Source organism: Lissotriton helveticus, chromosome 1_1 (genome assembly GCF_964261635.1).
Source record: "Lissotriton helveticus chromosome 1_1, aLisHel1.1, whole genome shotgun sequence".
NCBI lineage: Eukaryota > Metazoa > Chordata > Amphibia > Caudata > Salamandridae > Lissotriton > Lissotriton helveticus.
The window spans coordinates 588055474-588127562 of NC_136057.1; positions in this window are offsets into that span (position 1 = coordinate 588055474).

Genomic DNA, 72089 nt, shown 5'->3' on the forward strand with positions numbered 1-72089 from the left:
ATGCTTTTAAAACACAGAAACATGCACTCTATTTTTCACTCCAATCATTTCTCTTCTTTTTTTAAAACTGCATCTTGTTGACCATTTTAGAGACCTCATATTTTACCAACTGCCTACTTCACTTACAGACATCTTTTTGAGTGCATCCAGACTTCCTTCAAGATGCTTAGAGTGTGCATTGTGGGACACAGCTATATTTTCTGGTGCAAAAGGTATGCTGAAAGCAGAGGTATTGACAAAGACCTAGCTTTGCAAAATGTAGACATTAAATGGATTGGACAGAGAGGATTAAAGTGGCACCAATTGATGCCATTGGTTAATTCCTTTGTGCATCTCCAACACCCTGACCTCATAATTGTGCACTGTGGTGGCAATGACCTAGGCCAGAGCTTTCCAAACTTTTCATGTTGGTAACACACCTTTTTGCCAATCTTCTCTGAGGGACCCGGGAATGCAAGCGAGCAGAGCGAGCGAGCCCGAACCACCTAAGGAGGGTTCGGGGGGTTCTCCCCCCGAGAAATATTTGAAAAAGTAGTGGGCAAATGGTGCATTTCTAAGCAAATTTGAGAAAGCAGGAAGGTTCATAAAGCAATTGTGAATCTGTTCTAACAAAGACAGTGACTGGCAAAACTGAGTGTAAGCAGCACATCTTATTTTATTGTCTCTCATAGCACAAGTATTACAAAAAGTGATTAAAAACAACAGCACCTGTCCTACTATTTTAATTAGATATATGAGGCTGATAGGATGAACACAGCTGGTCAATATTTGGTTGAATATGAGATAAAGACACTCGCATTTCATCATCAAGCATTTTCAAGCATCCACGTTTCAGTGTCTGTAAGTTTGTCATTGTTGAAAAGGATACCTCACAAATGTATGTAGTCGAAAACTGCAAGAGAATTGTTAACGCTTTTTTACCTATGTTTGGATGCATTTTTGTAACACGAACCCAAACGCTGTCTAAATCCCCCTCTCCATGCATCATTAACATATTTCAATCATTTTTTATTTCAGCTAATTCTTCTTCTTCAGTAAGAGGGAAGTTCCCAGTTGCAAGAAATGGATTTCTGATCCAATCATAGTCTTGGATTTCAACATTTGGGAAGTAATGAGAAAATGTCTTTCCGCGCAATGTTAAATGGTCAGCAATCAGCGGACTGATATAACATTTCAGCTGGCATTCATCTATTTTGGAAAACATTTCAAAACTGCCTTCTTTCACTTTCTTTTCCCAAATTCTTCTTTTGTCTCTCAAAGCACAAATTTTATCTACTGCTGTTAAGATATTTTCTCCTTTTCCTTGCATACTGGTGTTAATTTTATTCAAATGTTTAAATATGTCAGCAAGATATGCCAATTTTGTGCACCAAAGTTTGTTTTGAATTAGACCACAGAATTCGTGATGCTTATTGTCCTCAAAAAGTTTAAGCATCATTTCCCGCAATTCGTATACACGACAAAGCACACGACCTCTTGAGAGCCAACGAACGTCAGTGTGCAGTAGGAGCTTTTTAAACCTTGCCCCCATTTCTTCACAAATATGAGCAAATATTCTTTATTTAAGAGGTTGGCTTTTAATGTAATTGACCATTTGAATCACTTTGTCCATAACTTCCCTTAATTCATTCCCAATGGTTTGCGCGACTAGTGCCTCGTGATGTAAAAAGCAATGAGTAAATATGATATTTTCATTTTCTTTCTTTGCTAAAGCTATAAAACCTTTTGGTGAGCCAACCATTGAGGGTGTACCATCCATGCATATCCCGACATAATTTAACCAGCGCAAATTATTTTCCTTCATGAAGCAATCTAAAGTTTGAAATATATCCTCACTTCTAATTCTCAATGGAAGTTCTAGGCAACACAGGAATTGCTCAATATTTTTGTCAGTATGAATGAAATGTAAAAAAACCAGTAATTGAGCAAACCCACTTACATCTGTTGGTTCATCTAGTTGCAATACAAAGATCATATTGTCGTCTTGAAAAATATCCTTCATTTGCAGCTTAACGTTACCAGACACATCTTGAATGCGTCTTCCAATTGTGTTATCTGCCAAAGGGATTTATTAACTTCAATCCCAAATTCTGGCCCAAACATTGTTTGAACAATAGCACAGCAAGATTGCCTAATGGTGGTTTCGGCAACAGTGTGTGGTTCCTTGTTTTTGGCAATTATTTGAGCAACCAAGTAACTAGCCTTTTGAGCTTTCTCTGATGTCTTCGTTCTCTTTGTGAATGATGCAGACTGCTTCCTTATGGATTTTGCAAGCTCAATAAAGTATTCTACTGGTTTTGCTGACAAATGGCTGTGTTTTGTGGTAAAATGGCGTTTTAATTTATTTGGTACCATACTTTCATTTGTAAGTATTTCCCCACAAACTAAACCGTGGGGACAAGGATGGTTTTCATTACCAGAAAATGTGAACCCCAGTTCCATATAAGCTTTATTAAATAAACGGGGATTGGCGATTTTCCCTTTACACTTCTTACGTACTGAGCGTTCAGTTGCTTCTTGGGTACTTTGCTCAATAGCTGCTACATTTTGTTCTTCCCAAACGTCATCGTCACCAGCTTTTTGCTTTTGAATTATAAACTTATCCATTTTGAGTTTCTGTTTGCCTTCCCGCGAAAATGAAGAAATGTGGGAATCTAGAGATAGGAAGAACATGAGATACGAAGTTTAACAATCTTATGACTTGTTTACAGTCTTCATTCTCTCCAGTAACATTTCAGGATTTGAGTAGTAGGTAATCATGTGAAATCAGAGCTCTGAGCATAAGGTCGGACAGAAGTAATAACTGCATAGGCGCTGGCTCTGGCAGACTCACGAAGCCAAGTGAGCTGTTCAGAACCCAGAATTATCTTCCATCCTATATCAGAAGGCCCTTACATTTCCATGCCATGGTCTTCCCCACCAAACTATATTGCTTACTTTCCTAAAAAAACAAATCAATGTCTCATTTTTAATGTACTTATTTGAACTGGAAGCAATCAAGAGATAATCACATAAACAACCACATATTGCTCTGCTATGACACTGAAGCCTTTTTGACTGGACCAGAGACAGGCAACCTAAATGAGGTAGCAGTGCGCCATGTGGAAAACATGGCATTGAAGGTGGAAGCACCACGCCAACATTGCCCATGGAAAATGCTAATTAAGTTGGAGGACCACGTTTTTGAAACCTCTCAAATGGTTGGGAAATCAAACTGTTGCCCAAGCTGTGTTGAAAATAATGGCTGCCATCTTTCAAGAATCTAGTTCTAAATCTAGTCAATAATATCATAGGACTTAAGATTGGCCTATAAACAATAAAGCAAACACAAGGAGATGGTGGACGGAGCACTGAAAATTTACAGACCCTCTCCCCCCAGGCACAGATCAGAGTTGAATCCATCATCATTCTTTAGCTCACTTCTCCACCTCAGTTCAGACCCAGCTATATGACAATGAATGTACACTAGAAGCATAAGAAGTAAACACAGAGCTGGAATCCCAAACAGTTTTGAAAGCCAGAAATATTATTAAAGCATTTCCTTAAAAGACAAAAAAAACGTGTGCTTGAAACGTGACTTTTGGAATGTACAAACAACCAGAGTGCAACACTATCATAATGGCTAACTAAACAACTCTAGTTTTACGGTTATATTCACAAACATCTGAAACCAGCATACAGTAAGGCTCACTTTAGTGCATAAGTAATTGAGCAGTCATAGGAGCAAACAGTAGAGGAGACAGGGGACCACCCTTCTTCGTTCCCGCTGTATCGGGAACGAGTCCGACCTGGCACAAGCCACCTGCACCAAAATATAGTTTGAGATAGGAAAGAAATCGAGGGCTGAAATGTAGGCGTTGAAGGAGGATAAACAAATACACTCAGCTCATGGAGTCAAAGACTTTGCTGATATCAGCTAGAAGAATCGCCACCAGTCCCCCCAACCTGTCGGCGAGTGCCAGTGCGTTGTACAATCGACAAATGTCTTGACATAAATAGAATTTCTGCATTCAACATGTTCTGTTGTTTCTAAATGAGCTGTTGTTCCATGTTTAGTTAGTTCCTGGCTGCCAATGGAGGCTCACTCTCGGGAAAGCATCTCTGAATAAAGCCTGAATTTACCACTACCTTGTGGTGTCAGTATCACTACTTCAAAAACTGGCCCCTTCCACCAGTCTTGCCTATTTAACCTGTAGTACGATGCATTCTCGGACAAGTAATTGGGCACTCAAGATTGAATGTATTAGTCAAAAATCCAAACATACAAATCAGTATTTGTAAAGCGCAAACTACTCACCCTTACAGGTCTCAAGGCGCTGGGGGCTGTTGTGGAAATTATGTGAGCTATTGCCCAGAGTCACACAGTGCTGAGCTGAACTGCCGCCGGAGCCGGGGATTGAACCGTGAACCCTGTGCTCCGAAGTCAGCTGCCCTGGTCGCTGCACCACACCTCTCCACAATGTGTTTTTGGCTGTGAAGCCAGGTCTGGCAGAATGTGTCATGTATCAAACAGAGCCCCTTGGTAGCCATGTTTAAGATGAATTGAAAGGAGCAATGTCCCACATTCTATGAGGTGTACATGTCCCCTCGGGTGTATGTGACCCCTAAAGGCATTGAACCTGTGGCCAAACTTGCTAGCTCATCTCACCCAACAGTCTCCCTGTCTCCTTTGGTGAAGGTAGCTCAGAGCGCTTGAGCCCCTCCTATTTCTCGATGGGGAAGGAGAATGGCGCTTTCCACACATCAGCTGGTTGTGATTGCTGTCTGGTTTCATAGTGCTTTAGGTGATTGGTGTGGGTAGCTGGACAGTAGATGCTCCATTTATCAGCAGGTTCTGCTGCCTGTCACACAGCCAAATCCAAACTCAGTTCATCTCTCTGTTATCTAGTCAAAGATTGTTCATCTTGTCTTATATTGTTCTCCCTGGAACAGTATCAAATCTTTTTCCACTTGTAACAGTGTTGGGATACTCTTAGTCTCTATGTCTTTAACAAATCCAGATTTTTTGCCCATAGGCTGTGAAAAATCTACATTTTATGTCTGACCACGGGCGCTAATATGCAAGTTCAAACCCTGCCAGCCAGTACATTATCAGTTGCATTCACCATTGGCTATACATAACAATTTCTAAACATACTCTCATTTGATGAGTTTGCTGCTCTCATAGTGTGCTGCAAGCTTCTACCCATCACAGATGCTTTTCATTGATGCAGAAGCACCGCTCACAGAATGTACAGCATATGTACCAACATCTATATCCACCTCTCTCATCATTTCCTTCAACCACCTTGTCAGGATAGTTGGTGAAACTGGATTATGTGGCAACTTGTAAGATATCAACAAGTGTGCCACTCCATTACCTCTAAAATGTGTCATTCTTCTTTCATAATCTTTCACAAATCCACCCACACACAATCTTTCATCACTGTCAAAATATGAATAGAATATTTTTAGTGAAAGTATCTTAGTCCTTCTTTAATATAAAAAGATACACCCTCCCACAGAAAAGTTCTACAAGAGACATCCACGGTTCTCACATATTAAGTTATTCTAAATGACACCAAATTTAGCAACCTAGTCGATTTCATGAAATTTATTTCAGACTTAATAAGTAATTGTTGCTCCAACTCTCAACCACAGTCCAAATCTGCTCCACATCCCACACGGGTAAGTATTTAGAGACGGGAGGCTTTAAAACAATTATACTACGCTTAATTTTCTTTTCCAGTAAATTCTATAATAAGAAAAAAGAGAGAATGAGAAAAGAGAAGCAGAATCCATTGTTTGATCCTTTAATTTTTATAATTTGCCGTAGGGAGACACGGGGTAGTTTTAGGTCTCAGGGCAGGGAGGAAGGGGTAGTTTTTTGGGCTTGGGGGCAGTTTTAAGGCTCAAGGTGGGGGGCAGGGATCAGGGAAATGTTAGGGGTTTGGGCCATTTTAGGACTGATGGCAGGGGACTGGGTCAGGGTAGAATTTTGGCCTGGGGGTGTTTTTTAGGGCTCAGGGTGGGGGCTAGGGGCTGGGTGTGTTTGGTGGATGCAATTGGATTAATGGCGAGAACTCTTCCAGCAAGAACGGGACTTCAATCTAAATGTCTGACAGCAGGTACTGTGTCCCCGGTTCTATGAACCAACATGTCTTTCATTTTGTGGGACATTAACATTGACTTTCACTGTGAAAAGAAACATCCCGGAAAAGTTCCCTGATCATTAGTTAATTTTTGTTCTGCCTGAAATTAGGGGCCATCTGTCACTGTGAGAGAAATAAGAGGGAAATGTAACCATATGCGAAGCCATTCGCAAGCAGCTTGGTGTTGCTAAAGACCTCTTTAATGAGGAAGAGGAGGTCGGAGGGCAACCTATCACCGCAGATGCAGCGGGCACGCACACGGATAGTACTTTCCTGAAAGATGCATAGGGGGCCCATGAAAAGTTGCGGAAAAAACACTTACTTACCGAGGGGCTGGGATGGGGCTAGAGGTGGCTCCGAGGTCACTGCGTCACAACAGGCCGCGCGCTCAGGTAACAGCCGTGAGCAGCACTGCAGCACTACCGGAGGTCAATCCAATACTTCTACTGGCCTCTCGCTGCTTCAACCATGGCCTGCGTCAGTCCGCCGCTAAGACTTGGACAATTCCCCCACTGAGCCGCGGTACAGTCAGGGAATCGAGCTACGGACCATGAGGCTCCACTCCGCTCCGCTGCTACTTCGCCTTCCGCCTGTACGTCGCAATCACGATCACGTCCTGACTGAGGCTCGCATTTCCCTAATATCGGCCGCAGATGTAGACGTCATCGTATCGCATCTCACGACACACCCACATATGGGCCACGACACAGTAACGTGTCGCGCCACACAGTTTGGAAAGCTGTGACCTAGGCACTTTGACTGGGGTAGGGCTGGAAATGCTAATGAAGGTCACCTTTGCAGAATTGAGGTTACTTTTCCCCCAAACTGCCTTTGTCTACTCTAACAAATGCCAAAGACAGAAATGGAACTGGTCCAATCAACTTTGTCCACAGATTGAGAAAGCTAGGAAACATGTCAATAAAGCTGTTTCTGCTTATCTCAGAGATTATAGTATGGGGTCCATATACAACAACAATCTGCGTTTTAATATGGATGGCATCTACAGGAGAGATGGTGTACATTTCACAGATGAGGGAAACAGAGTCTTTCTCACCAACTTTAGAGTCTGCATAGGCACTTACATGTAGGTACCAAAATATCTCAATAAACACAAGGGCTCGTTTTAGAGCCACCCAAGATCCAAACATATAACCTGCGCGGCTAGGAGTCAAGCACCCAGCACGTTCACACTAGGGGGCCGCGCTGGGAGTTGCGCACCCAGTAGGTTCACACCAGAGAACCGCGCTAAGCATCGCACTAGGGTCGCACCTCCACATTTTTCATAACAAAAACCGGCTCCTACCACTAATTTCTATTCGCCCCGGGAACCCCATCCCCCGGGGCCTACACACTTCCATGGTCCCGCCGGCTCCCCGCGTCCTCCGGGAGCCAGCATTGCTTTTCCACATTGGGAGCTGCTAACATGCAGCTCTCCGTGTGGGAAAGCAATTTTGCTTTGGATTTTGGAAGAGAGGGAAGGTTTCCCTGCTCTCTCTTCCAAAATCCAAACCAGAGTTTGCTACAGTAGGGCGGGAGACGTGCTCCCACCCTACCGTAGCAAACAGCAATGTCCCGAGTGTGGGTACCCGGGACACTGCAGGAGCCGGCCCAGGGGGGTGGCAGTCCCCAGGGCCATCAAAGGCTCCAGGAGGGGGGCCCCGTGGCCCCCCTCACAACATTTGCAAAGCCCGAGGAGATGGTGGTCCCAGGGGCCAGTGGGCCGCTTCGGACCCCCTAATTTAAAGGTTAGTGCCCCAGGGAGGTGGCGGTTCCCAGGGCGTGTAGGGGGGGTTTGAGCTGTCCCACACAGGTAAAATTTAAAAAAATACAAAGCCCCGGGGGTGGTGGTTCTTGGGGCTGCGGGGGGTCATGAGCCCCCTGCAAATATTTGTAGAAAGCCCCAGTGCGTAGTGGCCCCCGGGGCAGCGGGGGCCTTCCTTGGCCCCAGCTATTACATTTTTAAATACCCCCGGGACCTGGCCCACCGGGCGGTTAAAATTAACAGAGCGAGGAAGCCCTTGCTTCATTTTTTTAACATGTTTTGTTTGGATCCGCGCACCCAGCGTGCATTCTGCTGCTTTTTTGTTTTTAATGCTTTTTTTTACTCTGGGTGTCTTTGTGGCACCCCTGAGCAGGCCTTGGGGGACAGGGTGTTTCAACCCTGCCCCCTTTTTTGTTTTACGCCTTTATTTTACTGTTTTCTTGTGCCTCAGTTCTACCGAGGCACAGGATGGCTGCCAACACTTTCTGGTTTGGAGTGTTAACAGCCAATTAGCATGAAGGTCGTGATCGGCAGGGTGCGCCTCTATAAATCGATATTTTTTTTATTTTTATTTTCTCAGCAACTACTGAACAGATTTACACCATTTAACAAAAAGAGTTCTCTCATAACCAAGGGCTACCTTTTCGCCAAATTTGGTGTAATTCCGGTCAGCAGATCAGGCTGTAGCCGTGTTGAAAGTTTCCTAAGGGAATTACCATGGAGAAAACACATTTTGCGACCCCTCTTTTTTCTAGGCTCCCGCTTGCCGAATCATCCCAAAACTTTAAAGATAGGAGCAGACCAGAGCGGGCCATAAGTTCTCAAAATTCCACCAAGATTCATCAACCAGCGCCAAAATTATTGGGAAAACAAAAAATGAGTTTCCAATGGAAACTAGGTCCTAACTATAACTACCTACTAGTGACCGCCAGTAGGTAATATGTATTGAAAATTAAATCCTTTGATTATCCTCCTTCTCCACAGCAAGAATTCAAGTAAAACCACAACAGAGGTCAATTTTCAATAAGTATTTATTGGCACACCAAAGTGCAAACTAAAGTTCAAAAAGATGGTCCACACATTTTGGCTTTCCAGACTTTTACTGGACCATAGAGTCCCACCGTCTAGTGGGTCTCTTAAAGTGCACAAGTGCTAGATCCCTCTTCACTTTTTACTGATTTTAAGCATCTAGACTGTGCATACCCAAATACAAGTGATACTAAAGTATATTACCATTTGCAACTGCTTGTAACTCAGTACAACAATTCAAACAAATACATTATATTTCCTAATCAATTTTCTTGATATTGACAATTTTTCGATATATTTTGCAATTTTTGTAATTCATTTTTTTCTTTTTATATTTTTGCTTCCACACAAATGACAGAAAGTGCAGGTGCGAGCATAATGTGCAGGCGAGTCAAATTCAAAACCATTGTAAACATAATCAATGTACAAAGTGCAATCAGTAAAAAAACATGACAGATCAGAATTAAGATCAATGACAAAATGTAATGATCAATATTTAAAAATATCTAGAAGAATATAAAGTGCAGAGAGATGTTGTAATTAAGTGGCTAATGCATCAGTACATAATGGGTCTACAATCTATTTAAGGTAAAGTACATATTAAAATTGAACCCATGACATAGGTATATTTATCATTCAAATCAAATCTCTAAAAAAGCAGGGGAAGAAGAGTCAATGAGTACACTATCACAATGTTCATCATGTATAGATGACATTACTCTTCCATCTTGGTGTACCATAGGAGGGCCCAAGTTAAAGGTACTACAGCTACATAATGCTAGTGCAAGAAGATAGTTACAGTAAAGTACTGTTAACATTGGCATTTTACTTTCAAATGTCAAGCCTCCAATAAATATTGAATTCATTTTTAGTTCGTCCCTGGTACTTATATCTCTAACTATGCAATGTGTGCTAATGTACAGTCATTGATACCTTTGTTGTTCTAAATAAATTGATTATTTGTAGTCATGAATGGGACTGAATTCTAAATGCATCCATATTGATTGCATAAACTAACATATCTCTATTGGTTCTGAGGAAAAATTATTTTCTTTCTGACTGCAAGTCAGATCACATATAAAAAATATATATAATTGGGGTTGGGAGCACACTGCCTCACAGTCCCAGTACAGATCGCTCCTTTGCATCCTGGTAAATGCAGTACACAGGTCAAACTTACTTCAAAATTAGCAGGGGTTTTTCAACAAAGTTGGTGCAGACCTTGCTGTATATCTCTAGACACGTGTTTCTGGGTTGAGCCTGTCATCAGCAGAGAGCAGCAGTATTAGAGAGCAAAGAAAAATCATCTGGGGTTGCTGGACATGCTGCTAAGTTTCTCTCAGGTCACAGTACCACTCTCAGGCACACAGGTGCATCCCCAAAGCTCGTTTAGCTTGCTGCTCAAGGGAGCCTTTTAAACAGAATAGGGGTTGGGAGCACTCTGCCTCACAGTCCCAGCACAGTTCGCCCCTTTGCATCCTGGTAAATGCAGTACACAGTTCAAACTTACTTCAAAATTAGCAGGAGTTTTTTTACCAAAGTTGGTGCAGACATTGCTGTATATCTCTAGACACGTGTTTCTGGGTTGAGCCCTTCATCAGTAGAGAGTAGCGGTATTAGAGAGCAAAGAAAAATCATCTGGGGTTGCTGGAAATGCTGCCAAATTTCTCTTGAGTTGTTTTATCATTAGACGGCTAGGGCTATGTGTTAGGATGTCATCCAGAGACCTTTTTTTCTGTATGTTATGCTTGGATGCAAGGGAAGAGATGTTTGTAAGGTTTCATCAGGCAGAAGTATTTTCCAATTCCTTTGTATAATTTCTCTCAATTCTTTGTTTTGGTTGTTAAAAATCAATAATCAGTCGAGTTGTGTTTTTTATCATTTTGATTTAACTCTGAGCCATCATGACGTGCTATTAGAAAATCTTTTCTCATTTTGGATTTCACTTTAGTTCTTGTAGTCTCAATGACTTTGCAATGGGTTTTGTCTTTCCAGGAAGCAGTCACTCATCTCAACCAACTGAGCTTCCATATCAGTGGTTTCAGAGCAGTTCCTCTTGGCACTAAGCATTTCTCCATAGGGTATGCTCCATTTTAAATGTTGTGGATGCCCGCTGTTAGCATGGAGAATGCTGTTGCATGAGGTTGGTTTCCTATACACCTTGGTGCAAAGTTTTTGTTTTTTGATGAAGACTTCTACGTCCAGGAAGATGACATTAGACTCACTTTGAAGCAGAATATGTTGTGATTAGCCAATATGTTAACATGTCCAACAACATTTCTGAGTGTTCTAGGTAACTTACAGATCTCGTGTTCAAGAAGTGTCTGACAGCAGCAATTCCAACAATATGGACAATCAATGTGTAGAGGGATGTAACGTCTATTTTTGCCATAATGAAGCCTTCTTTCCATTCTATTTCTTGAATCTTATTAAGGAAATCCATAGTGTCTCTCAGGTAAGAAGGCAAAGATGTCACACAGTTCATTACTGAAGGGTGATGTGTTTCCAAGGAGCGAACCCTTGGAATTAAAATTGGTCTTCCTGGTGGGTTGTTGATGGATTTATGAACTTTCGGTAGAAAGTAAATCGTTGGGACAATGGGAAAATCAATTTTGAGGTACATAAATTCTTCATAATCAATTAGGCCCTGATCTTTCCAGCCCAACAGCATGAGGTGATATTCCTTTGTCCAGGTATCCATTGGATTGGCTTTTAAATTCTCATAAAGATCCTCATTCGCCAGTTGTCTGTTGGCCTCTTTGACGTAATCCATTCTGTACCACTATGTTTCCGCCTTAATTGGAGGCTTTTATTATGATCTGTGTGTAGTCTTATAGTTCTCTTAATGTTCGCTGTTCTCCAGGTGTTAAATTCCAATCCTGCTTCTTCTTTCTTTTGATTGTGGGGTTATAAAGTATTGTGCGATTCAAATCTCCCACCATGACTTCTTGAAAGAGGTCAATTTTATTGATTGGTGGATTGTGCTCTTAATCCACTGTCACCTTCTTTCCAAGTGGCAATGCCCAAACGGATACATAGTTGTTTATCCCACTCCTGAGGTGGTTGTGGTTCAGTCCTGCTCTTTTTGCAATTCCATTAGGGTTCTTAATGCAGGTATATCTTTTGGACATAAAATTGATGTTTCCATACTTATCACCATTGATGATATTCGAGTTGGAAGTTTATTTTCAAAATGTTTTTTTAGTTTGAGCTTGCGACAAAGATTGTATAGATCAATACGGAAGTTAGGAATATCAACATCATGGTTCGGACAAAAGGTGAGACCTTTATTGAGCAGTCCAATGTGATCCGGACTTAAGATCTTATCTGAGATATTGATAACTAGGTCCTTTATAACCAAGGTCTTCTTTAGTTTTGCTTGTACTTTCCTCTTCCTTTTTGGGATTTTACTACGTTTTCTGCTTGTGGTTTGAATTGTCCTCTCCCTCGTAATGTTCCTCTTTCTCTTTGTCATGTTGTTATTTGGACTAGTCACATCTCCCCGCAAAAATCCAAATTGGATGTACTTGGTTCATCATCACCCAAACTTATATCAGAACTATCCACAGTACCTGTGGCCTCATATCCAGCGCATTTGTCCATTAATGCTTTATTTCTATATAGGTCATGCTTTCTAGCGAAAGTGTAAATACGCCCGTTGGCTTGATCTAGTCGGTCTCTATTGAATTTGCTAGCTTTTCCCTTTTCCACATCAGTTTCATGTTTGTTGTTTTTTTTCTCCATTGATTCAATCAAATCCTTCTTCTCGTCATTAGAAGGATATTGGCCTAATTCTTCCTCTAGTTCTTTAAACTTTGCTGTTATTATCTCCAGTTTCCTTTCTGCATGTATAATCAATGTTCTCATTAATTTGAGGGAACAATCATTGGTGTCAGATTGCAATTGTGTGATCAAATCGGTATCCAGGTCATTTAGAGTAGGCATTATTAAGATTTTAAATCCTCTGGGTACTCAATATATTTGTCTAAGGTGGCCTTCTCCCACCATTTGTTGACTTTAAAGATCCGATTTTGTTGTAATTCTCTAATCACCACTGCAATTGTTCTCTTTGTTCCATTTCCATGGTTTACATTCGTGTTTGTGCTAATTGATGGTGCTGCATCGTCATTTAACAATTCACTGACACGCAATGTTCTATTCCTGCTTCTCTCTGCCATATTGAGTGAAAAGATGAGGATGTTTGTTATGATTCCTTTGTTGTGCAATTATGGTGTGCTCTTTAATTCATCTATTTCTCCCGGTGCAGATTGCAACCTTCTCTGTTGTTCTTGAAACACTTTTCGACAGTTTACAAGAATCGAGGAAATGCTTGTGTCCACTGGTCACAAAGTTCCCAGATATTTGATTAAAGCAGACTGAGAGAAGGATGATTACACAGGCATTTTTCTGGTCAATTCTGCCGCCGTTTCCTCTCCCAACTCAGATCAAACCAAGGCGATTTTCTTATGTGCATGATCCAATGCTCACAATGTTTCAAATGAATTATTCTACGAAGACCGAGAGGAAGGATTACACTCCCCAGCCCAGTTCAACCAAAGTGATTTTCCTATCCATGTGGTTCTGCCATAAGCTGCCTATGGTGCACAGCCCCTGTAGTGTTTGGGAGCTGCTCACAAAACCTCTCCATCCCTTCGTACTCACCGCTGGGATTGTCGCCGGCCGCCGGGCACCAATTAGAGCCTCAGCAGACACACAGTCAATTTAACATGTCAAGCAGAGGTGTCGGCAGGTTTACGTCTCCAAAGCTCCAATAGCAGCAAATTTCCCAGCCGCTTTGCCTCACTTCTCGAGTGCTTGTGGTGAGCAGCACGGTCACTGCATCAATATGTCGAAAATTAAATCCTTTGCTTATCCTCTTCATCCACAGTGAGAATTCACGGCACCACAACAGAGGTCAATTTTCAAAAAGTATTTATTGGCCGAACAAAGTGCAAAACAAAGTTTAAAAGGACGGTCTCTGCATTTCGGCTTCCCAGCATTCTACTGGACATAGAGTCCCACCGTCTAGAGCATTTCTTAAAGTGCCCAAATGCTAGATCCCTCTTCACTTTGTACTGCTTTTAAGCAGCAAGACTGTGCATCCCCATATATAAGTTATAGCAAATTATACGTATATATAAGAATGTATTTAGCCTGCCCCCTAGTGGGGGAGGGATCTGAGAGGAAGTCCCCAATCCGAGGCCAAAAAATCACATCTTTTTAAAAACTCTGTGCTACAAATTGACAGAGGATCGCTAGGGCCCGGTGGTTGGCAAGTTGCTACATTTGGGGGGGAGAGAGTTTTCCAACCCCTCAAGTCAATTTACCCCTTAGGGACTCTGTCCCCAAGGTCCGCCATCCCCCAAGGCCTGCCATTTTTTTTTAGATGGGGAGGGGGACGCGTGGCCAAGGAGGATCTGCAGATAGATCTAAAGATTAGATCTAATTGGCTGCCACCACACATATATCTCTCTACCTCACCTCTCTATCACTGCCCCTCTAAATCACTCTTGACTCTCTACCTCACTCTCTCTAACTCTGTATCAACATCGGGAAATGGCATTCACATCGGGGATGGAACCATGCATTCCACGCTTGCTTTCACCACACATATGCCTTTATCATGCATAGGCGTGGTAAAGGCACTCTGCGCTCTAGATTTACAGTGCATGGGCATGGACAGGAAGGATCAGGATGCTGCTTGGTAAGGGTTCAGGGTGGAGTTGTGTAGGTTTTAAGGCTAGGGGTCGATTTTAGGGCTCAGGGCTGTGGGCTGGGTGTTTTTAAGACTGGGGTTGCAGTCGTTTTTAGGGCTGGGGCTGGGTTTTAGGGCTCAGGGTAGGGTGGAGTCAGGCAGGTTTTAGGGATCAGGCCCAGTTTTAGGGCTCAGCGTGTGGGACTGGGGTTGGGGTAGATTTTAGGGCTGGGAGCTGGGTTTTTTGGGCTTAGGGCAGGGGGCTGAGTTGTAATCTATACCACGCATATGCCTTTGCCAATCATGCCATTACAGGCATGCGTGCAAAATAAATGCATGGTTTAGACACATTCACAATAAAGATCGCGATGTTAAGGCATGCAATATCATCACATGTGTATTTTCATCATTCAATTATCCACATCACCTCTTTCTCCACCTCAGCTCATTTCTCTCTATTCTTCATCTCAGTTTCTATTCCTCACCCAACTCCCTCTACCTCTTTCTCTGCCTCACTGCTCATGTTAACATTCCTGTATATCTAATCCCTTAACATTTTTCTCCTCTCACAACTTCATCACTCTCTTGCTACATATCGCAATGCTTCTCCCACTACTAAACCTCTCTACTACTCTACCTCTCTCTGCAACAGCCTCTCTCCAACTTGTCTCTCTTCCTAGCATGTCTCACTCTCTGTCTCACTTCTTGGCAGACTCCATCTTACTTTTAATTTCCTCCTACCTGTCTCTAGCTCTTTTTACATCTTTAGCACACTCCAAAACGTTACCTGTCTGTCTAGCTCTCTTTCCCACCTAGTTTTTCCTCTTTCTGACTCTGAATATTTCAGGGAAAAGATATTTTTTGTTTTTACCTTACATCTCTATTCACCCCACCTATCTCGTCCTCCTTTCTTCCTCTTCTCCATCTCTATTGCTAAAACATTCTCATTATCTCTCTGTCGTTCTCCATTATCCTACCCTTTCAATTTCTTTTACTGAGAAAGTTGAGTACTGTCTAACAGGAGAAGTGTCAATACAGAAGGTTCAGGAGGAGAAAAGAGACAAGGCTAGGGAAAAGAATTAAGAAGAATATTATCATATTTCACTCAGTGAATCGCTGAACAATTCTTGCTTTGACTCTCACTAGTGCAGTGAGATTCACAGTTGTGAAAGGGGATTTATTTGTGACTACCTACATGTGCATATGTCTTATTCTAATATTATGCATTAATTCACCCATTAAACATCCAAAAAGTCACCTACATTGTATCTTTCCTGCAATAGTAGGGATGAGCTAGTTAGAAATTGAATTCGGTGTTCCAAAATCTAGACCAAAGCTCAAAAAGACATGCCTTTATCAATGATTGTTCAAGCTATTGTTTGGTACTAGTTGGCCGGTGAACTCCAGACGACTGAGCTTTTGACTGTTTCTGGGAACCCTTTTTTCTGAAAGTTTAACATATAACTTAATATAATATTGTTTGGCATCATAAGCTCTTCCATTAGTATAGTACTTTATAGTTATTCTAAACAGGGGGCTCCAAAATATGACTTGCCAGGGACCACAAAAAACATTTTTAAGGCATTCAGGGCATTTTAAATCTGCTGTCACGATACACTGAACTAGGCCTTAACAGTTTACTTACCTTACGTACAGCAAATGCACTCTTAATATTTTTGAACGGGTCCCACAAATAAGTTCTTCCCAAAGCAACTATTATATATTTCGTGCTGCATTGATGTGTGCCACTTCCATGTCCAAATAAGACTTCAAAATCTGCAATTTGTTGGATATGTGACTTAAAGAGAATCACTGCACTTTTACAGCTTTGGCAGTACCAGATGGCTGTAATGTTTTAGCTGATTCTTGAACTGAGTCAATAATCGCTAACAACCTGACTGCTACAACACCAAATTATTTATACACCATGGTGGTTCAATGCAATCTCTCTCCCACCAAGTCCAATAACCTGCTGGACATTTATCCTACCTGTAATCAGTATTTACTTTCTGAATACATAAACTTTAAAGTCTTTCTTCAAAGGCGTCTCCTTTGCCCATTTCTGACTCCCTTCTACCACTGGATGAACCCTCTGAATGTAATGCTACTTACCATCACCCTTGCCATCAAGTCATATGACAGGAGGGAGGCCTGGTTAGTGAGCGATGGATGTGAATAGATGTTTTGCGTTATCATTACATCTTGTAGTCTTGAGTTTGTGTTGATCGTAAGAGAAGAACAGTACAAGGTGGGTAGGGATGGTCTCATATGTTTAGGACCTTTGGATTCAAATGAAAACAAGAGATCTTCACAGTGATTTTGAGATGCAAATTATAACTTATTTGAGACTTCTGGATTGGTCGTCTGGCACTAAACTCTAAAAAATCTCCCTAAATTGATTTGTAGTTCACTGATTCATTTGATTATGTAAGCATTTTGCTACTTTTTATGGCTTAGTGGTAAGCCCTTCTGTACCTCTTCCAACAGGGCTTCTCATCGCCTTGATTTCTGCCTTTGGTGTCTAAGCTAAAGGACTATTACTGGCATGTCACTGGCCATATTTCTAAAAGAGAGGCTAGTTACCCAGTAAAGTGGTAAGTAAAACACAAAACAACTCTCGCTTAAAAAAATCCAATTAACAAGCAAACAGTAGTATTCACCTTAAAATGGAAAATATGAATAAAACACCAGAAAAAAACCCAAAATGAACTGTTTAACAGACAATTAAATCCCAGAGACATAAAGGCAGTTTGAAAAATGTTTATTGCAAACCTCAGACATTTCAGTAACCGTATCCTCAACAAAATGTGATTCAGTAATGTGTCAATGAGAACTAGTGACAACTAAACCCGGTAACAAACCACATGCAGGACTATTTCCTTGCCTAACCTTAACCACACTGACCATTGGATAATCTCACAACTGCCCCATTCTCATATTCCCTCAACAACTTAACAGGGAGCACTGAACGTCACTTTTACTTTTGTGATGAAGTAGAAAACCTTGGGTACTTACATCAGCATCCCTAATTGTGATCATAGAACATAAACACACAGGACATAGCAAATCTCGAGCAGACATCCTCCTCAAAGCCCAGACTGGAGAAGCCCCAGTAACACTATGAGGATAATTGCAGGAGAACCGCAACATGGTTTGTTTGGCATCATTCACATCCACATCTTCAATCTCAGCATGACAGGCTCTCCCACTCACTCACTTACTCACTCACTAACTCACTCACTCACTTTCCGGTTGACTGTCTCCACCTGACTATTTCCCGGGGGTGATACAATCTATAGCCTTTGTGTTTAATGCCAGCACCAGTTAGCACTTCTACCATATCTTGTAAAGTGAACTGCACACCATTATCTTACACCAATTCCAATGCAGAATCTTCAATGGCAAACACATCAGTAAGGAAAATAATGAAACTTTTGTTATTAGGTTCACTAACAAATTTTACCGCTAACCATTTTGACAGGTAATCGACCATCACTTTAGCAAAATGATGAGGGGCTAGAAAAATATGGAATGGTCCAGGGAAATCTATACTCACTTGTTCCCAAACTTTTTCAGGGCATAAACCAAGCTAAACAGTGGTGTGACACATTTCAAACTTTTCTGTGCACATTGGTACATGAATTAACCCGCATCTTAACATCCCTATCCATCGCTGGCCACCAATATATTTTTCTCAAACTGTTCATATTCAGTGACATGCTAAGAGTCCTTCATGACTGATTTTCAACAAATTGATCCTTACTAGACCAGGTGGGATCAGCTTATTACTCCTGAAAACCCAAACCGAAAGCAACAGACAACTCAGGGTATACATTACTACAATTGTAGTCTTGGAGGTAAACCACCCAACTTTGGCCAAGCTTGCCTTTCATAATCTGTGCCACATCTGCAGCAAGGGCTACTCTCTATTTTGTTTTAGCAACAGACTTGAAACCTGTACTGTACAATCTCCCTTTTCTGAACCATCAACAGGATAGGGAAGATGAGAAAAGCAATTTGCATTTTTACTTTCTTTCTCCTGGTAAATACTCCACATCAAAATGGTGCTCCAAAAGCTCCAAACTCATTTTAAATAATCCTGCTGTGTCTTTGGATGAGTGAACAATTGGTACACTCAAAATGGGATTCAAAGGCTGTGACCCGAATGAAATGAATACTTTGTTCCTGAAGCATGTTAACAAGAATGCACTTGTTCTATTGACCTGAGTGTACAGGAAGCAAAGGCAATGATGCGCTCACTTTCACCCTTGCACTGGGAGTGAATGGCACCAATATACACACCACCTGCATGGGCAGTAATGCATAGAGCTTTGCCAAGTACATAAGGATTGAGTAAAAGGACAAACAGCAGCTCATGCTTAATTTCTGTAAGAGCAAACTCTTGAGTCTAGCCCCATAAACACATAACTGTCTTCTTCAACAAAGTAAAAAGAGGCTCAATTTTGATGGCAAAGTTACAAATGAAGTTTGCATAATAGTTGTACATATCCAAAAATGCCTGGAGCTGTTCACAATCTTTGGGTTCAAACACTTCTTCAATAGCTCTCAATACATTATGCAGCGAGGCAATACCTTTACCAGAAACAACAAGGCCTCTTTATTCCACCTCTTGAACACAAAACTCATACTTGTTCTGCCTGAACTTCAATCCCTTACAATTATGCAACTTAAGTATGGTTTTAATCTCTCTAAATGCTCTGCAAGACTCCTTCCATAGACTAAAATCTTGTCTTGGAAAACAGGTACTCCACTTAGCACTTGCAGCACTTGACTCATCACATATTGAAAGACAGCAGGTGGTGAGGTAAGCCCAGAAGGCATCCTATAGAACTGAAAGGACTTATTGGGCATTACAAAGACAGTTCTGTGCCTGGATTCCTTAGCTAAAATAATCTGATGATCTGCGGCATGCATATCAATCATTGAGAAATAATTCTTTCCATTCAAATTGAAAGTCATTTCTTCTACTTTGAGTAGTGGAGGACCATTCACTTAAATATCCTCATTCAGGCTTCTGAGGTGAAGACACATTCTTAGTTCATTGTTCTTCTTTTTAGCCATCCCTTTAGGAGTTAACCATAATGAGGACTCCATTGATTCAGTAGCCCCTTCTTGACTTAGTGTGGCTAGTTGCTTATCTAATTCTTCCCTAACTCTTAGTGGCACACAGCTTAATTTATGTTAGACTGGAATACTATATGCCTTCAGCTGTATAACTATAATATGCTCATATCCTTCAAGCTTACCCACAAACACTACATCACATCTCACCAAAACATCTCCTAAACTACATTTTCAAAACACATAACTTGTTTTTCAAAACCTAGTTTTAAAACAATGCCCAGACATGCCTGGTGATGCCACCCCAGAATGTCAGGTCTAGCAGAAAAGACACAAACCTTTCTTTAAACCTCACGACCCTTAAATTTTACAATAATGTCAAAGTAACCCTTAAGGTAAATTGTAGAGCCATTACAACCCAAGGATTAGTATCAGGAGGTCTCAGCATTTTTTTAATACTTATTTGTTGAAAGTTTCCATTGAAATAATTGTAATTTCTGACAACTGAATCAGTGAGTTATGGGATCCGCACATCATTCACAATGAATTTACTCGAAAGGATTCTTGGATGCAGGAAAGTCATGTTTACTGTCTTTTATTGTTAGAACCAAATTGTCTAAACTAGCAGTCAATGTTTGTCCAGATTCCTCCACAATCACATTCACTTCACTGGCGTTATTACCAATTTTACAAACTCTAGCAAATTGGCCAAAAAACTCCACACTTTGTGCAATCTTTGCCAAGATCTGTACACTGTTTAAATGACGCCATATGAAACTTCTATCCGCAGTGGTAATGCAATTTGTTCACAGTATAGGAGTTCCTCTGCACCAGCTTTTTAAATGTAGATTCATTTTATTTGTCTGTTCAAACAAGATCTTCAGTATCTTTGCTAAGCATGCTCGCTGATTCCTTTGAGTCTTGAATGCTATTTGCAATGTCAATTGCTTCATCAAGAGATGAGTTTCTACAGATTAAGAGTCTTTCTTGATGTTTCTTGTTGTAAGATTAGGTGACAAGTTGGCCTCTGATTAGTTGATCACTAAATGCATCAAGCTTGCACTTCGCAGCTAACATTCTTAGTGCTGCCACATATATGTTCAATGACTCTTAGGCAGATTGTTTCCTTCAAAAAAACACTTACATCCTCTGAGTAGTAAATTCAGTAGTTAGGAGAAATCCATCTCAATTCTTAAACCTGCTTCCTCATATTCATCAATCTCTTCATCATTAAGAGTCATAAGTAGTAATAGCATGCAATCGGGCAGAAATATGTTAGCCTTCCTTTCCCAAGAATTGTTTCACTATCCATCTCTTCCTACCAGGTGTACATTTAAAACCATCAGTAGCAGAGAGGAAAGCATTGAAAGCTCTGAACCATTCTTTTTAAGCTATAGGCTGTTCACCAGGAGGCGGTTTGCATTGTGAACACACAATATGAAGAACAGTAAAAAAACAATTTAAAGTAGAAAATAAAATTTGAGTATAGGAATGTACTTAAATAGTACAATATGCTGAAATATGTGAGTGAAACAGTTCTATAAATGTATGTTGCAAAAAGCAAACTTTCAAAGTTTAAGAATTCAAAGGATTTGATGAAAGTTCCAAAAGTGTAACAACGATGATAGATGAATGTTGTATGCAGGAGCGCATAAAACCCAAGACCATCCATTAAAAACAATGTGTTGCCTAACCCTTGGCTAGAGACACAGTCAGGCAACAACCAAAAGGCTCTGGCACATGTCATGTACAGAGATAATGCACATAGAGTATCTGGTGCATTGGTGCTGGTAAAAATTGAGTTTTAGAATGCTGCAAATATAGAATATGTTAAGCTAGTTGGCATGAATCCACTGTCAACAGCTGCCTGAGAAGCAGTTTGAGCCCAGCCTGAACAAATCATTAAAGGAAAATCCACCCTCTTGCCAGAAAGGTTTGCAGGACCTCAGAAACTGAATTCTTCGAAATTGTTTCAGCAAATTTTATTCGCTGACAAAACACTTTTATTAATAATGTGCAAAAGCTTACTTTTAAATAAGACATATGTTAAATGCCAAATTTGTGGTACGTAATCATACATAAGTGTTGTAGGCCTATAAATGAATAGAAGGCCTGATTGAAGTTAGTCTGACTTTCGATACAATGTTAACTGAAGAATAATGCTTTAACACTGAAAAGTCTGTTTTTCTATCCTGAATAGTTATTTGTGCACTGTGGGGCATATTTACAACCGAATGGTGTTGTGTTGATTAAGCAAAATTTGCTAAAGCCACTCTTCACCATTCTGAAAACGCAGAGATGCACCCTATTCAAAAGAATACTGTGCACCCCTGCATTGGCAAGTGAATAGGCGTTTGATATGTATTAGACAACTGATAGCGTGTTCTCACACAGAGAAGAGGAGATGACAGGAAGAATGATTCATGGAAGGCACTGTTTGGACCAGTAACTTTCCAAGGTTCACTGTCGGAAAACCTATTGTGCTCCTATGAGAAATTGGTGAGTTTGCTGATATTCTGTTGGAGGATGAAGAAGATGAAAGAAGATAATTTAGCAATACAGCATTTTTGTGTTTATAGTAGTGCATGGTCGTAGAGTAGAAAGCCAGAAGCCAGAGGCAGATTCCATTCCTGACTCTTTGATTGCAGAGTGGTCTTTGAGTTTCTGATGCCTTCTCTTCATGAGTGGTATGAGTGGCAGCCTTACTTAGATTTCTCTTAATTGTTTGTTGAAATCTGTGAGCTGAGACTACTTTCCAGCTTCTAATGCAAAAGCATTATGCTTGTTTACTGATTCTACAACATGTAGTGCTGTCTCCCTAGTGCACTAGATGTGCTGCTTCTGCAGCTCTGATTTTCAAAAAAAAGTTACTTGACACGTTTCATCCAATGTTAAACACAGGTGTCTTTATTGGTTCAGTTCATTTCCGATGTTTCTATTCACATCGATCTTTCATAAATGCATTTCATTTTTCAATTCATGAATGCTTCCGTTGTGACCTAAGTTGGTTAGAGTTGGAAGCAAAGCAGAGGCGATCGGATTTTTATGATCTACTGGCGGGAGGGTAACTTCACAAACTAAACGGACCGTTTTGACAAGATGAATCTCTGAAGTTGTAGAGAAATATCCCTGATGAAGGCAACTAATGCCGAAATGCATTGGATATAAAACATAATGATTATTTCGCAACGGAAGCATTCGCAAATTGAAAAATGAAATGCATTTATGAAAAATCGATGTGAATTGAAACATCGGAAATGAACTGAACCAATAAAGACACCTGTGTTTAACATTGGATGAAACGTGTCAAGTAACGTTTTTTTGAAAATCAGAGCTGCAGAAGCAGCACATCTAGTGCACTAGGGAGACAGCACTACATGTTGTAGTACTGCTACTTACAGGCTGAAGCACTCACACTCCCGGTGGGGAGTGATCCCCAGGAGCACAGTAAACAATTACCTTAAAGAATTATCAAAACAAGCAGTGCACGATCGCAACCTAAGTCTTGTTTACTGATTCTCTCATCAGAACTCTTTATTGGGTATCTGAATTGACACCTTTTCTCCTCTTTGTTCTAAATTAATTTAGATTAGGAAATGTCTTTTATGAAACACTCTTGTTGCATTATTACTATTCAGACTATAATTCTAATGAACATTATGTTCTATTTTATAATCAAATATCGATTGATGGATTATATTAACTTTTAATGCTGAAATCTAAAGATTAATGCCTAATGAATAAATAGATAAAAGACTAAAAGATTTGAAAATAAAAAACATTTAACTTCCACTAGCTCACTTCATTGACTTAATTTTAAACCTTTATTGATTTATTATTCTGTAGCCGTCAACTCATTTTTCTTTGTTGATAAACACAGTTCCAAACTACCAGTTTGGGGGTTATTTAATGATTGCACCCAAAGATTGAGATATAAAAAACCCTTGTCCCTCGAAGTTGAACAGAATCAGACCCAGTAACCTCACACTTGAGTCTTTAGCTTAGCCCCAGTGTTAAGTAGACGACGCAGCACACAAGAGGATTTCAGGTAAGTGGTTTATTACAAGTACAAGATGAAACAGAAAGCTGCTGACCATGAGAATAGGGTGGCACCAACCATCCTAGTACCGGTCTCCACTAGCTCTCCCACGGAATTCAGAGTCCCGATCAGGCTCCGCATTCCATCAGAGAACGACGGCCAGCAACCAGGAAAAGGTTAAATAGAACATCCCATCTTCTCTATTAAAACGATTGTCAATGTCTAATTTGACGTTATATTCTCACCGTAACTCTTTGTTCAAGATAAATCTGTAGGAAAACCAAAGTTTTATGTTGAAATGTTCTTGCTACTTAGCAAAGAAAGTTTCCTTCTACAAATATTCAAATGCTTGTATGCATTTTCCTTTCACATGAATAACATCTCTGTTAGCTATGTGGGTAAAAAATCCTAGGACATCAGCAAAGAAAATGACCAATTTTTACATAACCAGTGGTGTGAAGAAGGAACGAAAAATGAACTGTATATAAACATATATTTAATAAGTATGAATAAAAGTCATATAGAATCTAACCTATATGATGGAATAAACAAATATAATTCATAAAAAGACAGACATAGGTATAACAAATCAATACATAACTTATAAATCCTACACTTTACAAAACGCAATACATTCATATAAATCAATGGCATAAAAAGTACTAAAAATATATAATCATTAAAAAAACTCTCGACGCGCGTTTCGGCAGAAAGCCGCCTTCTTCAGGAGTCTCTGCTGATATTCTGGAAATGCATATACAGAAACCAAGAAAACAAGAGACATATATTAGTTCATGGTTTTATGGTTATATATCTAAACTTTTGTTTGGGTTTATATGAGAAAGTTAAAAAACACATTTAGACAACAAGTACATATTATATCTATCTAATACGTCAATCTTCACACCTACCAAGTTAGAACACTCAATTTGGTCATTTCTAGTCGTATGATAGACAAAAGTTTTCAATTGTATTGTATAGTACTTACAAAAGGTATCATTATTCCTTATCAAACGTATATTGCACATTATATTTATCATTCTGAGCTATGCAGAATGGGCCTTCATGACATACGGATGGTCAAAGCAGTGATACATGTCTCTTAATTCGGACAGCAATTACAAATGATATATACAAAACACTTACATTAATCTATTTTATAGAAGTTGGTGATATCTTCATAAATACGAATAGTCAGAGCCACTTGATAGAGGCTAATACCTGATCAGAATAATATAAACAAATAAAATAAATACAAAGATTAATAAATGATTAAACAGAAAAAAAATCTTTTTTTACAGGGTCACTTTGAACACATGGCGCCACAAGGATGGTGGGTCTGACGATTACTGTCATATTCCTTTGGTTAGATAAAGTCAAATAGTGGGGAATAGAAGAACATAGGGAACGAGATTATAGTATACAATCACAGTAACCTATCTAATCTAAAGTGTTAGCCTTGTAAAGGTAGTATATTCCTGCTGTGGACTATCTCCTATCTGACCAGACAATGTATCTCAGAGTAGCATATTATTATTGTAACTACCTGAGTTAAGTCTGACATCACTCTAATTTCAATATCGATGGTCTTGTACAGCCGTCAAGTATAGATGGCCGGGGATGTAGGGTTCTCAGTGTCAGCGTAAACGAAGCAACTGTATAAAGAAGCGGGATAGATGAAAAGAAAGTAAATACATGGCTACGTAGATGGCTTGTTAGCAGAAAGCTAATGTCGACTTATTTATGGAGACAAGATTGCTTGGAAGCATCATGGCTAACGAGTCAAATAGAATAAGATAGGAGAAAGAATACCTATAACTTTCTTGAACAGGTGTATATATATTTTCATGCAGGGAATATCGACCTCCGCAAGGGGCCAGACGGATCGTGACTGCAGTTAAAGAAGAACAAAAAAGGGGCAACCCAATAATGCAAATGAGTACGAGAACTATTAGTGAGCCTTTACTAGTTAGAATATACTGAGTTGATAGACACGCTGGTGAGGGTAGTCTCAACCTAAGACCGCTACATATATTATTAACATCTCTGTTAGACCTGGCATCTTTGGCATGGCTTCCCCTATCTTTTTACCTCTACCTCCTGTATTTTGATGCTGTGCTGGATTTCGTTTTTGCTGATTTAGATGCTTTGGACACTCTGCCACTGCTGATCAGTGCCAGAGTGTAAGTGCTCCCTATATAAATTGTTATTCTGATTGGATATACATGTTTGGCATATTTGTGTCAGCATGAAGTCCCTAGTAAAGTGCACTGGGTGTGCCAGGGCTGGTGATGACAAATGCTACTAGTGGGCTTGCAGCACTGATTGTGCCACCCACAGGAGTAGCTCTAAAATAGTGTCTAAGGCCTGCCACTGCAGTGCCTGTGCGCAGTTTAGAAACTGCCATGTCCTCCTGGTCAGTGTCCCCACTGACCAGGCCTAACCCTTCCCTTTTCATGCACATTAGTCACCCCTATGGAAGGCCCAAGGTACCCCCCTGGACAGGGTGCAGTGTATATAAAAGGTAGAGCATGTACTAGTGCAGGTGACATGCTCTGATAGTGAATGGCAGCCATTTTCGTTTTCACTATTGTAAGCCTATCTTGCTCCATAGATTAACATGGGGGATGCTGGCTACAGTGGTTAACAGCATTTCTTCCCATAGGAACAACATAGGACATAAGTATCTAGTATCCCTAAACTCAGAATTTAATAACACATCTTTTAGGAAAGGTTGTTTTTAAATCCTGTGTTTGAGAACAGCTCTTTTAGAAAGTTGCTGTTCTCTTGTCTGACCCTTCTGTGTGCCTTGGCCTGTTTGTGGATTAACTGTCTGGTGTGAGAGTGACAGAGGCTGGGGGTGCCCCAGGAGGCTGGCTGAGTCAGCCCTAGGCTGAATGACTGCATTTGCAACTGGAGCGGTGGGAGGAGTTAGCATCTGGGCCTGAATAGGGCTGTGCCTGCCTTCCACAATGCTGGCTCCACCTCCTGCTGGGCGGCTGACGACCCTGCCCCTCACTCTGAAAGGAAAGAAGAAGCCAGCAAAACAAAGTACTCAAGAGACACCCAGAACTGGTTCAGACCGGGCTCAGGGCCCACATGCACCAAGAGAACAAAGACCTTAGGGGTATAAGTAAAGGACCCCTGACAACAGAAAATTAGATCATCCTGGAATCAAGAAGGAACCTCTGCCAAGGAGAAAGCTGAAACTGAAAAAGGAAGACTGTCCTGCTGTTGCTCTGCTGGACTGACCTGTTGCTTTGTTGCCAAGGAGAGGGGAAGGACTTTGCTGTGTGCTGTGTCCCCTGTCTTGAAGGAATCTCCAAGGGCCTGAGAAGAGCTGGCTCCGTGTTCTGAAGTCCCAGAAACAAAAGGACTTCACCCCCAGATTCCCTGAACTCTGCTGAGAGTGTTCTGTCCTTTCCAGAGTGCTTGATCCAGTTGTGGGGCCTCTGGAAGTTGTACCTGTGCTGGCAAGCTCGAAACTAAGCTTGAGAGACTTTTGCAATTGAAAAGTGTCGCATCGCTCGCTTGCGGAGTGCATCCCTGGCAGTGCGAGAAGTTTCCAGCCGCTGCGAAGGTCGAGATCGTCGAAGCGCCTGACGCCGCTGCCAGAGCCGTCGCATCGTTCGTTTGCGGGACGCACCAGACCGGTGCAGGAAAATTGAATATCGCTGCGAGTGTCGTCACACAGCCTGTCGTCGCTGGGTGAGATTACCGCACCACTTGCTTGTGGACCGCATCACGTCGCTGCGAGCATCGTCGTAGAGCCATCGCATCGAGGAGCTGCGAGAGAGAGGATCACCGCTGGACCGCGCATCGTCGCCCCGGAGATCGTCGCAGCCCCTACGAGATCGTCGCATCGTGCCTTTGCGAGAACAAACTTCCTACGGAACCTACGCACCGGAATCCATACAAGTGGCCTTCCTCCCCATACAGACTGGATTCGTCGCAACACGCCCGCTGCTGCAGCGGGGTTGTCGCATCGCCTCCACACGGTCTCAGGAGCAACGCATCACTTCTTTTCCGCCGCACCAGCTTCTGCTTTTGGAACTTTGTTGCAACTAAAAGGTACTGTGAGTAAACGTGACGCAACTGTGAACTTTTCACGCATCTGTAGAGAATTCTATCGCAACCTAGAGAATTCTACCGCAAACCTTAAGAACTCTTTTTGAAACCATATTCTTGAACTGTTATGTTGGATTTTTGTCGTTTTGGTCTTGTGTAGTTTAGATTAAAATACCTTTATTTTTCTAAACTGTTGTGGAGTCAGTTTGTGGTGTTTTCACTGTGTTACTGTGAGTGTTGGTACAAATACTTTACACATTGCCTCTGGTTAGCCTAGACTGCTCATGCCAAGCTACCTAGAGGGTGAGCAGGGGTTATCCCAGAGGGTTTCCTTCTTACCCTGACTAGAAGCAAGGGTCCCAATTTGGACAGTGGTAACTACCCCTGCCAACTAGAGACCCCCAGTTCTAACAATCTCCACTTGGGATAACAATTTACAAGCATTGATTTATTCTCATAGCTTGGACTTCTATGTAGGTACCCTATTCAAAGACATTTTTACTGGAGTTCAGAAAATGGTACACATAACAATCCTGTAACACCAAACTCTGCAGCAGTGTATGACGTTTGTGCAAACACCATGGGGTCTAATTGCACACCCGACAACTTTTATAATTTAGAGTCCATTTGCTCACCTGAGTGTGTTACTGGAGTTGTGAAGCTTGCATGGTTCTGCTTCAAGTAGATCTCACTAAAATGTGCATGTTAAATAGAGTGCTAGACCGAATGGAAACCTGCAGAAGATATCTTCAACAGAATGCACTGCAGCTGTGGTCGAGAGTGTTTTGATTCAATGCTCTTTTCTTCAGGAAACCTGAACCAAATTAGCGCTCCAGTCTCTGCTGCAGGACTATGTGCCAGCACTAGCCAGCATTTCTGCCAGTTGTTTTCCTGAACAACTGGCAGCCATTTGCACAATTATTACAGAGCAATGATCAATCTCAATTTAGAGGGGATGCTGAGGTCTAATTAAAAGAGAATAATTAATTAGAATAATTAGATTGCAAATGACTAGATCTAATTAATTTCCATCAACACATTTCTAACACACCTGCATATCTTCTTTGGCACAAATATGTCATTGTCCTATATGTTTCCACATTTTGTGTGGAAAAATGCAATGTTTAAACAAAAAAGTCTCATCTGGTGTGCCTTTCTTCATAGCACTAGCACTCTGAACACAATGTATTTCCATGTTCCGTATTTATTGTGCTGTTTCCATCAGCATGTTCTCTTTTTAGCCAGAGCCGTAGCAAAGAGCAATGAAGCATCAACTGTGCCATGAAGCTATTTTTGTGATCTTGTATTGTGCATTTATTAAAATTGTCACATTTAAGCATGCCTGACCATCGGTTGTAGTTCTGTGACAAGAAATACGTTTAGTATGACAACAATATAAAACTGTGGGCAAGAGACAGGAAACAAAAAATGCAAGAGTTGTAAAAATTCAAATTCAAACATAACCCCAGGAACACTCACTCACCTATGCTTCCATGCACACACATTCTCGTAATGTATTTCTATAGGCACATTTCTTATTAGCTGGCATCTCGTGAGTCTGAGGTGTGCAGATAATTTACATTCTAACTAGCTCTGCGAATGCAGGTAATTCATTTAAATTATGCACCATAATTTGAACTGTACTAATCCCAGATCTTATTTCTTTCTGGAAGGGTTTGAAGACATGGTTTCACCACTAGGCCTTATGTTTTTCAGGTAACCAGTGCTTAGCGCCAGGACACCCTGGAGTAACCATGCGCTCTATAAGCATTAATAATATAAAATAACATAACTTAACATAACATGCTTGCATGAGCACAATTTGTATCCTTCACGCAGGACCCTGGGGCACGTAAGGTACTTTTGAGAAGGTAAACAACGTTTATGACAAAACTTTTTTCCCGCATGGAATCACAACATGGTCGTTACAACGAACCCGTTGTGATTCCACATACCATTACTCCGTAAGTCGGAACAACGACTTGTGGAGAGGAGAGTTGTTGGATTTAAAATCCAACACCTTCCCTAGTGTCCACACAGACTGGAGTTGGAATAGTAAATTGTACTATTCCAACATCCAGCGCCCCCCCTCCGCAAGTCGTTGTTCCGACTTGCGGAGTATGATATACAGAATCACAACGCGGTCATTGTAACGACTGCGTTGTGATTTCATGTGGGAAAAAATACTGCGGGACAAAGACCTATATTCTTTCGAGAACCCTATCCACGAGATAATCTGTGCAGTAGACTGAATTGAAAGGGATACACCTAGAGTGGTTTCACATTATCTCATGCAACTATATACCTTAATAAGTGTATTATGTTTTTGGTCCAGTTTGTCCTGTGACAAGTACTGTAGCTGAATGTGAAGGTAAGGTTAGAACCTTGTAAATTCATTGGGGACTATTAACAAAGGTAATTTACACTTGAGAGTAATTTATAGCTGTAATTTACTTTTACACTGTTGAGTAGCTTTACTACTTTTGGCAATTCACAAAATACCAGTGTGAAATTACGCAAACGTGTAGACTTACATGCCTCCACCCCTTCAGTTTAGTAGGTGGAGTTAGAATAAAAGCAATTTATGACCATTTAGTAACTACCTATAACTTACGACTGTATTTTACATATGGTAGAACCTCTGTACTAGGAGCAGAGACTCCGCCATCGGGGCAGAGACTCCATTGTAGTGAATAGGAGACCTCTGCACTTTGGAAGAAATCTTCACACACTGCAGAGACCTACTCATAGTAGTCAATAGGAGACCTCTGCATGGTAGTAAATAGGAAAATGATATACACCTGAAAGAAATCAGACAGACCTGACCTACATTGCCTTACAACCACCCATATTAATACTATCCACACCACTGGATCTCTTGCTTTCCTGTTCGGTTTTTGAGTCCTGCAGCCACCACTGCATCGTTGTGCCTCAAGGATGTGGCATGTGTAGAAAAGGAAGCGAAAATATCAGTGAGGAGAAGATAGCCCTTGTAGTTAAATTTGTGGTTAAGTACTACAATAGCTGCCTACATGTTCCCTCCCTGGAACCCACAAGGTAACCTGTGGCAGAACGTCACAGACTTAGTCAATGCATTGTGGAGGAGGTCCCGACTGTAAGGGAAAGTATGAAAAAATGGCAAGATGAAAGCAGGCGGGTGAAGGAGAAGTGCTCCAGTATTCAGCTGGCTTAAGTTCTTCTTGGAGTGTCAATTGGAGACCATCTCATTCCCATTGAGAAAGACTTGCTCTCTACAGTGCACCCCCACCTGCTATATCGGCTACCACTTCAGGACAAAACTAACAGGATTGCCAGGTAAGATCATATATTCCCTCATGTACTACGATCCCTAGCTTCCCATGTCTTCCAGGTCCTTGCCTGAATAGATGAGCAAGTCCGTTTTTTTCTTTGAATTCTGGGACTTGTATTCCTTGTTTTATACTGGGCTAAATAAGACCACGAATCCCAGAATTCTAGGAAATAAAATGTCACTGGCCTACCTAGTTATGTATGAACCTGAAAAACCTGGCAGCTATGACTCTCTCTTTCTCTTTAAAAACAAACTCACAAACACCCATCGATATCTGTCCTTCACCTGCATTGTGAGTCGCTCCTCATATAAATACCCCTTATAAATACAGGCCCTAAACATTTCTACAACGTATGTTAATCTTTATTGTTTGACATGGCCCACTCTGCAGGGTCACCCCCAAATGATTTGCCTTCACCTAGTTTGTTGAATTAGTTTGTGTTATCTTTAGGACTCTGTACACTTTACCACTGCTAATCTATGCTAAAGTGCTTACACCAGATTATTTAATTTACTTATAAGTCCCTAGCAAAGTGGTATTCCATATACCCAGGTCCTGTAAATTAAATGCTATTAGGTGGCCTGCAGCACTTATTGTGCCACCCATTTTGTGGTGTAGTTCCTAAAAACTATACAGGATATGCACGTTTGGACAGCATACACTGTAGGATTGGTGTCAGACTGGTTCTGAACACCCCCACCAGGTATGTTGGCCTTTTGTATCAGCTAGCTCACAGTGCCACTAGTATCTCCTCTTACCAAGGAGAGAATAGTTGTTGGCAACCATCGAACATGACAACACTGATCCCTCGGGACCGTGGAAACAATAAACTACTTTTCGCTCAGTCAATCATGCTTACTTAGTCTGTTTTAGAGAGATACACAGAATAAACAGGCAGGGCATTTTCAATAAGTATTTATTGAACAGTTGTTATTCTTGTGTAAAATAGATGAACTGTAAAAACTGTTAGACAGTAAAAGATATAAATGATTAGCAGTATTAATAAAGTAAACAGATGGTATAACTCTTCCATCTTGCAGTAATCATGAATACATACGAGTATATAAAATACATAATAAAAAAGAGATGCGTACTCCTACGGTGCCTACATGAATAAATGTACATAGGTGTACCTAGCATGTATGTAGATGTTGAGCCAAGAATCCCTCTAGGATAAAGTCAACCCCATTACCTGAAGTGAGAGAATGTGGGACCCCGTCCTGGCCTCGAGTTGGACACCCCGCGAGGGATGTGTCTAGACCACTGCAAGCTGGAGTGTCTGCATGCAGGAACCTCAGCATCTCTGGTCAGTGTGTCGGCCACGAAGTCCTGGTCTCCTCTGTCTATCTTAGCAAGATGTGATGCATATAAACACATAGGTCTCCCCAGGGGTCCTACCTCGCTGTATTACTGTGTTGTTTTAAGGATGACGTTGGGCATGAACTTTATACATAGATATTATACAGGAGATGGTAGTCCTGTTGTGCTTCCAAGAATCCTCATGCATAATGTATGAGATTTCGAATTAGGGAAAACCCGTGTTCAGAATGCAGTGTCGTATCTAGGTAAAAGGTCAGTCCCTGTAAACTGTCATAAGTGTAATGTAGGGAAGGATATAGGTGAAGAGTAACAAAGTTACCTGGGCCTATATTATGGTACCTATATGGAATATAACAACTTAAGTAGCCCCTTAAAACATGTCTCAGGCCTGCCAGTGCAGGCTGAATGCAGTTTTAAACTGCCAATTCGACCTGCCAATTTAACTCCCTTTCCAAGCCTTAAACAACCCTATATATAAGTCACCCCCTCAGGTAGGCCATAGGGCAGGGTGCCTTGTAATAAAAAAGGTTAGACATGTACTTTTAGATTTTACATGTCCTGGTACATTAGGTTGCTATACTACATTTAAGAAGTGCTAACTTTTTATTGGGAAGAGGTAAACATTTCCTGTTTGGTGACTGAGAAATTGTAATTCATTCATTAAATCTTTATTTCGACATTTTTTCAGTCATAAAAGATTACAATAAAAACAGTGTACATAAAAGGCATAACATTAATTAAATACAAATAAAATTGTCATGAAATATACAAAGTCACTATATAAAAACACCTCTGGGTGCCGCTGTGATGAGGGAGGATCTTTTGGACCACGTTGCTAAGAGGAATTTTGAGAGTGCAAAAACTATATGTGGTGATGTATCTGTCTTAAAAACTCTCATTGCAACAGAGCATTTATCAAAACCCATGTTCTTGCATAGGGGTACAAGCCAGTGCTTTCTAGCTTTCCTGTAGGCAGGGCAGAAGAAGAGCATGTGCATTTCATCCTTCTTAAGCGCACCACACCCAGGGCAAGGTTTACTCATAGAAGACGACCACTTGCCTACAAATACCCCTAGCGGTAATGATCCATGCCTCCATTGGATGTATAACTTCCTTGCCCCTACTGGGTAGATAACATTCAAACACTCCTCAAAAACAAATGAGTGTTTGAGTGTTAAAAAAGATATTGTCAGGGAGCCAGCTTTGGAATCTTGCAGCCATATATTCTGTTTGTAATCCAAAAAGGCTTTCGCAAGCATTTTACTGGAAACCCCCCTGCATGCCCGTTCTGGATCGTACCAGAGGTCCAGTAGTCCCATTTTTCCTAGTTAGTTTTTCACGAATACAAGCCAGGGGATTTTAGCTGCACTACCATGGCTCAACACATCCTTCAGTTCATGCCTATAATTGGACAGTTCTGGTGTTATCCATAGCCTGCGCCAAAACCTTAAATGTTTCAGAGCTAGCTCATCCTGGATAAAACTCAGTCCTAAGTCCAATCTCAGTGGAAGGAGAGGAGTACTTAAAGGAAGTGCAAGTAACTGCCTCATGAACTTGTTCTCCACTTTAACAATATCAGAGTTACAGGAGTGCCCCCAGAGTTCCCCAACATAAAGTGCCGATGCCCTTGCCTTGACTTTGTAGATCTCCACTGCGGGGCTCACTGGTTTAAAAGTTGATGTATTTGCCATTTTAAGGATGCCACCCGCTAACTGGGAGAGTTTAAGTTGGGCTTTCACCTGTTGAGGACCCCAAGAAAGATTTTCATTGATCGTCACCCCCAGGTATTGAAAAGTCTGTACCCTCTCCAGTCTGACCCTACCAAGGAGCGGTGTTGGGCGAGTGTGTGCCGGGGGACTGAAAATCATGAATTTGGTCTTATCAGCATTGATTTCCAGTCCCCGGCATCGGCAGAAGTCGATAAAGCCATCCAACACTCGCTGGATCCCCATGGGGGACTTGGAAAGCAGGAGGGTGTCATCGGCAAACATTATCGCTGGCACCCTCCTGCCTGCCAATCTCGGTGTGTCATTGTTCGGGACCGCATCCAGGTGCGATACAACACCGTTCACATAAAGAGAGAATAGGGTTGGTGCCAGGACGAACCCCTGCCTGACCCCCCTAGCGACCGGAAACCGTAACGAAAACACTCCTTCCCTACTGCATCTAACCTGAGCATAATTTTGTGTATGCAGCCTCATTAGGACGGCCAAAATTGCATTTGGGACTCCCATATCCTGGAGCACCGCCCACAGTTTGCCCCTGGGTACTAGGTCAAACGCGGACCGGAGGTCCACAAAGACCATATAGAGGCTGCCACCCCCCAACGTTGCCGTCTTCCAGAATAACATTAGGAGACGGAAAATCTGATCCAGATTAGATGTTTTTACCTAAAACCCGCCTGGTAGGGGCAGAGGATGTCATGATCGGCAATCCAATTTTGTAGGCGATCCAGAATTAGTCGGGAAAATTTTTTTGGAGGGACATCTATGAGGCTAATGGGCCTATAATTGGTTGGGAGCAGAGGAGAACCCTTCTTGAAGATAGGAACAATCTCCGCTCCCAACCAAGTACCTGGTATCTCCATGCCTCCCAAGATCGCGTTGAAAAGGGCACAAAAGTAAGGTGCCCAAATCAACGGTTGATCTCCAAATAGATCACCAGGAAGCCTATCAAGGCCAGGGCCTTACCCTTGGCCAACTTACTTATGGCGTATATAGACTTCTTCGACCAAAAATTCTTGCTCAGTACCTTCCCCTGTTCTGGATGTATTTACCAGCGAACATTCTACACATGAGACAGCTGCATATAAAGTCTTAAAATGAAGCTCCCAGACCCCCGCCTCTATATTAGGTTCAATTGCCGATCTGGGCACTCCTGACCCTGAGTTAACTATTGCCCAGAATCTGCGTGCGTCTCTGGAATCTAGTGAGGAGGAAAGATTAGACCATATTTCCATGTCCCACTCCTTCCTAGCATGGTGCATTATATCTTTATATTGTGATCTTAAGGTGCGAATATTATTTTTGTCTCTCCCGTCTTTGAGGGCCCCTATAAGCTCTGATTGTGCCTTCCTACATGAGGTGTTATACCATGTGGATACAGGCACCCTCCGCCTCCTATTGGGGCCCAGCGGGTTAAGAAATTCTGCTAGGCAGGCAACTAGATCCTGATGGACGCGCTGCATATTGTCATTAAAATCTGATACCAAGGGCTGCAAAATTAGGGAGCCCACTTCCTCAAAAATGGGTACAGCAGCACTGTATAATTTAGGTAATGCATTCCGTGATACAACCAGTTTGTCCCACTTCACTCTGCGCCTGTTGTTATTTATGACCAACCCATCTACTACTTCCAGGCCAGATTCCTTTTCATTTGCCCTAGCCCATGGGCACTCTATCCTCATACTCAATGCGTTATGATCACTATCCACCCTGGGCAGTACCTCAAAGTCGATGACCTTTGGCCATAGACATACCTCCACCATAATATAGTCCAATCTTGATTCCTGTCCCCTTTTGTTGAATGTGCACTTGGACGGAATGTCAGAGGGCATGCGACCATTACAAGCCCGGATTGAATTATTCAGGGTTATGGTCGTAATCTGAATGGCCAGAGGGGACCATGACTTTGGGTGTGGGGACTGGCAAGGGGGGACTCCCCAATGTTCATCCTCGCCTGTCAGTACTCCCTCGTTAGTAGGGATAGTAGTAGTTAGTAGTGGATATCTCTGCTAAGGGAGCCAAGGAAAGTTGACAGATCTTCAATGGTTTTGGACTCATTTGCCACACTTGTCGACCGTGAGTAGACATTTACAATAGCAAGTTTGTAATGGTTTGGCCAGGACAGGAGAACACACTGGATATCATCAGAGTACGTTGGGATAGACTCGCCCGAGCACCCCAAGTTTAGGCCCACCCAAGTTGTGAGGCTCCCCGATGGGCGTCCCTTACCTCCCCATCGTGCAGCAATATTATATGCAGCGAACCCAACTCTATGTTGGTCCTCCCTGGCCCAGGTTTCTTGAAATACACAAATATCACTACTGTCCACAAAAGTACCCCACTCTGGGCAGGCCAACTTATTTGGTAGACCTGCCACATTCCATGATAGAATTGACATAGAGTTTGACATAGAGTTTGTGTTCCCTATGCTAGGCAGTATGCAAAACGACGTGGTATTGGCTCTCCCCGTTAAGTTTTCAGCCCCGTTAGAAGGTGGGGGCATTACAAGTGGGTGGTCTTCAACTGCCATGTCCAAAACAAACAATTTACCATTCCTCAAATTCCCTATTGGGGGATTTTGTAGACCAGACAGCTCATATGCCTCGTCTCTCTCCACCATAGTTCGGCCAGACCCAGTATCCACTGTGAGCAACTGGGCATCATCCTGTGCATCCAGGTCGACCCTATTGAGTCAGTCGACCTGGTCCAAGCCGCTAAACCTATTGTAACATGGGATCTGATTGGAAGCAGATAGTTGGTGGCCATCCCTAAACTTCCCACCTCTCTGTGATGTGGTACGAGGGACCAGCCCTTGTCTGAATTTCTCAGTTGATTGCTAGGATAAAAATGGGAAAGGGGTCTAACTTCTATCTTTGTACCAGCGTTGGCTAGGTTCCAGTTGCATATGTAATCTGTAATGAGTGGATTCTTAAAATTAACCAATACACAGTCGCCCATTCTACCCTTCTGACCATAGTTATTTCAGTACTCATGTGTGGAGGGAGGGGTCTATGCGCATTAAGCCAGCAAATAACTTTGTTTTTTAAGATTGAAAATGATTTAACACTCGACGTGCTGATTTCTGGGACCCCTGTAAGAATGATTAGATAGGGACTGACTTCAGGTGGTAGGTCCACTCGAGGTTCTGTTCAAGTTCTCCTACTTATTCCTGCATCTGCAATAGCCCGCCCATTTTGGGAAGTAGTTTCAATCTGAGCTTCTCCTACACTACTGGGCACTGTCTGCTGTTCAGTCCTGCGCCCTCCGCCCGCTTTGTTTGGCAAAGCTTTTACTCCCCCGTTGATTCTATAGAATTAGCAGCATTTTGTTGTGTCGCGGGGGTTGAAGGATTTTCATGCCTCGTAGCCCCTCCCACTTCAGTTGACATGTTCTGGTTGCCCTGAACTAATGCATTCTTAACCAGACTATTTAAGGTGGCCACTGTTACTTGTTCAAATTTAAATAGTTGGCTTTCTATACTAGCAAGTCTCTCTTCCAGTGGACGTAATAAGGCACTCAGGTGGACAGTAATTGTCTTGCATAGGCTGGCCTCCCATGCCACTGTATCGATCCTGGGAGAGCCGGGACCTACCACATTATTGCCGTCATAATTTCCCAGCTGCATAGATGAAACGGGTGCAGGACCTGGACCTTGCGTATCCGCAACCTCGGGGCATGGAGGGATTACCTGTTTTCTGCGGTTTTGATCAGGTTTTGCTCAGGTCTTTCGTTCGATTAGCTGCTTTTTCTTGGGAATTGCACCCGTGCGGTTACTATGGAACTGCTGTGTAATTGGTCTCTCTGGAGTATTTCCCAGGGTAGGTGTGTCCGATCGCACAGAAATATCATGTTGCATCGTTTGGGTGGGAGGGGGAGTTTGAGCCAAGTCCTGTCTCGGTGAGTGAATTTGGGCAGTAGTTAAAACGTTGTCCATGTGTACGTTCTCTACATTTGAAAGCCTGGGAACTTCTGGTGTTCGAGCGTTCGCAAAGGATCTCAGCGAGGATCTTTTGGCCATAAGTAGATCCTGCGAGACCCTTCGTTCCAGTTGCTTAATACCCTGGTCAATTGCTAGGTTGGTTCTTATTATGAAATCATCCAGTGTTCCTGTGAGTTTGTTGTTATGGTCTTTGCTATTGGGCTCCCGTGCAGCCATATTACTCAATGCACTTTGGAAATAGCAGTACTGGTTCCCTCCACAGAGAATTTACAAGTAGCAGACTGTAGTAAATCCAACAAAAGCCGAGGAGCAAAGATGGGTAGCCCGGTCTGGTCTACACCGGGCTCTAACGGGCAACAATGGGCCCGCCCTTGGCCCGGGCTTTGCCCGGGCACGTCCCGCGAGCGCGGTAGTGGGCGTGCTAGATAGGAGGAGGTGGAGTCAGGAAGAGGACCAGCTGCGGCAGGTGAGGGGACGCTAGACACGTTGGTCCTCGCAGTCCCATCTCTATAGGCACCACAGTCTCCGAGGCAGAAACAGCACAGATGAAGGCACAAATTCAACCCTCCGAAGTCAGTAGAACACCCGGTCAGAGTTCAAAGGGTCCTCCAGTATCCGCGATCTCCAGGCAATGAGCAGTAATTAAGAAATCTGTTTTAATAGTAAAGGTGGATTTTAAGATACAATTTTGAAAATGTCACATTTAAGAAAGTTACAACACAAGAGAAAATGACATCTTAAATGCACTCAATGAATAAACTAGTTCAAACAAAATACTCCTTTCCTCAAAATTTATCAAATGAAAGTGTGCTCCCGGTAGGGGGCTCTGTCAACCTCCTCGTACAAATGTAGATAACAAAACCTGGATAATTATCTAAGGATTCCAAGTGCACTGCTCTAAAGTCACTTAATCCTAAATTCACTTTTATTCTCGATTATATCACAGTTTTTCCAACACTCCCTCACCCAAGATGGCCGCCATGGTTTTCTGTTTATTTAAACCCCTGACCCCACCTCCACATTGTCGTTCCTGCCCATGCCATCACGTTCGGCAGGTTTCTAACCCTCGCCATCGGGCGTGTAGGTAAGCATCCTGTCCACACGGCGCTCTATGTTTTCTTTCATCAGTCTCTTCCTACTCATGTAGACAATTTACTTCCACAGGCATTGTCCCCCGCAGATGCATACCGACGCGGAGATTCTGTCCTGCGTTCAACACCCACTCCCATTTGTAATCCTTTCAACAGGTAACGCGTCCCACCACTAGCGCTGTCTCTTGCCTCATTTGTTATCCACGGCGGTTTTTGTAATTCGTTCTTTTCTGCCGCCAGGTTCTCTGTCTTACAGAGTAATTGATACCCTGAGCCACAATCCTGGCTATAAGGAAGCTCCATTCCACTTTTTTGTCGCACAGCGGAATACGACTTTTTGCCTACACATTAGAGGTCACGCCTACGAAAGGCCCTCCTTACCTCGTACGCCATTATCCCAGGTTAGGTCCTTGCATCTTGGTTTTAAATTCTTTCCCAGTATTCACTTATTGATTGAGGCCCTCGCAAGCCAATACCGATTTCAGTCATTCTTCACTTCACCCCCGCACCGCCTCACATTATTGCCGCTGTAATCTCTCTTAATCACCGAAACGGTAAACTGTAAAAAAAGTCACTGATGAACTTTTCCTTGATCTTTTCCTTGTTCTCCTTCTTTCTACCTTGATTGGTTGTAATTGCTCAGCATGACAAATAAGCTACTACGGAATTCCGGGCGCGATTAATTCCTTTAATATTTTCTAATACCTTTGGCTCTACTCACCCAGCAATATGTTGCCACATTGTGCATGGTTTAAATTAGACATTATGTGCTAACAAAGCTGTATGGTATTCTTCCTTCTCCCATTCTAAATAAGTTTGTCTCGCTTTCTCTCTCCCCCATTCTTCCAAAGGCTTGCATTTAATTTTCAGGCATACAATAATAGTCCTGATGATGATCCCAGTAATTGTTTTTTAGGGATCGAAACACCGTCGACCAGTAAAATAGTTACACACAAGTTTACCAATGTGTTTTATCCGTGTGTTTACTATGTATGGATAGCTTTGATCTGCTTTATTACTGATCACCAGCATCCATTTTGTTTTTGCCTGAATAATCCCTTTTTGTTTATCTTTTATTTCTTTTTTTGTTTTTTTTGTTTTGTCCTTCATGCATTGGATACAGGAGTGTATCCCACTTTTTTGCCTACAAAATTCCTTTATACCTTACATTGAATAAATACCGTGTCCGGCTGGACACCTTTTTTTGCTCTATAGCACACATTGTTGATTATACTTTATTATATTGTTGTTACCAAATGGGTTAAGGACCATTGTTGTTTTATAAATTGCTACCCTAGGTCCTTAACTACCTAGAGGGTTCCCTTGTCTAATTATAACCAGAATTTTTAAAATGTCACATTTTAGAAAGTTACAATACAAGAGAAAATTACATCTTAAATGCACTCAATGAATAAACTAGTTCAAACAAAATACTCTTTTCCTCAAAATGTATCAAATGAAAGTGTGCACCCAGTAGGGGGCTCTGTCAACCTCCTCGTACAAATGTAGATAAGAAAACCTGGATAATTATCCAAGGATTCCAAGTGCACTGCTCTGAAGTCACTTAATCCTAAATTTACTAATAATTACATGTACCTAGATTAATATTTTCTAAATAGTAAAACAGTCATAAGCTGTGTTAAACTTGGAATCCAACAAGTGTATTAAAACACTTCAGAAATCATCAGACGCCAAAAATGTCGAGTAACTAAATCTGCTTTTATTCAGTAAATTGCAGATACTCTTCATAAAAGAACACAATGGTGCTTTAACTCAGCAATACAAATCAGCTGAAAACATCTTTCCTAATGCATTTCGGGCCTGAAATATACCCTTCGTCAGAGGAGCTAGAACGTCAATAATGTAAATAAATATTTCCACCATCTTAAATCATACTGTAAGTTATGAACAAAAAAGTAATGATAGGAAGCTCATGAGAAAGACAGGCTACAGATAGAAATGACGCTACTTATACGACAGATGGCAACTGAGAAAAAATCAAAAGAAAACGAGGCTGTGGCTATGAGAGTAAAGTCCATTGAGAAAACAAGAAAGTGCAGTAGCATGGCACCGCAAGTCGTTTGGCTACACCACGCTGCAGCACTTTCAGAGCACAGAAGGGCAACATATTTACAATGATATGTCGCATTCCTGTGCTTTCCCCTGCTCTAGTGCACAAACAGCCGGAATGCGCCAGTGCAGGCACCCTTGCACCATGGTGCAAGGAGGCCTCCACCATGAGGTTAGTTTTGTGCAGGAAGGGGTATCTTACTGCACTAGAACAACCACTACAGGCATTTCCCTCTGTCAATGCGTGCTGTAGGATGCAGCACGCATTGAAAGAGGATAACAACAAGGAGAAATGAAAACATTTCTCCTTGTTGTGCCTTGCTATGCCACCCCTAGGGTGGCGTAGCATGCTGACACATTTCCAGGTTTCCGATTCCTCGTAAATCTTGAAATGTGGCTGGTACCATGGGTGTTCCTTGGGAACACTCACAGCAACACTCATGGAACTCCCCTTTCATGCAAAGTGCTGCGTGTAAAGGACCTGTATTTACAAGGAATGGAAAAGCCATGCAGGGTGGCTTTTCCAGTCCTTGTAAATATGGGACAGAGAAATGTGCTGCCAGTGCGTCATAAAAAGTGACGTACAGGCAGCGCAAGGGGCTTGTAAATCTGCCCCTATATTTTTATGAGTAAACCAAGACAAAAATGACAAAAATCCAAATAGTAGAACCAGTGTTATGAATTTTTAAATTAAAGAATTCATCAAAAAGTAGTGCTTAGAAGCAAATAACGCTTAGGAATCACTTTAGGTCACGCTGGACCAGAGCATTTAGAAAGTTCAGGCCGAACGTGATGTTGGGCAGGCTGTTTGCAGGGAATTTGTTGAATCACAGAACTATGCTTGGGTTCATAGAACCTTATTAGGCAGGGACTAGCTATAGTGTCTCACTTGCCCTCCTAGTCACCCACAGGGGAACAAGTGATTAGACACCCCAGAACACAACACTCTTGACCCTTTCGCTCTCACACTTGTACTAATCCACAATAAGACTGGAATGCCCTTGTGTAGCCATGCGCTATATAAGTGCGTATTCATTCATTCATTCATTAGCATGCACAGATGAATGTTCCACATCTCAGGTACTGTCACGATCTCTTCCCTGGAAAGATCCCTATCCAAGTGTATTGTTAACTATTCTGTACATAGCTATATGACAAAGTATGTGTTACCAAACAAGAGCTGCATCTGTGTGTTTTGTCTAGGTGCTGAGGCTTGGCTAGAACAAAATACCAAGGGGCATTGTTGTTTGACCTTGTCTACGGTGTGCAAACTAAATCCCAGGAAAGAACAAAAGGCAAAAACAACAGCAGGTTCTGTGTCAAAGTACAGTGTGGCACAAAGCAAAATGCTTTTATATAGAAACATGAGCAAAGCAGAGGGCAGTCTGCAATTTGGTAATGCTAACATAGTGAAAACAACAATGGGCTTGCATGGGACACATGACAAGGCCGGCTAGAGAACTCACGCAGGTATTGGATGGAACAAGCGTCAATGTGGAAGGCTTGCTGTGATGAGACAAGGAGGAGCAATGTTGCCGTTGATCCCATGGATGGAGGTGAAGTGTTGGTGCCCATCCACACAGGCGATGAAGGCTTAGTCAACTAACCCCTTTACAATGTAGGTGCTACTTCGTCGTCGAGCCAAGCTGTCCGTCAATGTTAAGCTGCGCAGTCCATCCAAGCGATGTTGTAGTTGGGTTCCTGTGTTGGCTTTGAAGGGCAATGCATCAGTTCTGATTCGCGCCAAGGTGTCACTGTGTTGATGTTGATGAATCTGTAAAGGAGAAGTCATCTATCAAGGGCCCTGGCCTTGGTTGGCACCACTTAACAGGGCAGGACTCCCAAATGACAGAGTCCAGGTGCTGTTGCAGGGTTGAAGGAAGTTTTTGATGGCTCTGATACTTCATATTAGGGTGCAAGCCGGCAAACCCTAGGAGTCACTCATGGTTCAAATGAGGTGGGTCCAGTCCTTGTGCTCAGCAGGGCAGAGCTCAGCAGGCAGTGGGGCAGCACAGTAAAGCAGAAAAACAGTTCTTCTAGAGCAGAAGCCAAGCAGAACAGCAATCCGTGTAGCAGAGCAGTCTTTACTACTGGCAGAGTTCTTCACAGTTCCAGTAGCATACTGTCTTGGTAAGGTCAAAGCCCCAGTACTTATGTACCTTTGAAGTGGGTATGACTTCAAAGCAAGCCCTTAAAGTGCACAGGTCCCTTTCTTCCCAGCCCTGACCCCAGACTATCAGTAGCGGGTAATGAACGTTTGTGTGACAAAAAGGTCACTGCCTATTCAGGTGTGAGTGTTAGCTCCCCCTCTCTCTCTTCCTGCCCAAGAAGAGCTATCAGACTGCAGATGAATACAGACAAGTTCTCCCTCACACTCACCCTTTCCGTGTGTGTGGCTGTCTAGAGGGAATGCACAAAGTGTAGCTGTCACTCACCCCAGATGTGTATTGGAGACATGTTGCAAGACACACAGAGCAATAAGGAAACAGAAATGTCCACTTTCTAACAGTAGCATTTCTAAAATAGTAATGTTAAATCCAACTTTAATATTAAAGAGGATTTATCATTACAATTCTAAAGATATAAAACATGATGCAGTTACTCCTTTCTGATCAGGAATTACTGCTTAAAAGTGTGTTAAGGAGTTCCCAATGCCAGCATATGAGAGTGGTAGGCCTCACATAAGTGAAACATTAATGTGGGTGTTTGTCACTACCAGGACATGTGAAACTTTAAAGAACATGTCTTACCTTTTTCTTACACAGCATTGTGCCCTTGTGTGTAATAAAAAGAGAGTTAAAGGCTTGGCAAATGTTTTTAAATGCCAAGTCAAAGTGTCAGTAAACTGCACACACAGGCCTTGCAATGACAAGCCTGAGACAGGTTTGAAAGGCTACTTGTATGGGTGGCACCAACAGTAGGATTTATGTTACAGGCCCTAGGTATATGGTATACCACTTTACAACTGACTTACAAGTAAAATAAATATGTCAATTGGATATACACCAGAGCCACCATGTTTAGGAGTGAAGCACATGTAATTTAGCACAATTGTTAGTAGTGGTAAAGTGCTCAGAGTCCTAAGGCCAACAAAGAGACAGCAATAAGAGGAGGTAAGCAGGCAAAACGTTTGGGGTGGATCGCTCTAAGGATCTAAGGATGACAGGTCTAACAGGGGTTTGCAAACGTTCTTGGGTCAAAATGTTGCACTCATCTTCTCAACACTTATTTCAGCATACATGAAAAGAAAAGATAGATCACATTATGGAGTGTGTAACAAAATTACAGAAGATACACTTTGTCCCAGACCTGAGTCCCAAATGCATCTGGGCATGGTTAGGGGGATGTTTTCAGTCCTTTGGGGCTTACGATATTTTAATCCATTATTGACATTATCCTGAATGTAGTTGCTATCTATGTTGCTATTAGAATGACATTGTGCACCATCCAGTGGTTGTAGAAAAGTGCCTCTTTTGACATGGTTAATCCCCACTTTTGCCTGATGTCTGATGTGATTTTGAACTGCAAGTGCTGCTGAGACCCTGCTAACTAGGTCTCCAGTGCCAGATCTCTTTCCCAAAATGTGTACCATGAATGGCACATCTGCAGTTATCCTTGTTAGTCCCTAGTAAATAGTACCCCTGGTACCTAGGGCATGGGTATTAAAGAGGGTACCCTGGGGCTGCAGCACTGATTGCGCCACAGCTATGCTCTTAGCCATTGCAGGCTGCATGTCTTGGTACAGAGAAATCCATAGAGTCGACATGGCACACAGTCCTGGGTGCAATGCCATCCATACACTGCATAAGATATAAGTAAGTCACCCTACTGCAGGCCTTTAGCCCTAAGGCAGGGTACACTATATCCTATGTGTGGGTATATCACCAGTAACAAATATGCCCCTACAATGTCAAGTCAATTCTGAGTTATTGTAATTGCACAGGGACACCCCTAATATCAGTTTTAGGTGTCACTCCAAGACCTGAACACCAGATTTGACAGACGAGAGAAGACCAGGACGGAGAAGACCTGCTGCACAGGAACTGAAGCCCTGCTGCAGAAGGAAAAGACACAAACCCTGCCTGCTGGTCCCAGGACAATTGCTGCTGCTGTGTCGTCCTGAAACCTGAAAGGACTACAAGAACCCAGGAGCACTTACAGCTTTCAAGAAATCACGGAGAAGCTCCTTTGGAGTGAAGGTAACACTCCCCTGCGCACTGTAGACACCAATCCCATGAAGTCTAGTTTGTTGACTTGCTGCACCTTGAAACAGCACCAAAGCAAGAGAAGGCACAAAAGCTCTGGAGGGTTAGATATGTATCCCCACTTGGGGGTCCATTAGGATGGCGGGCGGACTTAGTCCGCCCGGCCATCCTATCGGTCATTGGGACCGCCCGCCATATGGGCGGGGGTCCCGTGGGGGGTATTAGGATGCTCCCGCCACTGTGGCTGGCGCATCCTGCATTTTTAGCATTGAGGTGGGCGGTGCTCTCAGCACCGCCCGCCACAATGCGAAAAATGCACAAATGCATTTGCATTAACAAAGCGTCAGGCACTGCACGGTGCCTGCCGCTTTGTTAATGCAAATACAGGGGGGTAACACAGGTACCCCCCGTGTGCACCCCCCACCTCTCCTTCACTCCGGGGGCCCACAGGGGGCCCCTGAAGTGAAGACCGCATGCCTGCCACCACGGAAAGGCATCTGTTCTGGCACATCCTAATATGGCTGGCGGTGTCTAATAGACACCGCCACCATGTTAGACCTTTTCCACCCCAGTCGCCTTGAGACCGGGGCGGAAAAGCGTTGGACAGTCTTTCCGTCCGCCGCGGTCCCCCCGCCATACTAATATGGAGGGGGGCATTTAGGTGAGGATGGCGGGCAGATTGCCCCCACCAGGCCGGCTGTGGCTACCGCCAGCCTGGCGGGGGCAATCCGTCCGCCATCCTAATGGGCCCCCAAGTGTGGAGACAACAGGGCCTTCTGGAGCCACAGTGTACCAATACCCGGGGTACCAAACCCCCAACAGAAAATACCAAGAAGAAAAGTACCCTCCAGACTTCCAAAGGATCATAAGCAAGCACCTATTGAGGGATGTCAAGACACCCAAGACACACTTCCTGAGTGACCCAGTTGTCCTGAGATTGCCTCTCCAAGTTGCCTGCTCCTGACCAGGAGGACTTCAAGACTCAGGACGCCTGCTAAACTGTTCGCTCTGCATTAGGGCCCATGAGCCCCATCACTGACCATACAGATCTTCTCCCCTGGTCCCCAGTCCCTTGACACCTCCTCCCTTTATGGCAATCCACCAGATTTACCAGTATGTCCCTCTGTGCAGTTCATTTTGAAATGTCCCCCTTCATCTTTGAGTACCAGCTTCCAAGACTTCAGCACTCTGCGCCCAGCCTATCTGGAATGCTCCTGAGCTTCTCCTGCTGGGACTTTGGACCTGGTCCTAACATTGACCAAAAATTAGGTGAACTTCGTGAAAGCATTGCCTCAATTTCTATGCATTGTTCTGGTTTTTTCCCCATTGTTTCCTATGGCACATAATTGCACATAGAAGTGATATATTTATCGAACTTTGCAAAATTGTTTCCCTGCATGTATTTACCTTAGAACTGTCTTCTTGGTCCTAAAAATGATGTAGAAATCGATATTATTTTTGCAAATAGGTCTTGGATTTACTCTTGAGTATGTGTGTGTGACATTTATTGACTCTGAGTACAACAATTGCTTAGCACTACCCTCCAACAAGGCTTACTTTTTGCCCACACTACAACAAAAAGAGAGATAGTCTTATTTACCTATATCTCTGTATAGCCATTGGGGATTCTGCGGACTCTCTACATAGTGTACTTCATTTTAGTACACTGTACAGCGAGCCAGTTACCTACATTGATGGTTCATCAGTGGGATCGAAAACTTTGCTTTGCTGTTACCACTTTGTCAACAAGTGACTACATGAGTAAATCCGAAAATTGTCTTTAGATAGTCAAATTGTTTTGATTGTTCTATTTTTTCAACATTTCTAAAATTATCTGCTAGAGCCTTGGTTACGTCCTTGAAACTCAGTGGTTAGAAATGTAAAAGTATGTGCTTTAGTTAGGACAAAGTATTCAGTGTATAATTATTTTATGTGACTTCATAAAAAGGTCTCAACTTTAGCAAATCAATGCATGATTTGAATTGCCAAGCTCAGAAACTCGACTTGACCCCTGACATGGACCTCAGTCATGCTCAATGTAGGGCACTATGTAAGGGCTATGGTATCAAAACAGGCAAACATCCATAAAAGGAATATATCAGACAACTGATAGCTCAGTTTGAGTGAGATAATCCAGAATTAGTGTCACAATCTGAGGATGAGGATCAAACAAATCAAGATGATGCTGAGGATGGACATGAGTTGGCCCCTCAGACACTGCTGAAGTCCGCTTAGATGAGGGCAAAATACTAAACAGATTGACGAGGAGACTTAGAGTCTCAGCTCCTAGAAATAGAGACAGAGACAAAAGAGATGGGCCTAGGACCTTTCTCTGTGGTGGCATGCACATAAATAGGGAAAGGGGAGGTTCTAATGATTTGAAACTCCCAAAATGGAATGTCCCTAACCATTCAGAAGGTGATGACAGCACCTAAGGGTTTATTGCATTTAAGAGAGTCTGTGTAGCAAGAAAAGTAGCTAGAAATAATTGGGCTCCTCTCTTTTGGGAACTCTTCTCAGGAAAATGTAGTGATAGACGTCTGCCATTGCCTGGACAAGATGCTGAGTGTTATGACATTATGAAGGGCACCCTGATTGAGGGCTTTGGGCTCACTACTGAGGAGTATAGAATAAGATTCCGGGAGAATAAAAAAACAGAGTCAGTCCTGGATGGAATTTGCTGACTTTTCAGTAAAAACACTAAGTGGTTGGTTAACAGGTAACAATGTTAATGTCTATAAAGGACTTTACAAAGTAATGATGAAATACCATCTTTTAAGTACAGTGAGAAGTTATATCAGCTTCTGGTAGATCTAAGTCCACTTTCTCCTTTAAAGTTGGGGAAGAAGACAGACCACTGGCTCAAAGCAAGGGTGAAAAAAATAACCACTGGTGGGAGAGACCAAAAGAAAGAGGCCCACAACCCCACCTCAAGGGAAAAATGATGACCAAAAAGGGAAAAACAAAAATGAGTGTTCTACAGCCCCCAAAATCTATTCAGAAGGGTGGGCCCAAAACCTCATCGCAGCCCAAAGGAGGGTACCAGGGTAAGAACTGGGATCCTGAAAAGGCTTGGTATCATGACTGCAGGGCACTTGGACACTGAACTGGACAACCTGGCTATAAAGACTACAGAAAATGCCTCTAGTCCACCTGCAGTACTTGCAGTTGCCAATCTCCAAATTGAATCTGAGAAGAGAACTGACCATGTCAGAGAGCTCACTGAGGAGACCCTAGTAGGGGGTTATGGATATAGGCACCTTAGCTGTCTTACCCACTAACATGCAACAGTGCAGACATCATCTTAATATTAATGGAGTCGGGGTCGAGGTATTGAGAGACACTGGTGTGAGAGTCACCATGGTGACCAAGCAACTGGTGTCCTCAGAACAGTAATTGCCTGGAAGTACCTATCCAGTCACCAGTGCTGACAATGTGACAGCAAACCATCCCATGGTGATGATGTCCTTTGACTGGGAAGGAGTTACTGATCAAAAAGTGGTAGCAGTATCTCTATCCATCCTAGTTGATTGTTTGGTTGGCAATGATTTGGAGTCCTCAGCCTGGGCTGAGGCAGAACTGAGAATCCATGCAGAAATACTTGGAATCCCACATTAGGTGTGTGTGAAAACCAGATCCCAGGGTGGAAGTGGTGCTGGAGTCTGAAGAATGGCCCAGCCCTCCAAGAGGAAAGGCAAGCAGACTGGGGAGCCAGCTGTAAATCAGACACCCGACCCTTCTCCTCAGCGGGACAACGGATCAGCCCCAGAGGGACCTGAGCCTTGGGAGATGGAGCCTTACCTGACTGAGCTTTTGGGCGGCCCTGTGGGACACTCTAGGTAGGATCTGTGCAGGGGCAGATGACCTGCCTCAATCTTGAAAGCCAATGGCAAAATAGGTGGCAACCCAAAAGCCCCCTTAATTCCACTTCCATTGGCTGGGGTTCTCTTTGAAACGGTAGGGATTTGGATTGTTGGTCCCCTTGACCCTTCTACAGCATCAGGAAGCAGATAATTTCTGGTGGTAGTGGATCATGTCACCAGGTAGCCTGAGGCTATTCTCCTTAGGACTATTACTGCCCCTGCTGTGGCTAGGGCCCTCATTCTTTAGCCTTTCCAAGGATTGGCTTCCCTAAGGATATGGTATCAGATAGAGTTACAAGCCTTATGTCTGGTTACCTGAAGTGCATATGGTAGGAGTGTGGAGTGACCCATAGGTTCACTACCCCACACCATCCGCAGTGTAATGGCCTTGTTGAAACATTCAACAAGACCATCAAAGGTATGATTGGAAGATTCCCTTCAAATCTCAGGAAGGAGATGGGGTATTCTACTGCCATGGCTGTTTTTGCCACTGGGAAGTGCCACAGAAGTGAGTGGGGTTCTCACCATTTGTGCTTTTGTTTGCTCACCCTGTTAGGGGACTATTGGACCTTGTGAATGAGGGATGGGAGAAGCCTCTCATTGAACCTAAACAGGACATATTTGACAATGTGCTTGACCTCTGCTCCAGGATGGCCGAATACAAATGGAGAAAGCAAGCAAAAACTTTGAGGCAAGCCAAGAGCTCCAGAAGCAATGATACGACCAAAAGGCTGCTATGGTGGATCTCCAACCATGGTAGAAGATATGGGATTTGGAGCCTGTGGCCCCTAGGGTTCTCCAAGATAAATGGAGTAGGCCCTACTCTATCCTCGAAAGAAAAGGGGAGGTCACCTATCGTGTGGACCTTGGCTCATGCAGGAACCTCAAGAGGGTAATCCAGGTAAACTACCTCAAACCCTACTGTGACAGGGCAGATGTGACCATGCTCAGGCTTACAGATGAGGATCAGGAAGCAGAGAGTGAACCTCTCCCTGACCTCCTGCCCAACAACCCAAACAATGGCTCTTGTCAGACACCCTCACTGCCCAGCAGCAGACTGATTACAGGCAAGTCCTAAAGCAGTTTGCTGAGCTCTTCTCTTTGACCACTGGTCAGACTAGCTGGTGTACCCATAGTGTGGACACTGGTGAAAGCCTACCTAAAAAAGAAATCTACAGGCAGTCTGATCATGTGAAAGAGAGCATCAAAGCTGAAGTAAGCAGGATGACTCCAGGAGCAAAATAGAATTCTGCATTTTAAACGACTAATGTGCATTATCAGTTTACTGTGATGCCTTGTGTGCTTCAAAATGCACCTGACACTTTTTAAAGGTTGGTGAACAAAGTCCTTGCTGACTCGGATTTCTGCAGTGCAGCATATCTAGATCATATTGCTGTCTTTAACTCCACCGGGCAGGATTGCCTAATCTACCATTGGAAAGTAATAGAGGCTCTGAGAAGTGCAGGTCTCACGTTCAAGGCAAGCAAGTGCCAAATAGTGCAGGGACAAGGTTGTATACTTGGGCCACCTTGTTGATGGAGGCCAGGTGCAACCGTTGCAACCCAAAATCCAAACCATTCTGAACTGGGTGGCTCCAATACCCCAGACTCGGGTCAGGGCTTTCCTTGACTTGACTGGGTGCTACAGGAGATTTGTGCAGGATTATGACACCATTGTAAACCCCCTCACAGAACTGACCTCCAAACGAATGTCAAAAAGGTGACCTGGACAGTGAGCTGTCAAAAGGCTTCTGACACGCTGAAAGAAGCAATGTGTTCTGCACCTATTCCGGAAGCTCCAGATTATGCCAGGGAGCCACAAATTGATGGATTTAGGCCTGGATCTCTGTACTGGGGTGAATGTTTGATATTGCTCAGCATTCTGACCATCAATTGTTCTTTTTGCATTTGTCAACCCGAGTGGGACAGGAATGCCTAGACGTGGGTCTGCGCTCTCCATGCCATAGGAGTCAAGCTAGCCTGGCTGATGAGGGGTGAAACCCCGAATCCAGTCCAAGATGCTTGTTTCCGGTCCTGGGAGGACCTGGCCTGGTAGTTCGGGCTGGATGTACCCATGGAGAGCAGGGTCAAGTCTGATTTGCATATTGCTGGGTTTAAACTAGGATGGCATGGGGAGCAAAAAAGCACTGGATTTAGGCCCAGATCTCTGTACTGGGGTGAATGTTTGACATTGATCAGAATTCTGGTGATCACCTGTTCTAGTTGCATTTGTTACCCCGAGTGGGACGGGTATGACCAGATATGTATCCCGTGCTCTCCATGTCACTGGAGTCAAGCTAACCTGGCTGATATGGGGTGAAACACCAAAACTGGTCCCAGGATTCTTGTTTATGGTCCAAGGAGGGCCTGGCCTGGCAGTTCAAACTGGACTGTTCCCATGGAGAGCAGGGTCAAGACTGATTTGCATTTGGCTGGGTTTAAACTGTAATGGCATGGGGAGCAAAAAACAATAAATGTACACCCATATCTCTATACTGGGGTGAATGTTTGACATTTAGCAGCATTTTGTCCATCAGATGTTCGTTTTGCATTTGTCACCCTGAGTGGGACCAGTATGCTCAGATGTGGGTCCTGTGCTCTTCATGCCACTGGAGTCAAGCCGCCTGGCTGATGAGGGGTGAAACCCCGAAACCTTTCCCAGGATGCTTGTTGGATGTCCAGGGAGGACCTGGCCTGGCAGTTCAGGATGGACTGTTCCCAAGGGGCGGAGGGTCAAGACTGATTTACATATGGCAGGGTTACATTCGAATGGCCTGGGGAGCAAAAAAACAAATTTATTTAGGCCCAGATCTCTGTACAGAATGTTTGATATTGATCAGCATTATGTCCATCAATTGTTCTTTTTGTATTTGTCACCCTGATTGCGACGGGTATGCCCAGACATGGGTCCTATGGTCTCCATCCCACTAGAATCATGCTAGCCTGGCTGATGAGGGGTTAAACCCCGAAACCTGTCCCAGGATTCTTGTTTCCAGTCCATTGAGCAAAGGATCTAGCCTGGCAGTTCGGGCTGGATAGTTCCCATGGACAGCAGGGTCTAGACTGATTTGCATATGGCTGGGTTTCAACTGTAATGGCATGGGGCTCTCTGTACTGGGATGAATGTTTGACATTGATTAGCATTCTGTTCATAAACTGTTCTTTTTGCATAAGCCATTCATTCTGCAGAGTGATGCCTCGGAACATGGGATAGGAGCGGCCTATCCCAAATAAATGGCCATGGTAAAGATTGACCTGTGGCTTTCATCAGTAGAATGTTACTCCCCAGGGAACAGCGTTGGAGTGCCAATGAGAGGGAAGCCTTTGCTGTGGTCTGGTCCCTGGAGAAGCTGATGCCATAGCTGGTTGGCATTTACTTCAATGTTCAAACTGACCACAGGCTTCTCAAGTGGTTAATGCAGATGAAAAGTGAGAATCCCAAACTCCTAAGGTGGTCCCTATCCCGACAGGTAATGGACTTTGAAGTGAAACACAGACCTGGGACTGCCCATGCTAATGCAGATGGATTTTCTAGGTTCTTCCACTTAGATGATAAAGACTCTCGAGGGGAAGGTTAGCCTCATGCTTTTTCATTTGTGAGGGGGTTGTGTAGGGAAGAGCCTCTTTTGACATGGTTAAAGGGGTTAGAAAACTAGGCTTGAGAGGGACAGTTGTTCTACTTTCTCTGTGGGAGCATTCTTTGCATGGTTGTCAGTGGATTCACAGACGTTAATAGACTGAAATTTCTACTGTTTGTTTCTAATTGCTAGGTTAGTGCAAACTTGACAGATTGATCCCCTTTTTGTTTGCTAAAAAGATGGTATATGAATTCTTGCTATGAATCTGGAATATAAGCCAACTTTTAATGTACAGAGATGCAATAGGAGAGTCCAAAATTCAGTGTTCTCTTTATGTTTATTGTTGGGAGTATAGTAAGGCCCAGCTGCCCACTCTGATCTTACAGTTCCAAGCAGGTTGATGCTGAGATGGTAATGTCCCCTACATGGTATATAGGCAGGTACCTCTGTCCGGCGTGCTTGACTGTATGCGAAACTGGGATCCAAATTTTTTATTTTGCCAAACTTGCATACTAATCTAGCATGTGCTTGAAGGCCTAGTCCTGTCCGTGGTAATGCCAAGGTCTAGAACCAGTATTATGACCAAAGTACACCAAGCATACTCTCTGTAGTGACATAGCTCTATGGTATATTTCTTGGGTTGTCAACATACAGTGGTGGTGGTGGCTTATCGATTTTTGAAGATTAACAATTTTTGAATGAGCCTTTTTGTCTGACTTAGAGGAGAGCAGAAAACAGGCTGACTTGTGTAACGTTAAGGTGGGTTGTTACAACCTAATGCCTGCGCTTATGTATTATGCATGTGTTGAGCATATGTGGGCAGAGTATGTGGATGAGTGCATGTGCTACAGCACGTGTCTGTGTGCCGTGTTTGAATGCTGTGATCTGTGTGACACATTTTGGATGGTCTCTGGTTTTAATAAGGAGGGTAAGCGCAGCTACCTCAACAGTGAAAGTGTATTTCCTGCATTCCTGTGACTGGAGGGTGACAACACTAAAGGAAGAAGGCTAAAGATAGCTCCCACCACCAAGGAATTCAAGGAGATCATTTTAGGGTTGATAATTAGTCTAATCTGAGCACAGTCATTTGGTAGGTGGTAGGGGACAGAGTTAACCAGCGATCCTGTTGTTAAAGGTGAAAGGTTTCTAGGCATAGCCTGTTATTTCGTCTGTCCCTGAATGCTACTTCAGAAAGGATGATGGCAATTATGTGCCGAGTCTTCACACTACACTGCACCCTTGTATTGGATACTTGTGCTTGGAGCCAGCATCATTACTACCTGCTGTAAGAGATATCACCTTCCACAAAGGTTATGTCTGCACTACAGTCTGAAAATTACATTTGAAAGGGAAGCACCCCAAACCTGTTCAAGAGCCTTTCACAGCTGATCTACAACCCTTCCTCGGAAAATGAGTATCAAAATTGGACCCAAATAACTTTACCTTATCCAAATTACAAATCCTTCTTGACCAAGGAAGACAGTGTTCCACATGGTACTCAAAGAGAATTAGTTCTGAACCCGAATCAGTCAATTCGAGTCGTTCAGAGCCGAGACGTGCAGCTCAATGGGGATGTCTTCTGAAACAAGCGAGTACGATGACCGATTCTGACAGCCGTACTGACTCGATTTTGCGGAGACGAAACAGCTGTGGGAATTGGAATTTGGGGGGCCATAGCAGGCCCCCTTCACCTGGGTCCCTCCAATTCGGTTGCAGGGGATACCCATGGGTCCCCCTTTCCATGCATGCACAGTGCGGCAGGCACCATGGGGTGCCCACCACAGGGTGCCCGATTTTCCCCACGAACCCCTTTTTTCAATGGGAGCCTGTGTTCATGTTGCGTACACAGGCTTCCATTAAATTCAATGGTAGTCCGACTGACTAGAGTCCGAACACATACGGACACATCACACTCGGTTGGAGGGACTCCCGGAGTGTGATTCATATGGAAAGCATTCCCAACCGGATTCGGTGGGAATGCTTTCCTAACGAGATCGTAGTCAGTCCCTAAAAATAAACAGAAACTGGCAATTCCCATCAGGAAAGCTTGTAGACAAAAACCTGTAAAATAAAGTACAGAAACCCACCCACAATAGAAATTACACTCCGCAAAATACATTTACATCACAATTAATCATCAAAACACAAATAACATAACACAATTGAACATAACATAATGATACATTTCAAAAATAGTGTACAAAACCCCCAAATTACTAACTAGTAAAACACTACTAATACATCTATAGGTACCATAAAGCCACAACAAAATTATAACTAACATGTAGGCCTCCTCTCTACCCCCCCACACTCAAAACTCTTAACAATCCTTACAAAAAGGACTTACCTGTTCTGAAGAAATGCAGCACCTTACTGCGACCTGGTACCAGGAGAACAGCCTAAAAAATAACACAAATAGATTACAAAATAGAAGCTAGTCTTAATAAATGACTGCTAAATATAACAAAAAAAAGACTACCTCACCATAGAAATGAATTTGAAATAATGCAAAAATGTTGAGTAAATGGAGGAAACAATTAAAAAGGTCATTAAAAACGTAAAACATGTAAAAGAAAAAGGTTTGGAAATATTACAAAATTGTGAAGTATAAATTAAATAATAACATTACATATATACAGTCATTTAATGTATACTAATAAACATGTTAAAATAATGTTGGAAACATGTATATACAACAATGTAGTACATTTATGAAAAACTTTTTGAAAAAAAAGAAAATAAAGGCATTCATTGTGCATGATACAATAGTAATCAAATATAATGTACTTTAAAAAAGTATTGAAAAAAATCTATTTTACTTAAGTTTATATAAATATTCATTTTTACGTTGAAATACATACAGACATATATATCTATATATATTGTTATTGTCTTGCACATAAGAGCTCCTTCCAGGATACTTAGCCCAAGGCAAGTGGCGCGTTATGTCGGCGGAGCAAAACAACGTTGAAGGGCACACAAAAAAAAGCGAAACTATACGTGCTCTTGGGAAGTTCCAAAGTGGGTTTATTGCACACACGTAACAAGTTTCAAAAGCCGAGGCTGTCTTGTTCACACAATGGGTAAACCGGAATTGTTACAATACATAGTCACGGCATGAAATGAAAAACGGACTGCATTTCTGCATACATAAACAAACATAAAGTTACTGCTGCAGCTATTTCGAAGTGACATAAACACCTACATATATATACAACCATGTCAAGTGTAATCTGCCCTAACAATGAATCAACCATGGGTAAACATCAAATGGCTCACATTTGTGTTCAATACATATGCTCAACAATGAATTAATATATTCATATATATTGCTGATGAAATTGCAGAAATACTAAGGTGTTAACAAACCCATAATTAAATACACTGGAACAATTCACTCTAATGTAAGAAAGGGAACTCAAGTGAGATATGTAAGCCATAAGTTAGTAAATGCAAACTGGAAATAAATCCTGCAAAATGCCATATGTTCAAAGACACTGATTGCACTGAACGTACGAAGAGTGCTTCAATGCAAAGTAATCATGTAAATTGCTGTCCATGAAAGAGTCCATGCATGAATCCAGTATGCAACCAGTTGAAAAGAGTACAGCTTGAAGGGTGGTACAAGAGGGGTTAGATCAAAAGACATGCAGCTAGATTCATGCAAGAAAAATCGGCTCGCAAAGGGCCAGATTCTCAGAATCTGGCCCTTTGCGAGCGCAATTTTTGCATTTGGGATTCATCATCCCAAATGCAAAAATTGCTAATTGCGAAATCGCATATTTGCGAGGAATTGCATTTAAGGAATATCTATTTGAGATTCCTTAAATGCAATTCATTAACCATTTTCTATTAGCGAATTCGCTATTCCTGGCCGCTATTTACCATGACGTCAGACTTCGTGGTAATAGCGAAAGCTCAGAAAAATGCACTTTAGTGCATCTTTCTGAGTGGTATGTTACACACACACATGTCCTTTGGACATGTGTGTGCGCAACATCTGGCTACATTTGCTTTTCAGGGGTGCTACAGGGTGTCCTTTGGACACCTCTGGCACCCTTGAAATAGCATCTTTATTTGCGATTAGCAAATTGCTAATCGCAAATAAGGAATAACTCTCCATTCATTCCTATGGGCCTTTGGCCTTTGGCCTTTGGCCCATAGGAATGAATGGGGAGTTATTCCTTATTTGCGATTAGCAATTTGCTAATCGCAAATAAGGAAGATGTAGGAATCGCAATATTTTTTGCAATTCCTACATGAATCCCGTTTTGCAAATCCTTAATAGCGATTCCTTATGAATCGCTATTACAGACTCGCAAAACGGGACTTTGATGAATCTAGCTGATGGTGCCATAGTACATAATAGTCAAAAGATTGAGACAAATGAATGTCTACACTAAAAGCCCACTCCAACCGCAGGAGCCAAAGTGCCTTCAGAGTATATGCAGTATGTTCAAACTGATGGATCACAAAAAAATGCTTTAGAGAATACAGTTGTATGTACAGTTATATATGCAATTTCAGTCGCCAAGTGGCTTCTACACATAAGATAATTGATGCCAACCCATGCACAGGATTATTTTACTGTTCTAGGACATGATCACATGTTGTTAAGAGTACATATGGCCCAAAAAATATAACAACACGCAAAGGACTATATATACTGAACCGTTTGGTATACCCAAATAGAAGCAAAATTAAGTGGAAAGAGTGAAAACAAGTGAAAAAAGCTTATCTTAATGCCCGTATTTGGGGAAGAAAAGGGTAGGGAACCCGTGTAGGAAGTATCCATCCACTAGCAGAGGGTCCCTTCCTTTCCTCCTGTAAACAAATATATAAGAAAAAGAGTAACAAAATAAAAATAGGTAGATACATAAATTACATACAGTTTCTGAACTTGTAAATACACTTGTGTATATACATAAGGAAGGAAAAACACTGATTCATATAATTGCACAAATCTAGACCACAGCTTGGATAAAGGACAATTAACTTTCTTATAAATGTACATTCAATTCTTCGTCCAAATTATGCCCACCTGGTTGTTTGGTCTCGAGTTCCATAATCCATTTGAATTCACATTTATATAACATATTCACATTTTCACTCTATTCCCACCTCTGGGTCCTGCATGTACCTGTTCGATAATGAACTAACTTAACACTTAGCACTGTTTGAGAGATGGGAGTCCTGGAAGTGGCGTGCCACAGTATAGTGTGGATCTCTATTGTTTATAGCACGCATGTGCTCTAGCACCCTATTTTTGGCCATTAAGGTGGTGCTTCCAATATAACAAAATCCACAGGGGCAGTCTAAGGCATATATCACAAATGTGGTAATGCAGGTCAGAAACTGTGTAATAGCTGGGTATGCTGAATTATTTTACAAAGCGGCTGTTATGGCACGCCTTGCAGTGACCACAAGGAAAGAAACCTTTAAGGTTATGCTCACCTTGATGTTGCGTTTGAGTGATGTTGTTGCAAACCAGAATGTATTTGAGGCTGCAACCCTTCTTGTACCGTATTCTGGGACATGTGTGTTTGGATTTGCCAATGATGGAATCACTGGTCAAAATAGGACAGTGTTTGACAAAGATCTTTTGTCTCAAGTGTCTCTGTGTTGGTGGCATTATTGTTGTCATGGTCTTTTAATGTGTCAGTTCTACTGATTTTCTCTACTTTGTTCAGGGCATGTTTTAAAACCCAGTTAGGGTATCCTCTATTGGTAAACCTGGTTATCATAGTTGCCTCTTCGATGCTAAATGTCTCTTCACTACTGCAGTTTCTCCTTGCCCTCAGCAGTTCACCATAGAGAATACACCATTTGAGATTGTCCGGATCTGCTGAGGGCATGGAGAATGGTGTTACTTGCTGTCGTTTTCCTAAAAAGGCTGGTTACTAGGATGTCTACAGTGGGTTTGACAAGTACATCAAGAAACTCAATCTGATGTTTGCTCATATTGGATGTGAGTTAAATGTTATAAGTGTTGGTGTTCAGCTTATCAATGAAACTACTGGCTTCCTCATCGGTGCCCCCAAATGAGGAAAAGGCCATCGATATATCGAAGCCATAGTTTTCACCTTGGAGAAGTCTGATGTTAAGGTAGTGTCATTCTTAATCTCCTCTTCCCAAAGGCCTAAAAACAGATTAGCAAAGCTTGGGGCAAATGTGTTCATGGCAGTGCCACGGATCTGCTTATGGTGTGGTCTACCTTCTAGCTTGGTTAAGAAATCCTTTGTATCACGTACATGAGAGGGGAGAGAGGTGACATAATCTCTCAAAAAACAGCCCATGTATTTAGACACACTCTCTAGGGCACTGCCAGTAGAGGACACTATAGGATGACAAGGTGGTCTAACAGGATCTTTATGCACCTTGGGTAGGAGATATAAGATGAGGAGTTTTGGAAAGTCTTTTTTGAGGAAACAATATTCCTCCCAAGAGATGATACCTTTCTCTTCCCATTCTTTCAATTTCTTCCAAATCTCCAATATACTGTCATTCTAGATGTTATTATTGATTTTTAAATAGAACTTAGCGTCATCCAATTGTCATAAAGCTTCTTTGATATACATATCCTGACTTATTGCCGCCTTTATCAGCAGGACGAATTATGAAATTTGTGTCCTCTGCCAATGAATTTATGAGATATTTTTCTTTAGATGTAAGATTTTGATTAGAGGACAACTTTCTCCAACTTAGATGTTTAAGTTTGAAAAGATCTTGGATAACCATATCATTAACGGTGTCGATGTTTGGAAAGGAAGGGACTCTCTACCAGTGGATGGATACTTCCTACACGGGTGCCCTACCCTTTTCTTGCCAAAATACGGGTATTCAAATTAGCTTTTTTCACTTGTTTTCACTCTTTCCTCTTAATTTTACTTCTATTTGGGTATACCAAATGGTTCAGTGTATATAGTCCTTTGCGTGTTGTTATCTTTTTTTGGCCATATGTATTATTATTATTGTTATTATTATTATTAAGAAGTTGTATATAGCGCTGGCCAGACCCGAGGGTATCGGAGCGCTTTACAACAGATTTAAAGCAGAAATCACATAAAAAGGCAAAGGTCAACGTAAATGTTTGAAAGACCCGGTATGCTGTGCGTCATAGGGAAGTCCTGAGATAGCCTCGATGAGTGCACAATGTCTTGGGGAAAACCTCCTTCCAGGAGGAGGGAACGAGGAGGGGGTCGGGGAGCAGGGATGAAGTGGTGGAACATAGTCAAGGGGCTGTAAAGTGCAGGAAGAGGTAGGTTGAGGTGGAACATTGCCAGGTGGCTGCAGAGTGCAGGCTTGCGCGTTTTGGCGACAGTTTTCGGTTTGGGAAGGCACGGTTAAGGTAGAGGTCTTTTAGGAGTCTTTTAAATTGTATAAAGGAAAGGATAGTCCTGATATCGGCTGGGATGAAGTGCCAGATTTTGGGTGCGTTTCCAGCGAAGGATCGTGCAGCGGTTCTTTGTTTGCTTGTTTTCATAGGGATGAGTAAGAGGGTGTTGGAGCTCCTTTGGTTTCTTGTCTGGCCGGCTTTCTATAGTTTGGAGGCCACGTATTCTGGGTTCCCTGTGTGCAAGGCTTTGTGCGTGAGGCATGCAGTTCTAAAGCTGGCACACATTTTGACTGGGAGCCATTTTAGTTCTCTGAGTGCAGGAGATAAGTGGTCATATTTCTTAACTCCGGTGACCATTCTGGCAGCTGCATTAAGAGTTGTTTTGAGGGGCGCTAGGTGAGATCGAACTGTACCTGTGAGGACTGCGTTCCCATAGTCGAGTCTAGATAGCACCAGTGAGTGGGTGGCTTGTTTGAGGTTCTTGGGTGGGATGAAGGGCTTCCTTTTGTTGAGAAGCTTCAGATTGAGGAAGGCACTCTTTGCGGAGATCTTCATGTGTTTGGTCATGTTCAGTTTTGGTTCTAGGGTGATTCCTAGAGATTTTACAGAGTTAACCAGGGTGAGATTACCTTTGATAGAATTGATTGCTTTTACCCACACTATGATTTGAGGGTTTTCTTCTTTTTTGGAGATGAGGAGGATTTTGGTTTTGTCTTGATTGAGTTTAAGGTGGTTTGTTGATAGCCAATGTTGAACTTCTCTAAGAGTGTTCTTGAGTCTTAGAATGTTTGTAATGGAGGAGGTTTCCAAGCAGATCTGGGTGTCACCTGCATACAGGTGGAAGAGGATCTTGGCTTTTTTGAGTAGGGTGGTGAGGGGTTCCATGTATATGTTGAACAGTTGAGGGGAGAGCACTGAGCCTTGGGGGACACCTCTGCTGATGAGGTGTAGATCGGCTGTAAAGATTTTGATTTTTATCATTTGGGAGCTGTTATGTAAGAAGGAGGAGAACCATTGTAGGACCACCTCGTCCGCACCTACTCTGTCTTGGAGAGCCTTGATGAGTAAATTGTGATCAACTGTGTCAAAGGCTGCTGATAGGTCCGGGAGGATGAGTAGGCAGCATTGGTCAGTATCAAGAGACTTGTGGATGTCATCCACGATGTTAAGGATTGCGCTTTCTGTACTACAGCCTTTTCTGAAGCCCTATTGGTGGGGATCTACCAGGTTGATGTTGTTTATGTGCGGAGTCAGTTGTAGGAGAATGCACTTTTCAAGGATTTTGGATAGGAAGGGGAGATTGGAAACAGGTCTGAAGTTGTTCAGATCGTTGGTGTCTAGGCCTGGCGTTTTCAATAGTGGCGTAACTTGGCCGACTGTGAGGCAGTCTGGTGTGATGCCGGTTTTCAAGGTGCTGTCTATGTTTGCGTAGTGCGTAACAACATCGTACATGAAAGGCTAAACTGACGACTTGCCAGAAGAAGCTGTACAGACCCCTCTGGGAAAGATGGCTGCCGTATATGTCATAGCGTTATGACATGGATAGAAGCAGGCCAACATGGGTGAAGTCACAGGAGGTTGAGACGAAGTTGAAGGATGAATATTACTTTACTTTCCAGAAAAGCGAGGAACACTGTGACCCGAATATGGGTCCACCACCATCGTGAAGAGAATGCAATACAAAGTGGCTGCTGCTGGTACGCTGCAGGTCCGCCACTGCTGTTGGCTGCAGGTACAGGTGGAATCTGCAAGAAGGCTCAGACAAAAACTGCAAGGACTCTCCTGGTCAGGAGGATCATCGCCAAAAACTGTTGTAAATTAAGAAATGCAGGATGCTTCAGAAGAGGCAAGAAACAACTGGTTTATTGGATCCAGCAGTGTAAGAGACACTTCACAGCTGACCAGGGAGCAACTGACCAAACTGGAGTGTCCATGCAGGAACAACACCAGAATGTTGATAAATGATTCTAGAGGGGCCAGGGAACAAGATACACAAAGGAAGGGCTACAGCACTAATAATAAGTACAACAGACTTTATCTGGAGTCTTTTGCTCCCAAGAAGCCACCCCAGAATGTAGTTAGCTACATGCTGGCATTCCGCAACCAGACAGAAGCCCACACAGGAAAACCTGGAAGCTAGCCAGGAGGTTATGAAATATTGGTAAGGACAGAATACCTCTCTGGTTGAGTTTGAGACTGGTCAAAAAGTGTGGGTAATAAAGCCAGTGGAGCCCAGGGCCCTGCAAAAGCATTGGTCTGGGCCTTATGAGATGAAGGAGTGAAAGAGTGATGGCACCTACTTGGTGGACCCTAAAACTCCTCCGAAACCTTTGAGGGTCCTGCATGTGAACTGCCTCAAGCCCCATGCTCCTGGTTACTGATGATGGGGTGTGTTGGACTTGGCCCTTCTGGCAGGTTCACCCCTAAACTTTTTGCTTTTAATGGTGACCTGGTGATGGTGATTTTTGGGTTCTGCGCACTTTCACTGTGTCCCAGTGGAAAGTGCGTGCGCACTTTGAGTGCATGTGGTGAGATAGGCCTGCCCTCCCATAGGAATGAATGGGGAATGTCTGTGTCCCTGGTAGTTCCTGATGCGTGAGGTGTGCATGCTCGAGTTTGGTATGTGTGAACTCGTGTGATTAAATGCTTCGCAATGATGTATGTGGCATGATTGTGTCTTGTGCGGAAGTACCACTTCTAGACATGGCTATGTGTGTGCTGTGAAGGTGCTGGCGTGTGATTAGCTGGAGCTGGCTGGGATGCCAGGCTCCATGAGTCATGATGGGTCTGCCCGGTGGTGAGAGTGGAGATTAACATGCTGATGGCTGGGGAGGAGTGCACCTGGTTCCTGGATGGGGCTGGGTTTCCCCCACACAATGCTGGCTCCACCCCCTGTGGTGCGTCTAACGACCCTAGTCCTGCCAGTGAATGAAAGGGATGGTTGGGCCATCAAGGGTGCTCCAAAACCAGCTGCGACTGGTTTCTCCCCCACCCTGCACCTACAGACAAAGGAATGTGGTGTATAAAAATGGGGCTGTGTCCCCACACAAACTGTTCTCTTCCAGGATCCTGCCTGAGGGGGCTGCTCCTGTTGTTGGGCCAGAGGACCGCCACTTGGACTGTCTCCCTGCCTGGAGACCCAGTGAGCTGGCTCTGGGCCCAGCCTTGCCCCCCCCTGCCTGCCTAGAAGGACTTTTGCTGGGCTTGTTGGCCCCTAGCACCTGGGAGCGCTTGTGATTGCCTTTTAGCGCTTGAGAGCTCTTTATTGTGACCCAGCGCTTAAGAACGCTTTATTTTGCTTACAGCGCTTGGAAAGTGCTTTATTTCGCCCCTAGCGCTGGGAGCGCTGTACTTTACTTATAGCGCTTGGGAGCGCTTTATCTTGACCGTCGGCGCTTGGGAGCGCTTTATTTGCTGCTAGCGCCTGAGGGCGCTTTATTTGCTTTGGCCGGTGCCCACCCGGCATCTTGTCACCCCGTGTGGTGTCCCGAGTGGAGCAGCCTTGAAGCAGCGCTGAGCCGCGCTGTGATTATCCCCGCCGTACGGGACTCCCTCCTCGTCCTCCCAGGGCCGCGCTGGGATTGGGTCCAGCCGCCCGGGAATCCCGCTACGTCATCAGAAGGCCTCGCAGCCATTGGCCGAACGTTTGTTCAGGGCCTGGAAGGCTCCAACGTTGTCCCCACCATTTTCACCAGTTGCCCAGCACTTTGTGGACAACTGCCACGTTTAGGCCCCCTGACTTTGGGACACAGGGCGTCCTAGCCCTAGAGAGGCCAGTGGGCCTAGGGACTGCCACAGGTTGTGGTTAATGTGATTCTGGCGCATTTATGATTTATGTGCCAATGTGATTACTGCGCAATTGTTATTCCTTACACGGCTGAATGTATGTTTATGCATCATGTGTTATGTGCTTACACCCCTACAGGTATTGTGATACTTAGGTGGTTGTTTTTCCCCTAGTGCAGGTGGTGCTAGTGAGGTCCTGGTTACCAGTGATTACTGGTTGTGTACTTAATGTTCTATTTTGTGCTACAGTGATTTTACCTTCTATGTTTTATATTCTAAGTGCTATTTTTAAAAGTGTTACTTCTGAAAGTGCTGATTCCTGACAGTGGTCCAGGTGGCCCTGTCTTGTACATATCCCCTGTAAATTCTGCCCGTGCCTGTTGGTACATTGTAAAGTGTGTGTTTTTATCTAATGTGTTTTGGTGTAATACAAAGGCTATTTTTACATATAACCTTGTGTGGAGTTTCCTTTGTGGTGGGCCTGGGTGTTGTTGCTGGGGTGCGTGCGCAAATACTTAACTCACATCGCCTCCAAGTTTAGCCTTGCTGCTCGCGCCACGTTACCTAGAGGGTGAGCAGGGGTTATCTTGGCGTGTAACTCCCTTGCCCTGACTTAGGAGTGGTGGTCTCTGACTGACTTTGGCGCAAGCCCTGGCCAGCCGGGGATCCCATTTCTAACAGGGTGGAAGAAGAGAGTGAATCTCTCCCCAACCTCCTATCTTCTAAGGAGCAGGATGATCAGTGGAGGGTGTCAGCCCCTCTTTTACACTGACCCTAGATCAACAGAGAGACCGCTGCTGGGGCAGTTTGCCTCTTTGTTCTCCTTTCCCCAGGACTCACTACATTGTGTACCCATGATATTGATACTGGGAACAGCATACTTATGGAGAACACATTTTAAAGGTTGTCTATTAAGGTGAGAGCTAGCACCAATCAGGAGGTCTCCAAGATGCTGGAGGTAGGGGTTAATTGGCCCAAAACCAGCCCAGTGGTGTTGATTTCCAAAAATGCACCTCCAGGAGTCACGCCAGAATTTAGGTTCTATGAGGACTACTGTGGGCTCAATGCAGTCACTAGGACTGACGCATTCCCCATCCCCAGAGCAGATGAGCTCATTTATCAGCTCGGAGTTGCCAAGTTCCTCAGCACATTTGACTCACCAAATAGGTACCTGCAGATTGCCTTGACCATGGGAGCTAAAGAGAAGTCAGCGTTCTCAATACCAGAAGGGCACTTTCAGTTCCAGATCATGCATTTTGCTTTAATGAACACCCCTGCCACCTTACAGAGGCTGGTCAATCATGTCCTGGCTGGGTTGGAGAAGTTCTGTGCCGCCTACCTAGACGACATTGTGGTCTTCAGCTTTAGTTGGGAGGGTACTTGAACCACCTCTAGGAAGTGCTTCAAGCTCTGCAGAGCACAGGCTTGACTATCAAGGCCAGTAAGTGGCAGATAGGGCAGGGTTCTATGGTCTACGTAAGACACCAAGTAGGGGGAGGCCAGGTGCAGCCTTTACAGCCGGAAATTGACACCATTCTGGCTTGTGAACCCTCCCCCAAGACCCAGACAAGAAAGAGAGCCTTCTTACTGTATATTACAGGAGATACATTAAGGGATATGGCACCATTGTTGCCCCCTTGACAGATATAACTTCGAAGAAGCAGTCAAGTCAGGTGATATGGACAGATGCATGCCATAAACCTTTGATGTCCTGCTGGAAGCCATGTGCACATCTCCTGTGCTCAAGGCCCCTGATTTCTCCCAGGAGTTTGTTGTGCAGATGGACACCTCAGAGCATGGCATAGGGGCAGTGTTCTTACAGCTAAATAAAGAGGACCTGGATCAGCCTGTAGCCTTCATCAGTAGGAGGCTAATCCCCAGGGGAAAGAAGTGTAGCACAATTGAAAGGGAAACCTTTGCTGGAATGTGCGTGCTGAAGAAGCTGAGGTCATACCTGTTTGACACTCACTTCTGGGTTCAGACAGACCCAAAGGCCCCTCAGAAGGTTAATGCAGATGAGGACCTAAAATCCCAAACTGTTGAGGTGGTGTTTCTCCCTACAGTGGATCACTGTCCTGGAACAGACCACATCAATGCTGATGATCACTTTAGGTTTTTCTGCCTTAGTGAAGTGAACATCCGTGGTGTCGTATTCCCTGACATTTTGCCTTCTGACCTCCTATTTTTCTGACCTCAATTTTGCTGGATTTAGCATTCTGGGCACTTTACCACTGCTATCTGGTGCTAAAGGGTATATGCCCTGGACTCAAAGCATGATAACATTGGCTTATCTACAATTGACACATTACATTTACTTATAAGTCCCTTCTAAACTACACTATATGTACACAGGGCCTATAAAATAAATGCTACTGGTGTGCCTACAGCATTGATTGTGTCACCCACTTCGGTAGCCCTTTAAACAAGTCTCACGCCTGCAACTGCAGAGTCTGTGTGTGCAGGTTTAAACTGCCATTTTTACTAGGCAAGTTAACCTACTAGTCAGGCCCACACCTTCCCTTTTATTACATATGTCACCAATTAGGTAGGCCCTAGGTAGCCCTATGGGCAGAGGGCAGTGTATTTAAAAGATAGGACATGTCCCGTTTAGTTTTAAATGTCCTGAAAATGAAAAACTAATAAATGCGTTCTTCAATACTGATGAACCTATCTCTCCCATAGGTTAACATTGGGACTGCCTTAAAACATCTTCTATGTGTAATTTTAAGTTAGGGGAATATAGAGATTTAGAGTTTGGTGTTTCTGGATTCACAATTTAAAATCATAACTTATGGTGAAGTTGGATATTAAATTGAAAGTCTGAAAATGCCACTTTTAGCAAGTTGGCATTTTCTTGCTTTAACTTCTGTGCCTTTACCTATCTCAGAATACACGTCTAGGTTGGGCGACAGTTGGGCTTTGTGCATTCCCTCTAGACAGTCACACACAAAGGGAATTGGTGTGTGACATTTGCATCCTGTTGGCCCATCACAAGGCTGATGGACCTTCCTTAGATAGACTGGGATGGAGAAACTGACACTTGCACCTGAATTGGGCTGTGCCTGTCTCCACACAAAGAACTGCACACCCCACTGTAGTGAGTCTGGAGCTAGGGTAGGAAAGACAGGGATCTTGGGATCATAAAAGGCCTCTTCGAAGTCTCCCCACTTCAAAGACACAACAAAGAATAAATACTGGACCCTTGAAACCATCAAATCAGTACTTTGCTGGAACCAAAGGCATTCTACCTGGAAGAAGAGCTGCTGTACTGCAAGGGGATTGCCACTTTTCCAACTGCGTTGCTGTGTTGGCCTGCTGCTTGATGCTTCTTGCCTAGGAGTGAGAAGGACTGGACCTGCTCTCTACAGCTTTGAACCCAGGTTTTTCCAAGGGCTTGCTGGCTTGCCCCCTGTTCTCGAAGTCTCAGAGCCATCAAAGACTTCCTTCCAATTTGCTTCAGCTACTGGACTCTAACAAATATGAGTACTGTCCTGTCAAGAGGTGCCAATCCAGTCCTGGGCCTTGAAAGTGGGGTTTGTACCTGCTTTTTTGCAAACATTGACACAGTACTGACTTTGTGCTGATTGGAAGCGAGGCAATGCCTTTTGACACCGGCTCAGTGCAATCTGAGAACATCCCTTTGCAGCTCGACATCGACGTGGGACCCGACTGCGAGGTACAACATTGACGCAGCACCTGCATTGTAAGGGGTTTGATGACAATGTGGGACCCGACTGTGAGGCTTGACTTCGACGCATCAATCCAACTGCGTGCTTCGGAACTGACAAATCAAGTCTTCAACACCGACACTTACTCCATGCAAGGTACTTTTTAAGCAGGCTCTACGTGATTCCTGTAGCCGGCTTGCTCCTCATCATGGTTTGCCTGAAACATTGAATTTACCTTGGTCTAGTGTGTCCTCAAGTAACCCCTAAGCAAAATTGATTTTTAAGCACAATATTGGAATTTATTCCTTAAAAATTAATTTCTTGAGCTCTAATTATCGGATTTTTGTTGTTTTGGTCTCGTTTTACTCAGATAAATATTCTCTATTTATCTAAACTGGTGAGGAGACTTTGTGGCACCGTGCACTCGGTTTGCAGAGTTTTCTGCACTCCGCACTCCACGGAGCTCGCGGAGTGCAGCAAACTCTGCTTCGCGATGTGCAGCGGAGTTTTTTCCTAACCCGTGAACGGTAAGTTCACGAGCGCGAGCTGCTGCTCGGGTAGAATTTCTACCCAAGTGGCAAAAATACCAACATAAACTGTAGTTCGCACTGCACTCCGCCACTTGCGGAACTTCACAGAGTTTTTTTTAACTTCGCAGAGTTCCACATAGCAAAACTCAGCGAACTACGCCGAGGCCTGTCTTTTTTCCACAACTTCACCCAATTCTGAGGTTATTGTGACCCCAAGATAAGTTGCGCATTCAGTCACCCATGGGTCCGACAAAGAAAGTTTGGTGTTGATTACTATTTGTGCCTTTTCTCGGTTAAGCCAATAGCCAGAGAGCACCCCAAAGCATTCTGCCTCGTGTTCTATTTCCGTTAAGTCCCCAAGGGGGTTTGCATCTGTTATTGCCAAGTCATCCGCATACCCTAGAATTTTAGTTTCAAATCCGTTCAGTCTGATAGGGTGGATTCCCATGTTTGCCTCCATTTTCCTAATTAGGAGATCTATATAAAATGCAAATAGAAGGGGGGAACACGGACACCCCTGTCTTGTCCCTCTTGTGATCAAAATAGGTTCACTCTGTCCACCCAGTACCAGAGTCGGGTCGCAGAGTTCTATACAGTGTCTGTATGGCCTTTATCCACCCCTTTCTTACCCCCACATTATTGAGTACGGCCCATAGGTAATCCCATGAGACCCTATCAAATGCCTTCTCCGCGTCAAGTAGGATGAGTGCCATCGGGTCTCCAGTGACTGCAGTGCCATCAAACATGGTAATAACTCTGCAAACATGTTCAGCTGTTCCTCTGCCAGGGATGAACCCATGCTGGTGGGTTGGGATCACTTTCCCTATAATGATGCTAAAGCGATTTGCTAAGATTTTTGAAAAAATCTTTGTGTCACTATTCATAAGACTAATGGGTCTATAAGATCCGGCCTCATAGGGGGCTTCGCTTTTTTTAAGAAGATAACTATGTTAGCTTATGCCCATGACTCCGGGGGTGCCTCCCTGTTCTGTACCTGACGCATTACCTGTCTTAAATCATCCCCTAAAACTGGAAAATAAACTTTATAAAATTCTAATGGGATATGATCAGGTGCGACAGCCTTGTCGGAAGTGAGTTCCTTGAGGGCTCTTTGAATTTCCTCATCTGTGAATGTAAGTTCTAAGGCCTCTAAATCTTCCTGTGAGAATATCTCAGTAGTAAGTGAATCCAAATATTCCTTTATATATTTTGGCTCCTTATGTCACTCTTCCCCATATACATTTTCATAGTACTTTTGAAATACCCCACGTATTTCCCTGATCTCTGTGATTACTTCACCCTTTTGGGTTTTCACCTCGATGATGTCTCATCCAGCAATTTTCTGTCTAGCGTTTGAGAACCATTGCTTTAAGGAAATGGATAAAATGATTAATAGATTTGTTTGGACGCAAGGAAAGACTAGAAGAGCCGTTCGATATATGTCTTCATCCAGGGAAATGGGGGGCTGGGCGGTCCCAGACCTAAAAATGATTTACCTGGGCTGCAGCTATCCAATACTTTCGAGGGATATTGGGAGGGAAGGGTCTGGACCAGTGGAGAAGAGATTCTCCTCCAGATATTTAAGGACTGCTATTAGAGAGAGAGACCCCAAACTGGATTTTGAGATTCAGCGAAGCCAGCTACTACAAAAAAGTTACATTTAATACTCTTGGTGCAGCAGCAGGGGTTTGGACTAGTGTCAGGAATAAGCTAGGGCTAGGAAGGATGAATTATTATACTTCTCTGTTTGGAAATCCATCACTCCCTTAGGTATTTCATGATGGGGTTATGTTGCGCTGGGATGCATTGGAGGTGAGGAAATGGGGGAATCTGCTTGACTCAGACGCTATAATTTCATTTGAGAAGGCTCAATGTCTTTTTAATCTTGATCAGAGGAATTTTTTCAAATATCTCCAAATACATAGCTCCATCGCCAGGAAGAAAGGGGGAGGAGCCTTCTCCAAAGACCCAGTTATGGGGGCAATAAGAGATCCAGATGGCTGTACTATTACCCAGATTTATGGTGGACTGAGGCAATTACTGGTTAACGGTTTAGATAAGTATGGTGAGAGATGCCAGCAGAAGCTGAATATTGAAGGGGATGAGTTTATGGCCTCACTCAAGTTTGGCCACACCATAATGAGGGTAGCAGGTCTACCAGCACAACATTTTAAAACAATTTTTTCACTATACTACACACCAGCCAAGATTGCTCAATGGGGTGGTACGGAAGTGATTCTTTGTCTCACCTGCAATTGTACAGATGCCGATTTAGTTCACATGTTTGCTTCATTCCTGGTTTAGATCCTCTAAAGAGAGCCATAGAAGAATTCTTGGTTCAAACTTTGAAGATTCAAACAAAACTCACTGCTGAGTTGATGTTACTATGCGTCACTAAGAAACACCATTGGTACAACGTGAGTTTGTCTTTTTAGACAAGGCTTTAGTAAGGATTTGCATCTCATCTGCCTGGCTGGATACTGGATCCCCTTTTCAACAATGGCTTTCATGGCTCTTAGCTATGTACAATCTGGAGAAAGGTTTATATGATAGGAAAGGATTGAAGGCTCGGAAGCTGCGAATGTGATCTAGGTTCCTATCAATGATTTGAAAACCAGAGTCAAAATCAATCGAGGCACTATTTAATGAGCTAGGGCTCTTAGGGTATCATATTTATCATGTGTAATTTGTTGCGCTCTCCTATCCAATGAAATATATGTATAATGCATTTTGTTCCATTATTTACTTTATTTATGATAGAGAACGTTTCCTCATATTTTTATTCATTTACAAATAAAATATGCTGATGGTAAAAAAAGAACACTTGGGGCACACTTCAAAGAGGTCACCCCTGCCACAGGAAAATGGTATTTGAAACATGCGCAGGAACCTTTCTTTCAAGTCCCAGCTACGCAGGGTCCTATTACAGTGGGCCTCAGTTTGGCATTAGGGTGTCAAATCCTGCTTGAATGTCAAATACTGCATGACATGTCTTCTGGGAGAGCACTCCAAAGGGCAAAAACAGAATGCCAAAACAATTCCAGTGTCTTGTTCACTACTTTGTTCTGCCAAACATCTCTTTGGGTTTATTGGGGACACAGTGACAGCCACAACTGGCTTTTAGTGTGGGAGGATACTAAGATTATCATAGCACACTCCCTACACACATCCCCAGCCCTCAGAGTGCAAGTTTAGTATGGCTGAAGTCCTCCGCTATCTTGGAAATGGTCAAAGTGGGTGGAGGTTCTATCGGGAACTTTTCCTCATTGGTTAGGACTTGCCCAGGAGTCATTCCCACCCACAAGCTTGTGCCAAGTGTTACTGTGGAATCTCCAGGCTGCCACTTCAGTACACTCCTGGTCCTGTGGAAGATCAAAAAAGAACTGGCTCTTCTGCCTGAGGCCTGAGAGAAACATAGAAGCCTCAAACTATTCATCCTGTATCCAGGACAAAGAATTCGACTCCAAGGGGTATAAAGCTGACATACTGTTCACGCCATAGGGATACAACAAGCTACTTTTCTTACAATTGGCAACTGGACATGGACTGGAACCTACTGCCTGGCCTCTGCCTGACACCCTATGAGTCTCTTAGTTCCTCCCTTACAGTCCTGTGGGCTTTAGAAATGTAGTCCTGTGGTGGATTGAAACTTAAAGGACTAAAGTCAGAAGGTAAAACCTTTGACTAGGACAAACCAAACTGCACTCCATCACGCCAACATCAAATTGGGCATAGGTTCCTGTATACCATGACCACTGACTATCTTTAGCACTTTATGCTTCTAGGCTCAAATTCTACTTCAAACTTTAAAAATTCATAACTCTAGTTTGTCTATTTTTGTTATTTGGTCTCCTTTTGTTTA